The 67,446-nt window shown below is 44.4% G+C and overlaps 3 protein-coding genes across 53 annotated transcripts in view; 1 reads left to right on the forward strand and 2 right to left on the reverse strand.

The window, feature by feature from the left end:
- ubr4 (ubiquitin protein ligase E3 component n-recognin 4) overlaps positions 1-825 on the reverse strand; it is a 165,944-nt gene extending 165,119 nt beyond the window's left edge. For 44 of the 50 annotated variants that reach the window (XM_090185494.1, XM_090185515.1, XM_090185481.1 and 41 more), the window contains exon 1: positions 617-811. In XM_090185494.1, coding sequence (XP_090041620.1) covers positions 617-741 — 125 coding nt within the window. In that variant the 5' untranslated portion in view covers positions 742-811. Of the gene's footprint in view, positions 1-616 lie in introns of all 50 variants that reach the window. The other 6 variants (XM_090185503.1, XM_090185492.1, XM_090185521.1 and 3 more) reach the window with 1 other exon arrangement.
- Positions 826-1,242: 417 nt separating this feature from the next.
- Positions 1,243-22,687, reverse strand: LOC110531279 (ER membrane protein complex subunit 1). Of its 2 annotated transcripts, none has more exons than XM_036988975.2 (22): positions 22,497-22,687; positions 21,966-22,093; positions 21,763-21,828; positions 21,502-21,595; positions 21,226-21,354; positions 20,856-20,982; positions 17,575-17,730; positions 17,247-17,420; positions 16,927-16,998; positions 16,652-16,750; positions 14,711-14,807; positions 14,323-14,439; positions 13,330-13,529; positions 12,256-12,405; positions 11,828-11,989; positions 11,554-11,673; positions 11,150-11,287; positions 10,725-10,898; positions 6,426-6,636; positions 4,906-4,990; positions 4,544-4,673; positions 1,243-2,361 (listed from the first exon to the last, which is right to left on the reverse strand). In XM_036988975.2, the coding sequence occupies exons 1-22, from the start codon at positions 22,622-22,624 to the stop codon at positions 2,182-2,184; spliced, it is 2,937 nt and encodes a 978-aa protein (XP_036844870.2). In that variant the 5' UTR covers positions 22,625-22,687; the 3' UTR covers positions 1,243-2,181. The 2 variants fall into 2 exon arrangements, with proteins under 2 accessions (XP_036844870.2, XP_090041656.1); XM_090185530.1 differs by having other exon boundaries at positions 14,711-14,855; positions 22,497-22,668.
- A 7,629-nt stretch (positions 22,688-30,316) lies between these two features.
- LOC110532831 (protein-tyrosine kinase 6) lies at positions 30,317-57,552 on the forward strand. Its single transcript, XM_036988979.2, has 8 exons — positions 30,317-31,048; positions 32,146-32,267; positions 32,894-33,054; positions 44,770-44,935; positions 49,030-49,188; positions 50,465-50,646; positions 53,277-53,430; positions 56,555-57,552. The coding sequence occupies exons 1-8, from the start codon at positions 30,630-30,632 to the stop codon at positions 56,740-56,742; spliced, it is 1,551 nt and encodes a 516-aa protein (XP_036844874.2). The 5' UTR covers positions 30,317-30,629; the 3' UTR covers positions 56,743-57,552.
- The last annotated feature ends 9,894 nt before the right edge of the window (positions 57,553-67,446 follow it).

Here is a 67,446-nt window from a genome sequence, read left to right on the forward strand (position 1 = left end):
CTAGCTAGCCCAACATCAAATGACATTTGAAACGATCACGTCAACAGCTGTCCACTCGTGATGTTGACATAAATATAACTATTATCTGAAACATTCAAGAACAACAAAATGGCATCAGCAACATAAACAAATTTACCCTCAAGTTTTTAAAAAAGAACCACAGGCTAAGCTTTCGTTTTCGATTCTTCTGAGGCTAGAAATGCTGGCTAGCTCGTTAGCTGTGGCTAACTAAAGCCTCCATTTAACAAGCTAGCTAAGTGACAATGTTCGGGCTTTAAAACAGGTTGTATTATCATGCAAAATATGACAAAATGCGCTTCAGAATTTATGGTTTTACAATAATGTTTTACTTCAACGTAAGCTGCAGTATATAAATGACAGGGATGTTTCACCTAGCTAGCTAACATTGCTAGCACGTAACGCTACGCACCCTATTCGGCCTGATGATGAAGCAGATTCCTTCTGGGCATAGCTACTGTAGCTAGCAAGCTATGCTAACACCTATGCAATCCAGCTGAGTGAAGAAGCTAACCAAGTTAGCATGCTAGCTAGCTGTTATATACACCTCTTTCTTGTCAACGGAGCACTGCAATTCGCAAACAGGCACGATGTTTACCTGTTTATTATAGATCCTATAAGCTGAGGTAGCTCTTTTGTTTCAAAAGCTGTGTACGAAGCTGATAAAAGCGGCCGTACATCAGCAGCCCAGTCCGGTTCTCCATCTCCTCCACTCGACGCCATCTTGAGATTCCGTACTAGACAAGCGAGCGATTCTTTTTCCAACAACCTCCCTTGAAAGGAAACGAGGTCGTCACTAGTTATCACAGCCACAAAGTCATAACCCCCGCCTATTTCTTCTATTTCTCTTATCAAATGTTGATTTTTAAACCATACCCCTAACGACACTACAAACCTTATGCCTAACTCTTAACCTTAAATTTAAACCAAAAAAGACAAATAGTTGTTTTCATTCATTTTTACTATATTCAAATTTGACTTTGTGGCAACTAGTGGAAACCAAAGAAAGGGGGTACAAAATAACAGGAAGTGTTGAAATAAATATTATAAACCTAAGAAGCACTTTAAGGGCTATAATAAACTACTACATTAAACTAGTAAGGTAAATGATGTACATAGGTGTAGAAAGGATCGAGACAAGTATAGCAAACAGTTGCTATTACAGCACAACCAAAGATCAGTAGTAAGCTTACTCTGTAAACAGCTGAAAATGGAACACAAGACTTTCAGAAATAGTAATATTCATTTTATTGAGGGTATCGGCGTTTTGGTGAAAATGTGTTGCACAAGCAAGGAGTTGTTCTCCCCAATAGGAAAAATGAATACTCTGGAGTGTCATAATAATCAAATGTTTTTAAGAAATAAATAAACTGTACATAAACTATCATTTACACAAAAGCCATGGGGGGGGGGGGGGGGGGTATTAGTTAAGATAAATCATGTGAACACAAAAAACTTCCAGAGCATCAAAGAAAGAGCAACAGTGATAGCCTCGGAGGCAGTCGATCCCAAAGACAAACACCTCAGTACACCCACAACCCCACAGTTCCTTCAAACAAAAAAATAACAACAAAACCATCTTGACCAACATTAAAAAAAATCATCTATGGAAACCTTTTAAAATCCCTTGACGCATTTCTACCACATTTAGTCATCTTAAATTAGGCCTAATCTTTATAGACTATTTCCTAATCATTCACAGCTAAACAACATTTCAGAGCTTCAGTATGAAGAACACTTGCTCTGAGATGCATCAAGTAACCACGCACTGTTCTTCGTTGTGGTGAAAGAACAATATAATTTCATATTGTGTGATCATGAAAATCACTTTACATTAAGTTATCCTTTAATTAAGGGAGATTATAAAGGATTTATCAGTAGTTTAGTTAATGAGTTGTTATTAGCAATGACATAACTACTCTTAAAAGGCTGCCTCAATGTAAAATGTTACAAAATAAATTATACACAAAAAAAAAGACAGGAAAATCGAAATGAAACTCTTCCTTGAAAAATGTCCGACCCCCGCCCCCAATCAAATGACTCATTGGGATGATTTTAAGCCGATATTGTCAAACGGCTTCAGCTCGTCCACCTCCATCGTCCGGGTTCATCCACGCAGCAATGGGGGAGGGGTCAGAGTTGAAAGGTGAGAAGTTGACTCTTTCACCGCCAGGCCCGGTTGAGCAGTTTGACCTGTGCCAGACGTTTACTGATCATGGTGGCGAAGAACAGCGCGAACAGAACACTGCTGATCAGGACGTAGTCGTAGTCATCTTTCAGCACGTCGAACTGCTTGGAGGGGTACACCCTGGTTTGGTAGATGTCAAGACCGTACGCAACCACCTGTGGGACAAAACATATACATTTCCATGTTAAATATTCAGCATTTGATCTGCATTATAGTTGTATCTTCATTTAATCTGTATTGTCAGTGTACCGTGTCTTGGAAATGCAGCAGGAAGTCCAGACTTTTTATTTATTTATTTTATTTCACCTTTATTTAACCAGGTAGGCTAGTTGAGAACAAGTTCTCATTTACAACTGCGACCTGGCCAAGATAAAGCATAGCAGTGTGAACAGACAACACAGAGTTACACATGGAGTAAACAATAAACAAGTCAATAACACAGTAGAAAAAAAAAAGAAAGTCTATATACATTGTGTGCAAAAGGCATGAGGAGGTAGGCAAATAATTACAATTTAGCAGATTAACACTGGAGTGATAAATGATCAGATGGTCATGTGCAGGTAGAGATACTGGAGTGATAAATGATCAGATGGTCATGTGCAGGTAGAGATACTGATAGTGAATACAGGTACAGGTGAATACAGGTAGATACAGGTAGTGAACTGGTGTGATAAAGATACATTGACGATAGTGAATACAGGTACAGGTGAATACAGGTAGATACAGGTAGTGAACTGGTGTGATAAAGATACATTGACGATAGTGAATACAGGTACAGGTGAATACAGGTGAATACAGGTAGATACAGGTAGTGAACAGGAGTGATAAATGATCAGATGGTCATGTGCAGGTAGAGATACTGATAGTGAATACAGGTACAGGTGAATACAGGTAGATACAGGTAGATACAGGTGTGATAAAGATACATTGCCGATAGTGAATACAGGTTCAGGTGAATACAGGTGAATACAGGTAGATACAGGTGTGAAAGATACATTGACGATAGTGAATACAGGTACAGGTGAATACAGGTAGATACAGGTGTGATAAAGATACATTGCCGATAGTGAATACAGGTACAGGGGAATACAGGGGAATACAGGTAGATACAGGTAGATACAGGTGTGATAAAGATACATTGCCGATAGTGAATACAGGTACAGGGGAATACAGGGGAATACAGGTAGATACAGGTGTGATAAATATACATTGCCGATAGTGGATACAGGTAAAGGGGAATACAGGTGAATACAGGTAGATACAGGTAGATACAGGTGTGATAAAGATACATTGCCGATAGTGAATACAGGTACAGGGGAATACAGGTGAATACAGGTAGATACAGGTAGATACAGGTGTGATAAAGATACATTGCCGATAGTGAATACAGGTACAGGGGAATACAGGTAGATACAGGTGTGAAAGATACATTGACGATAGTGAATACAGGTACAGGTGAATACAGGTAGATACAGGTAGATACAGGTGTGATAAAGATACATTGCCGATAGTGAATACAGGTACAGGGGAATACAGGGGAATACAGGTGAATACAGGTAGATACAGGTGTGATAAAGATACATTGACGATAGTGAATACAGGTACAGGTGAATACAGGTAGATACAGGTATGATAAAGATACATTGACGATAGTGAATACAGGTACAGGTGAATACAGGTAGATACAGGTGTGAAAGATACATTGACGATAGTGAATACAGGTACAGGTGAATACAGGTAGATACAGGTGTGAAAGATACACTGCCGATAGTGAATACAGGTACAGGTGAATACAGGTAGATACAGGTATGATAAAGATACATTGACGATAGTGTAATAGACCAGTGGTTCCCAAAACTATTGTTTGTTGTTGTTGTTTTATTTAAACTCACTTCCATCATTGGGGAACATCCCGCGCAAAACCTTAAAACCTTAAAACAAAATCAAATGGCTTAAAAAAAAATAAAAAAACCTTGCTAGCTGACAGTAGTCGATCTGGACATTTCTGAGAAGTTATAAATAGCTCTCTAAGGTCTGCAATGACTGACATGATAAGTGTTCAATCGAGTACAGTCTTAATTGAATGAACAGAGATAGAATTCAATTTGTAATTTTGTTAAATAGTTTGGAGTATGGCCTCATCTTCGAGGATTGCTCCCCGGAGCTAGATGCTGATGACGAAGAGCCCTTTGCTGGACAGCTGGCATCGAAACCTCCTTCTACAATTAAAACTTTCAAAAGTAAGTTGAAAGCCCGACTGAGTTCCTTAAAAAAATAAATCGCTGCTCCCAGCACACCCAACAGTTTGGGAACCACTGTAACGGACCATAGACTCACCAGACATGTGGACTCCAGGCCAGAGGGGGCAGTGTAGATTCCTTTCACTCTCGCTACGGTCTGATTGTAGTTGATGAACCACTCTGTGCGGATGGGCATCTCTGGGGCGTAGGGTATAAGGTTCTCCTCACTGGAAATAAATGATAAACTAATTCTTACTTTCATATAGTGACAAGGAACCAATATTCCTCTCTAAAAAAGGTCAGATAACGTCAACAACAGGGTTCTGTTCATTAGTGCACACAAAACGTTTTGCAACAGAAAATGAAAAATGAGCGTTTGTTGTTGGACCAGGTATTCCCTCCCTGTTTCAGTTCATTTTCTTACATTTGGTGCCAAATGAACATGTTGTTGGTACTAACCGGCTGTGTTCAGTGACAACCTCTGGTCTCCGTGGATCCAGGAACATCTTGGGGAGAGACAAGATGGCTCCTGATGGTAACCCCACTTTGAGAAAGAAATATCCAGAGAAAAAATAGAGAGTTACGATGCAGATAGATATGGTGCTGAAAGATCCACTCCCCCCCTCCATCCATCCATTCTCCCACCCCTCCATTCATCCATTCTCCCACCCACCCCTCCATCCATCCTCTCATCCATTCTCCCACCCACCCCTCCATCCATCCTCTCATCCATTCTCCCACCCACCCCTCCATCCATCCTCCCATCCATTCTCCCACCCCTCCATCCATTCTCCCTCCCACCCACCCCTCCATCCATCCTCCCATCCATTCTCCCACCCCTCCATTCATCCATTCTCCCACCCACCCCTCCATCCATCCTCTCATCCATTCTCCCACCCACCCCTCCATCCATCCTCCCATCCATTCTCCCACCCCTCCATCCATTCTCCCTCCCACCCACCCCTCCATCCATCCTCCCATCCATTCTCCCACCCCTCCATTCATCCATTCTCCCACCCACCCCTCCATCCATCCTCTCATCCATTCTCCCACCCACCCCTCCATCCATCCTCTCATCCATTCTCCCACCCACCCCTCCATCCATCCTCCCATCCATTCTCCCACCCCTCCATCCATTCTCCCTCCCACCCACCCCTCCATTCTCCCTCCCACCCACCCCTCCATCCATCCTCTCATCCATTCTCCCACCCACCCCTCCATCCATCCTCTCATCCATTCTCCCACCCACCCCTCCATCCATCCTCTCATCCATTCTCCCACCCCTCCATCCATCCTCTCATCCATTCTCCCACCCACCCCTCCATCCATCCTCTCATCCATTCTCCCACCCACCCCTCCATCCATCCTCTCATCCATTCTCCCACCCACCCCTCCATCCATCCTCCCATCCATTCTCCCACCCACCCCTCTATCCATCCTCCCACCCCTCCATCCATCCTCTCATCCATTCTCCCACCCACCCCTCTATCCATCCTCCCATCCATTCTCCCACCCCTCCATCCATCCTCTCATCCATTCTCTCTCCCACCCACCCACCCCTCCATCCATCCTCCCATCCATTCTCCCACCCACCCCTCTATCCATTCTCCCACCCCTCTATCCATCCTCTCATCCATTCTCCCACCCACCCCTCCATCCATCCTCCCATCCATTCTCCCACCCACCCCTCTATCCATCCTCCCATCCATTCTCCCACCCACCCCTCTATCCATCCTCCCATCCATTCTCCCACCCCTCCATCCATCCTCTCATCCATTCTCTCTCCCACCCACCCCTCCATCCATCCTCCCATCCATTCTCCCACCCACCCCTCTATCCATTCTCCCACCCCTCTATCCATCCTCTCATCCATTCTCCCACCCACCCCTCTATCCATCCTCCCATCCATTCTCCCACCCACCCGGTCATACATTCTCCTACACAGTCTCCATCTATCCACCCACCCCTCCTATACTGACCCAGGAGATGTCTAGAGGTGATGCCCTTCTCAGTGAGCGTAGCCTCCATAGTGGTGATGGGAGAGGGGAAGATGTAGGTCTGCTGTAGGACCTGGGGCAGATGGGGTCTGTCCAGACTGCTGAACACTGTGCTGTTATACAGCTCTGTCCCTTCAAACAGCTCCAGCACACTGAACTCATTACGCCTGGACTTGGTGTTCCAGTACTCATACTGTAGAGAGGGAAGGAGATAAAATGGTAAGGCAGCAGTTCATTAACCTTTTTCTCAAAACAGAAGTCATCTTTGGAACATTTGTGACCATAACTACTACTTCTACGGTTGCTGTTGCTACTGCTGTTACAACAACTACTGCTACAACAACTACTGCTACAACAACTACTGCTACAACAACTACTGCTACAACAACTACTGCTACAACAACTACTGCTGTTACAACAACTACTGCTGTTACAACAACTACTGCTGTTACAACAACTACTGCTGTTACAACAACTACTGCTACAACAACTACTGCTACAACAACTACTGCTACTGCTGTTACAACTACTGCTACAACAACTACTGCTACAACAACTACTGCTACTGCTGTTACAACAACTACTGCTACAACAACTACTGCTACTGCTGTTACAACAACTACTGCTACAACAACTACTGTTACAACAACTACTGTTACAACAACTACTGCTACAACAACTACTGTTACAACAACTACTGTTACAACAACTACTGCTACAACAACTACTGCTACAACAACTACTGTTACAACAACTACTGCTACAACAACTACTGCTACTGCTGCTACAACAACTACTGCTACAACAACTACTGTTACAACAACTACTGCTACAACAACTACTGCTACTGCTGTTACAACAACTACTGCTACAACTACTACTGCTACAACAACTACTGTTACAACTACTGCTACAACAACTACTGCTACAACAACTACTGCTACAACAACTACTGTTACAACAACTACTGCTACAACTACTACTGCTACAACAACTACTGTTACAACTACTGCTACAACAACTACTGCTACAACAACTACTGCTGTTACAACTACTGCTACAACAACTACTGCTACAACAACTACTGCTACAACAACTACTGCTACAACAACTACTGCTACAACAACTACTGCTACAACAACTACTGTTACAACAACTACTGTTACAACAACTACTGCTACTGCTGTTACAACAACTACTGCTACAACAACTACTGCTGTTACAACTACTGCTACAACAACTACTGCTACAACAACTACTGCTGTTACAACAACTACTGCTACAACAACTACTGCTACAACAACTACTGCTACAACAACTACTGCTACAACAACTACTGCTACAACAACTACTGCTACTGCTGTTACAACAACTACTGCTACAACAACTACTGCTACAACAACTACTGCTACAACAACTACTGCTACTGCTGTTACAACAACTACTGCTACAACAACTACTGCTACAACAACTACTGCTACTGCTGTTACAACAACTACTGCTACAACAACTACTGCTACTGCTGTTACAACAACTACTGCTACAACAACTACTGCTACAACAACTACTGCTACAACAACTACTGCTACTACTGCTACAACAACTACTGCTACAACAACTACTGTTACAACAACTACTGCTACAACAACTACTGCTACTGCTGTTACAACAACTACTGCTACAACAACTACTACTGCTACAACAACTACTACTGCTACAACAACTACTGCTACAACAACTACTGCTACAACAACTACTGCTACAACAACTACTGCTGTTACAACTACTGCTACAACAACTACTGTTACAACAACTACTGCTACAACAACTACTGTTACAACAACTACTGCTACAACAACTACTGCTACTGCTGTTACAACAACTACTGCTACAACAACTACTGCTACTGCTGTTACAACAACTATTGCTGTTACAACAACTACTGCTACAACAACTACTGCTACAACAACTACTGCTACAACAACTACTGCTACTGCTGTTACAACAACTACTGCTACAACAACTACTGCTGTTACAACAACTACTGCTACAACAACTACTGCTACAACAACTACTGCTACAACAACTACTGCTACAACAACTACTGCTACTGCTGTTACAACAACTACTGCTACAACAACTACTGCTACTGCTGTTACAACAACTACTGCTACAACAACTACTGCTACAACAACTACTGCTACTGCTGTTACAACAACTACTGTTACAACAACTACTGCTACTGCTGTTACAACAACTACTGCTACAACAACTACTGCTACAACAACTACTGCTACTGCTGTTACAACAACTACTGCTACAACAACTACTGCTACAACAACTACTGCTACTGCTGTTACAACAACTACTGCTACAACAACTACTGCTACAACAACTACTGCTACAACAACTACTGTTACAACAACTACTGCTACAACAACTACTGCTACAACAACTACTGCTACAACAACTACTGCTACAACAACTACTGCTACAACAACTACTGCTACAACAACTACTGCTACAACAACTACTGCTACAACAACTACTGTTACAACAACTACTGCTACAACTACTGTTACAACAACTACTGCTACAACAACTACTGCTACAACAACTACTGCTACAACAACTACTGCTACAACAACTACTGTTACAACAACTACTGCTACAACTACTGTTACAACAACTACTGTTACAACAACTACTGCTACAACAACTACTGCTACAACAACTACTGCTACAACAACTACTGCTACAACAACTACTGCTACAACAACTACTGTTACAACAACTACTGCTACAACAACTACTGCTACAACAACTACTGCTACAACAACTACTGCTACAACAACTACTGCTACTACTGTTACAACAACTACTGTTACAACAACTACTGCTACAACAACTACTGTTACAACAACTACTGTTACAACAACTACTGTTACAACAACTACTGTTACAACAACTACTGTTACAACAACTACTGTTACAACTACTGTTACAACAACTACTGTTACAACAACTACTGCTACAACAACTACTGCTACAACAACTACTGCTACAACAACTACTGCTACAACAACTACTGCTACAACAACTACTGCTACAACAACTACTGCTACAACAACTACTGCTACAACTACTACTGCTACTGCTGTTACAACAACTACTGCTACAACTACTACTGCTACAACAACTACTGCTACTGCTGTTACAACAACTACTGCTACAACAACTACTGCTACAACAACTACTGCTACAACAACTACTGCTACAACAACTACTGCTACAACAACTACTGCTACAACAACTACTGCTACAACAACTACTGCTACAACAACTACTGCTACTGCTGTTACAACAACTACTGCTACAACAACTACTGCTACTGCTGTTACAACAACTACTGCTACAACAACTACTGCTACAACAACTACTGCTACAACAACTACTGCTACTGCTGTTACAACAACTACTGCTGTTACAACAACTACTGCTGTTACAACAACTACTGCTGTTACAACAACTACTGCTACAACAACTACTGTTACAACAACTACTGTTACAACAACTACTGTTACAACAACTACTGCTACTGCTGTTACAACAACTACTGCTACAACAACTACTGTTACAACAACTACTGTTACAACAACTACTGTTACAACAACTACTGTTACAACAACTACTGTTACAACAACTACTGTTACAACAACTACTACTACTGCTGTTACAACAACTACTGCTACAACAACTACTGTTACAACAACTACTACTACTGCTACTAGTGTTGCAACTACTGCTACTAGTGTTGCAACTACCAACACCGCCACTACTACTACTACTGCTGCTACTACTACCACCACTACTGCTACTGGTACTACAACTACCACCACTACTGGTACTACTGCTACCACCACCACTACTGGTACTACTGCTACAACTACCACCACTACTGGTACTACTGCTACCACCACTACCACCACCACTAGTACCACCACCACTACTGGTACTACTACCACCACCACTACTGGTACTACTACCACCACCACTACTGGTACTACTACTGCTACTACTACCACCACCACTACTGGTACTACTACTGCTACTACTACTACCACCACTACTGGTACTACTACTACCACCACCACTACTGGTACTACTACTGCTACTACTACCACCACCACTACTGGTACTACTACTACTACCACCACCACTAAAACTGGTACTACTACTACTGCTACTACCACCACCACTACTACTGGTACTACTACTCACCACCACCCAGTTCTCAGAGTGGACAAAGTGGACGGGCCCCCTGGCCTTCCTTTGGACGGCTTCATGGATGATGCGTCCAGTCACACCGTCGACCAGGAACACGCCCACGAAGGCCCTCTCAGGGTGGGCGTCTGTACTCTCTGTCACCACTGCCAGCAGGTTAGGGTTCAGGTACTGTGGTGAGAAAACGAAAGAGACTGTTATATTCGGGTCCGCACACAATATTACTACTTTATTCCAAAAACATTTGTATTTTGCACTTGTTCTTCGTGAAGTATTAAAAAAATTCAACTTTTGGTGCCAGTTTTTAAACTTTTAATTAAAAAAAAAAAACTAGTCTAGGACTGGATCTGGGAAACCATCCTTTAATCTGTAATTGTTGAGTGTGAACCCTGTAGTTTACTAGTACGTAGAGCAGTGTTTACCTTGTAGAGAACACTGCGGTCTCCCATCACTCTGCCCTGAGAGTGGACATGCTCGTTGGGTCTCTTCCCATTGACCGCTACTATCTTCTGAACCTCTGTAGGAAGGACCACCTCCCAGATCCGCTCTGTGGACAGGTCCTGGATGAACACACACACACATGTTTAATGTCACAAACACACACAATGAATGTCACAAACACACACAATGAATGTCACAAACACACACAATGAATGTCACAAACACACACAATGAATGTCACAAACACACACAATGAATGTCACAAACACACACAATGAATGTCACAAACACACACAATGAATGTCACATTCACGCAGACACACACAGACTAATGTTCCATGCTCACACACACACACACACACACACACACACAGTGTTAAGTCACCTTGCGCAGCCTGAATCCAGACAGGTTTCCCTGATCTGAGCGGATCAGGTAGAAGAAGATGGAGGAGGCCATCTCCTGGAGCTGCTGCAGGACGTTCTTAGTGGAGGGGAAGGCTGTCACCTGGAGGGAGAACAATCATTAAAAGACAGAATAATTAGTGCACAGTAATCAGCTGTGAGGTTCAGTCAATGAGAACAGGTACATTTAGAGAACATTGGAGCACATCTCTCCCACAATGCACCAGAAGTGTTATTTTATTTTCCACTGACGTTACCTTGTATTGGTCGTCGACCAGCAACAGGACCTTGGCGTAGTCCTGGTCTATAACAGGTAGTAGCAGTGACTGGAGGATGGGGCGGGGCAGGGCTGGCGGGGCGATGTGACTCTTCCTGTAAAATATGGGGTTGAACACATGCAGGGAGGCCAGGCCAGTGTCCTGGGGGGGTAGCAAAATATTTTGAAAACTAGAGACATTTCACCCAACATTACATCAAGATGGAAAAGGGGCAGCCCTCCATAGCTATGTAAACACTTAGGACCTAAATCCTACTGAGATGCTTTAACTATGCATTTTTCATGTTCAAGATCAAATAACTAAGTTAATTTGTCATATGTAATAAATAATTTATAATAAATGTATAAAATAAAACACCCACAGAATGGTGTAGTAAGTACTAGTTCGCAACAAGGTGTTGTTCCTACCTTATCCTTGATGAGCAGAGTGCATTGTGGGGGATGGGGGAAGTGAGCGGTGGTCCTCTGGACGATCAGTTTGAAAACTGCGTTGGGCTGGACATTCTCCAGGTAGTGCTTCCACAGAATAGAGCCCGACTTGCTGTCGATGCCAAACAGCTGGGACCAAACGAAGATAAAAACGATTGTTACATTACAGCCTTATTGTAAAAAAAAATACTAATAATACATACATACACGCATGTTTTCAAAAAGTCTAACCATTTATGAGCCTCATTAGGACTATAGTAAAGTGCTACCAATGTTGGTGCTGAGGTCAACAGACAGTAGATCCCATCCAGCCCAATGTTGGTGCTGAGGTCAACAGGCTGTAGATCCCATCTAGCCCAATGTTGGTGCTGAGGTCGACAGACTGTAGATCCCATCCAGCCCAATGTTGGTGCTGAGGTCAGACTGTAGATCCCATCTAGCCCAATGTTGGTGCTGAGGTCGACAGACTGTAGATCCCATCCAGCCCAATGTTGGTGCTGAGGTCAACAGGCAGTAGATCCCATCTAGCCCAATGTTGGTTCTGAGGTCAACAGACTGTAGATCCCATCTAGCCCAATGTTGGTGCTGAGGTCAACAGGCAGTAGATCCCATCTAGCCCAATGTTGGTTCTGAGGTCAACAGACTGTAGATCCCATGTAGCCCAATGTTGGTGCCGAGGTCAACAGACTGTAGATCCCATCCAGCCCAATGTTGGTGCTGAGGTCGACAGACTGTAGATCCCATCCAGCCCAATGTTGGTGCTGAGGACAACAGACTGTAGATCCCATCCAGCCCAATGTTGGTGCTGAGGTCAACAGACTGTAGATCCCATCAAGCCCAATGTTGGTGCTGAGGTCAACAGACAGCAGATCCCATCCAGCCTAACGCTGGTGATGAGGTCGACAGACAGCAGATCCCATCCAGCCCAACGTTGGTGCTACTTTCTCACCTCTCTCTCTCACCTTCCCCGAGGCCGTGACCCCCCCCCCCCCCCCCCCTTTCGTCTTACCTTCCCCGAGGCCGTGACACACCCCCCCCCCCCCCTCGTCTTACCTTCCCCGAGGCCGTGACCATAACCATCATCTTCTGCAGGTTGAACTCATCCCTGGACAATGTTTCTATGGTGACCTCGTTCTTAACCTGGCCATGGGGTTTACGGGCTTCGTAGAACAGCTTCCACAGGTGGGCCAGCCACGCCTGGAGCAGAATCACCTGGGATGACAGACGCTTCAGGACCATGGGGAACAACCCGTCTGTGGGGGGGGGTGCAGACACATAACATGTTATCCATCTACAGTTCCAGTCACATCTTCATTCTTTACATTCAAATCCATTGTCTGTTAGGAAGTGATGCGTTTCACGACAGCAGGCTGGATTCTATCTACAGGGACACTAAAATACACACACACACACACACCCCCCCCCCCCCCCCCCCCACCACCACCGACAAGCACAAACTAATCTACGACGAAACACAAAACGACAGATTACAAGAAACGACAAAGCAACTAAACTTTTATAGAAGGAGCTACTTTCGCTACTGATCTCACAAAATACAACAGCTTCAACATAAGCAAACAGAAAGGACGGCAGCAAGCTCACAGCGTTACCTTGAATGGCTGGATCCAAGCGCAGCAGTGAGAAAACCAGAGAGAGAGAGGGGGGGGGGGGGGGGGGGGGGGGGCATGAAGCCGACGGAGGATAACGACACATTCAGGAGTATTCATTTGGTCATGTAACCTTATACGCGATCAGTTGACAACAAACAGGCAACAAAAATATATATATATATATATATATATACACACTTCCACAAAGAGATCAAACACGTTAAAAGTGAAATACTTAGAATTCTTTTTAAATGTTAAAATAAAACTTGAATACATAGATTTGAAGGGAATGACTAGGCATTGATAGTATTGTTTCGAGACAACTCATTTTTTTTGTGTGTGTCATCCTCGTTATTTTATTTATGCACGGTTGTCTTTGCTTGTTTTTAAAATGATTAAATGAATCATGTTAGTCAGGATCTTTGATGTTCTTTACCAGCTTTCTTGCCAAACTCCCCCTCCAGCTCCGCCTGGGTGCCAGTGAGTGGCAGGTCCACCATCTCCATGGTAACAACATCAGCTAGGGCCTCCTCTCTGGTCCATACCACACGCCCTGGAATCACAGGTGTTGGTTGGAAGCCTCGTCTAGTGTGTGTGTGTGTGTACCAGTGTGTGTGTGTGTGTACCAGTGTGTGTGTGTGTACCAGTGTGTGTGTACCAGTGTGTGTGTGTGTGTGTACCAGTGTGTGTGTGTACCAGTGTGTGTGTGTGTGTGTGTGTACCAGTGTGTACCAGTGTGTGTGTGTACCAGTGTGTGTACCAGTGTGTGTACCAGTGTGTGTGTGTGTACCAGTGTGTGTGTGTGTGTGTGTGTGTACGTGTACCTGGCTGCTGTATGAAGGTGAGAGCATGGTCCTGTGTCTGCACGAGGACCCTGTAGCCCACAGAGTCGTCCTTCTTCAGGAAGGCATGGACGTACAGCTGGGGAGGGAACAGACTGTTACGGACCTCATTTAAACACCCGACTTCCTGAACAAAAACACACCCATCTGACTGATTGATTTCCCTCCATCACCTCTACACAGGTATATGCCAACAGGTGATGGGTTGGCTCGGTGGGGCTCATGCCAGACTACTCTGTACCAGGGACTTTGTCAACATTGATGAGGGTCGGAGCCACGAAAAAAAATCTGAACTCATCACGAGGAGCCGCAGTGGCTCGTGAGCCCCCCCCCCACATTCCCCCCCGTCTTGACAGCCAAGAGAGACATTTTGTATGCTTTAGAGGACATTTTTGTGCAATTCTACTCATTTTACCATGAGGCAGAGAGAAGTATTGACATCTTTTAAATATGATATCTGAGTGAGACTGACTAACAAAATCAATGGGGGCGCCCCCGGCTGGTGAGTCGACCATGATTACAAGTTTAGATAGCTGATTGGCAACCCCCCCCCCCCCCCCCCCAAAACATGCTGATAATATCAGGTTAATTGGGCTAATTGACTGACATAAGAGAACAACTGCTGATGCACAACCACATGTTGAAATTGCACCTTGTGTACTATCTACTATTCTACCTAGCAACAGTAAATTGAGAGTGAGTATACTATACTGAGTAAATTGATCAGAAGGCCTTTAAAAAAAAGTGGGCCGCATGGCAATCCATTTGTCCATCCCAGCTCTATAATCAATAGCAGCCCGCGGATAAATTCCCAAAGAGCCCCCCCCCCCCAAAAAAACATAACCAACTACAATTCACAACTAAAATCTCTGCTGTCAAGAGGGGTAGCCGCGAAAATGTTTAGCTTGCAAAGTTGGAAGTACGGATGTGGGTACGAGTTCTGATTTTTTTGTTGGCCTCCACTCCCATCAAAGTTTCCAATCCCTACTCTATACTCCAGTCCCAATCCCTACTCTATACTCCACTTCCAATCTATACTCTATACTCCACCCCATCAAAGTTTCCAATCCCTACTCTATACTCCAGTCCCAATCCCTACTCTATACTCCACTTCCAATCCCTACTCTATACTCCACTTCCAATCTATACTCTATACTCCACTCCCAATCTATACTCTATACTCCACTCCCAATCTATACTCTACTCCCAATCTATACTCTACTCCCAATCTATACTCTACTCCCAATCTATACTCTACTCCCAATCTATACTCTACTCCCAATCTATACTCCACTCCCAATCTATACTCCACTCCCAATCTATACTCCACTCCCAATCCCTACTCTATACTCCACTCCCAATCCCTACTCTATACTCCACTCCCACCAAAGTTTCCAATCCCTCCTCTATACTCCACTCCCAATCCCTACTCTATACTCCACTCCCAATCTATACTCCACTCCCAATCTATACTCTATACTCCACTCCCAATCTATACTCCACTCCCAATCTATACTCTATACTCCACTCCCAATCTATACTCCACTCCCAATCTATACTCCAATCCCTACTCTATACTCCACTCCCAATCCCTACTCTATACTCCACTCCCAGTCCCTACTCTATACTCCACTCCCAGTCCCTACTCTATACTCCACTCCCAGTCCCTACTCTATACTCCACTCCCAGTCCCTACTCTATACTCCACTCCCAGTCCCTACTCTATACTCCACTCCCTCCTCTATACTCCACTCCCACTCCCTCCTCTATACTCCACTCCCAGTCCCTCCTCTATACTCCACTCCCAGTCCCTCCTCTATACTCCACTCCCAGTCCCTCCTCTATACTCCACTCCCAGTCCCTCCTCTATACTCCACTCCCAGTCCCTCCTCTATACTCCACGATCGTTCTCCTCACACAGACCTTGAAGGGTTTCCCACCGTTAAGATCGAGGGGAAAGATGACGGTTGTATCCAACAACCTACGACCTGAATCAGCGCTGAACAGATTGATAGCACAAGCCTGGAGCGGGAACAGAAAGGAAGTTTAAATGGGTTACATACGTCAGTAGAACTAACTAACTACACACTATATGACCACATGCATGATGCAACACTTTTTTTTAGGTCATTCTGAGACATCTTTTTAAAAAAAACAACTGGTTGTTGAACTGTCTTTTTTTTTTTTTAAAGACTCACGGTTTCGTTTTTGGGAGTCATGACGGCAGCAACAGTCTTCTCCCCTGTGGTGGAAAATGAGACCAAGAACGCCTAGAAACATAAGACATTCTCCAGTTAAGTCACACAACTCATTCAGCTCCATTGACCTCCCAACTAACAACATTTGGAGGTAAAAAAAAAAATCTTGTTCAGGTTTAAAAATGGGAAATAATATATGCCACTTAGCAGAATCACTATCCAGAGAGATGTGTAGTACAGGAAACAAATAAGTAGCAATAATAAATTGCCCGTCTGGGATAAATTGAAGTTCATTAAATGAACGAACGGCGATTCTGTACCGGCTGGAAGTCTCTGAGTGGGGCGATGGTGTATCCATCAGCATTGAGCTGTAGCAGGACGTGGTGGTCTGGTCCGAGCTGGAGAAAGAACTCTGAGATGGGGGAGCGGGCCGGGTGGGGCTGGCTGGACACCAGGACGGGCTGGAAGCCTGGGGACACCTCCAGATCCAGAGACTGGGGGGGGGGGGGGGGGGGGTTGTTTTGTAGATGTTTAAAATCGAAAAGGTACAATATATAGCCTGTTACACACCAGTGTGTCCACCTAACTGAGACCATGAAGACTTTCTTTACACTTCGGAGCTTCAAGTCGTGGTTGAACAGGAGTTACCTGCAGTAGGATCTGGTTGAACTGTGGCGCCTCCTCAGCCTGTATCGGGAGGGCGTAGAGGGCGAGAGTGGCGGTGTCCACACACATCAGCACCCCGTGACCAACCACCACACAGCTGGACTCAACACTGGACAGCCACGGGGCTTCAACTGACCTCTGAGAACCGTAACAGACATCACAACCAACAGGGTTAGAGATATGACGTGTGTATTGTGGAATTAACTAGAACACTCCGTTATGTTGTGGAATTAACCAGAACACTCCGTTATGTTGTAGAATTATCCAGAACACTCCGTTATGTTGTGGAATTAACCAGAACACTCCGTTATGTTGTGGAATTAACCAGAACCCTCCGTTATATTGTAGAATTAACCAGAACACTCCGTTATGTTAAATTGCTTGTGTAGTGTCACAAGGTGAAAGACCTACTTTGTTACAAATGTTAATGATGTATTTAATAGTTAAATGCATAGAATTTGCCAAATGTCTTTGTTTTGGGTTTGGTTCACACTAGAGTTTAATGTTGGGGAACCAGGTTACAGAGATTTACCAACCAAACCCATACAATTGCGAAAAATTGCAGTAAACTATTTAATACATTTATTTATATGAAGAGTGTGATATGAAAAACATCCCCAGACCATTCTTCTTCCTCCATCAAACTTTATAGTTGGCACTATGCATTTGGGCAGCGGGTTTTATACCACCCCAGCCGAAGCTTGGCTTTGCACTTGGTGATCTTAGTCTTGTGTGCGGCTGCTCGGCCATGGAAACCCATTTCATGAAGCTCCCAACGAACAGTTCTTGTGCTGAGGTTTCTTCCAGAGGCAGTTTGGAACTCGGTAGGGAGTGTTAGTCACTTCAGCGGTCCCGTTCTGTGAGCTGGTGTGGCCTACCACTTCGTGGCTGAGCCGTTGTTGCTCCTGGACTTTTCCATTTCACAATAACAGCACTTACAGTTGACCAAGGAAGCTCTCGCATGTCAGAAATTTGACAAACTGACTTGTTGGAAAGGTGGCATTAAGTAAGGCCATTCTACTGCCAATGTTTGTCTATGGAGATTGCATGGCCGTGTGCTCGATTTTATATACCTGTCTGCAATGGATATGGCTGAAATAGCCTAATCCAATAATTTGAAGGGGTGCACACATACTTTTGTGTGTGTGTGTGTGTATGTATGTATGCATGTATATATACATACACAGTGGGGAGAACTAGTATTTGATAACCTGCAAAATCGGCAGTGTTTCCTACTTACAAAGCATGTAGAGGTCTGTAATTTTTTATCATAGCTTCACTTCAACTGTGAGAGACGGAATCTAAAACAAAAATCCAGAAAAATCACATTGTATGATTTTTAAGTAATTAATTTGCATTTTATTGCAACAAAAAAAGAATGGAGGGGCGGGGGGTGCCAGCGCATCATTCAATCAACTGTGAGGCATTAACTCAACTGGCTAGTTTGCTTGTCTGTAGAGAGAAGGGCGGGGTTGTACGTTGATCCTGATGCTCTGATTGGATAGAGAAAAGCTGTATTTCTCTGTCCACGTCGCTTCAAAAATTTCACAGACACACACACACACACACACACACACACACAGCCCTGATCCCAGACACACACAGCCCTGATCCCAGACACACACACACACACACACACAGCCCTGATCCCAGACACACACACACACACACACACACAGCCCTGATCCCAGACACACACACACACACACACACAGCCCTGATCCCAGACACACACACACACATCCCTGATCCCAGACACACACACACACACACACAGCCCTGATCCCAGACACACACAGCCCTGATCCCAGACACACACACACACACACACACAGCCCTGATCCCAGACACACACACACACACACACACACAGCCCTGATCCCAGACACACACACACACACACACACAGCCCTGATCCCAGACACACACACACACAGCCCTGATCCCAGACACACACACACACACACACACACAGCCCTGATCCCAGACACACACACACACACACACACACAGCCCTGATCCCAGACACACACACACACACACACACACAGCCCTGATCCCAGACACACACACACACACACACACACAGCCCTGATCCCAGACACACACACACACACACACACACAGCCCTGATCCCAGACACACACACACACACACACACACAGCCCTGATCCCAGACACACACACACACACACACACACACAGCCCTGATCCCAGACACACACACACACACACACACACACACAGCCCTGATCCCAGACACACACACACACACACACACACACACAGCCCTGATCCCAGACACACACACACACACACACACAGCCCTGATCCCAGACACACACACACACACACACCCCTGATCCCAGACACACACACACACACACAGCCCTGATCCCACACACACACACACACACACAGCCCTGATCCCAGACACACACACACACACACACACAGCCCTGATCCCAGACACACACACACACACACACAGCCCTGATCCCAGACACACACACACACACACAGCCCTGATCCCAGACACACACACACACACACAGCCCTGATCCCAGACACACACACACACACACACAGCCCTGATCCCAGACACACACACACACACACACAGCCCTGATCCCAGACACACACACACACACACACAGCCCTGATCCCAGACACACACACACACACACAGCCCTGATCCCAGACACACACACACAGCCCTGATCCCAGACACACACACACACACACACAGCCCTGATCCCAGACACACACACACACACACACAGCCCTGATCCCAGACACACACACACACACACACAGCCCTGATCCCAGACACACACACACACACAGCCCTGATCCCAGACACACACACACACACAGCCCTGATCCCAGACACACACACACACACACAGCCCTGATCCCAGACACACACACACACACACAGCCCTGATCCCAGACACACACACACACAGCCCTGATCCCAGACACACACACACACAGCCCTGATCCCAGACACACACACACACACACACACAGCCCTGATCCCAGACACACACACACACACACACACACACACAGCCCTGATCCCAGACACACATCCCTAATCCCAGACACACATCCCTAATCCCAGACACACATCCCTAATCCCAGACACACACAGCCCTGATCCCAGATAACCTCAAAACAGCTGTGACAGTTTTGGAGTTATACGTTTATATACCATGACATTTGATGAGGAGACGTCACAGAGTTCTAGACCAAGTTACCTGCTTGATGATCTCTCCGTCCTCTAGGCTGTAGGCTATGATAGTGAGGTGAGAGTTAGGAACCACCCCCAACACATAGACCTCCTCTTCTCCCCCAGAGTACACTGCCTGGTACTGGACCGTATCACTGTGGGCAACAACCAAAAAAATACTTAATAGTTTAACACCTAATTGCTCAAGACCTGGATTCAAAAGAGCATTTTAAATCTTTCAGATACTTTGTACGTTTGTTTGGGACTTTCTGGAGATGGGCTTTGCACTTTTTGGGACCATTTTTTTTATTGTTTCCACTATATCAGCTTAAGTATCTGAACGAAAACAGATACTGTTCGGACCCAGGTATGAGAACCAGTGTCGTACTGTACCCTACCTGTCAGGCAGGTTTTCCACCCATTTCTGGTGTCCATTGGTGAGGTAGTGGAGAGAGATGGCAGCTTTCTTAAGCACCGCTACATGCTTTACGGTGTCCTGCATGGCCACAAAACACGCAGCCTGGAAGCTGAAATAGAGAGAGACAATATGAGCAGTCAGTCATCTGGCAAAATATCTAAAATCCTTGTCCATTTCTATGGAGTGTCTCTCAGCTACAAAACCCGCAGTTAAAATGGAGTACGGGTCATCCGCACACAGGGACAACCACACGCACCTGCCAGTATCCAGCACGGCCTCCCAGTTCAGCCCGCCCATGTTTGTGTCCCAGGAACGGAGCAAACGACCACCTCCAACCACCATCAGAGCATCTAGAGAAGACGTAAGAGAACATTCAAATACCTGCAGAAGGCAGAATCTTACAATTAACATAGGCAAAGATAAAGCCAATGTAATTGACTCTGTACAACACAGTTATGTTGGCTAAGCCAGGTAACTAGACAGTCTACAGTGACCTTAAAAAAAGGACTATTGTCACCTTGTCCATGCAGCAAAAGTATATCTATGGTTCCCTCTGGTCCCGCCTTGTCAACATGTCTCCAAACTGTGAAGTAGGAATGAAAAATAATTAACTCAAGATACTCAACAACAATTTTTTTTTTTTTTTGTCACAGATTTCAGACTAAAAGAGAAAAGCTAGAAACATATTTTGTATTGTAATATGAATGACAAAATACTCACAGAGCTCTCCAGTCCTGGAGTTGAAAGACGCAAAGATATTCTTGTCGGTGGCGAGAAACAGCTTTTTAGACGACTGCGAATGCGAGTCAAAGTGGGCAAAGAGCGTCTTCCCCACATACTGCTGTCTCCTGGAAATAAGATAATATTTTATAAGAAAATATAGCTAGATATTTTTGTACTTTAGCTAATCAATCTGCGTTTTGAGACTCTGAATCATATCTGTGACAAGACACCTGTCACAAGGAGCAGATGGGACATGGGTCTTCTTCCCACATGGATCCTTAACCCACTGTAAAGAGGAAGCGATCCAATAAGATATTTACATTCATGAGATATTCCAACAAGTGACTGTCAATACAGGTGCAGACATGACAAGGATACCTATTGACTGAACCCGACACCCCAGAGGCTTACTTACTGTCTTTTCGCCATGATCTATGATATTGGACGCTGTCAATGGTTAGCACATAGCACTAGCTTAGCTAACTGCATAGCGGAATCAATGGGTATTCTCAATGAACAGCTACATACCAATCAAATTTGCCAACTTGATCTTCGAAGACCGCTTCACTCATGACAAATAAAGAAAAGAAGATTACAAATAGAGACGTTGGTTTAGACATTTTAGCAGGTGGCTTCATTGAAACAAAACGAACCATGTACTAATCACTTCCGGGTCGATGTTCTTCTTTCGTTTTGATTGGCGGTTTGTAAACTAACACAGGTAGGTGGTGGTGTCGGTGTATTACCGCCACCTACCGAGCTGGAGTGTGACACACACACACACACACACACACACACACACACACACACACACACACACACACACACGCACAGGTGCTAAAACACACAGAGACACAAACACACACACACACACACAGCCGAGAAAGAAGGAATTGTAAAATCTCCATTCGTGCTCTCACTTCCACAAGCCCTGACTGCCATCTGTGAGCCTGTAAAAACACAACCGTAGACTGTAGAAACACAACCGTAGACTGTAGAAACACAACCATAGACTGTAGAAACACAACCGTAGACTGTATAAACACAACCGTAGACTGTAGAAACACAACCGTAGACTGTAGGAACACAACCGTAGACTGTAGAAACACAACCATAGGATGTAGAAACACAACCATAGACTGTAGAAACACAACCGTAGAATGTAGAAACACAACCGTAGACTGTAGAAATACAACCGTAGACTGTAGAAATACAACCATAGACTGTAGAAACACAACCATAGACTGTAGAAACACAACCGTAGACTGTAGAAACACAACCATAGACTGTAGAAACACAACCGTAGACTGTATAAACACAACCGTAGACTGTAGAAACACAACCATAGACTGTAGAAACACAACCGTAGACTGTAGAAACACAACCGTAGACTGTAGAAGCACAACCGTAGACTGTAGAAACACAACCGTAGACTGTAGAAACACAACCGTAGACTGTAGAAACACACCCATAGACTGTGGGACTAAATTAATATTACTATTAATATGGGTTAATCCAGAACTAAAGTTTTGTGTATTCAGTCAGATGCTCGTTTAAGTTCTGGGTCCATAAGTGTTAAGAAGAGACCCGGAACGAAGAGCTCCACCCTCTCTGTGTGAAGAGCTCCTCCCTCTCTGTGTGAAGAGCTCCACCCTCTCTGTGTGAAGAGCTCCACCCTCTCTGTGTGAAGCGCTCCACCCTCTCTGTGTGAAGAGCTCCACCCTCTCTGTGTGAAGAGCTCCACCCTCTCTGGTTGAAGGGCTCCACCCTCTCTGTGTGAAGAGCTCCACCCTCTCTCTTTACAAGTTACAGGCAAGTCTGTGAAGAGCTCCACACCCTCTCTGTGTGAAGAGCTCCACCCTCTCTGTGTGAAGAGCTCCACCCTCTCTGTGTGAAGAGCTCCACCCTCTCTGTGTGAAGAGCTCCACCCTCTCTGTGTGAAGAGTTCCACCCTCTCTCTTTACAAGTTACAGACAAGTCTGTGAAGAGCTCCACCCTCTCTGTGTGAAGAGCTCCACCCTCTCTGTGTGAAGAGCTCCACCCTCTCTGTGTGTAGAGCTCCACCCTCTCTGTGTGAAGAGCTCCACCCTCTCTATGTGAAGAGCTCCACCCTCTCTGTGTGAAGAGCTCCACCCTCTCTGTGTGAAGAGCTCCACCCTCTCTGTGTGTAGAGCTCCACCCTCTCTGTGTGAAGAGCTCCACCCTCTCTGTGTGAAGAGCTCCACCCTCTCTGTGTGAAGAGCTCCACCCTCTTTGTGTGAAGAGCACCACCTTCTCTGTGTAGAGCTCCACCCTCTCTGTGTGAAGAGCTCCACCCTCTCTGTGTAGAGCTCCACCCTCTCTGTGCGAAGAGCTCCACCCTCTCTGTGTAGAGCTCCACCCTCTCTGTGTGAAGAGCTCCACCCTCTCTGTGTAGAGCTCCACCCTCTCTGTGTGAAGAGCTCCACCCTCTCTGTGTGAAGAGCTCCACCCTCTCTGTGTGAAGAGCTCAACCCTCTCTCTGTGAAGAGCTCCACCCTCTCTGTGTGAAGAGCTCCACCCTCTCTGGGTGAAGAGCTCCACCCTCTCTGGGTGAAGAGCTCCACCCTCTCTGTGTGAAGAGCTCCACCCTCTCTGTGTGAAGAGCTCCACCCTGTCTGGGTGAAGGGCTCCACCCTCTCTGTGTGAAGAGCTCCACCCTCTCTCTTTACAAGTTACAGGCAAGTCTGTGAAGAGCTCCACACCCTCTCTGTGTGAAGAGCTCCACCCTCTCTGTGTGAAGGGCTCCACCCTCTCTGTGTGAAGAGCTCCACCCTCTCTGTGTGAAGAGCTCCACCCTCTCTGTGTGAAGAGTTCCACCCTCTCTCTTTACAAGTTACAGACAAGTCTGTGAAGAGCTCCACCCTCTCTGTGTGAAGAGCTCCACCCTCTCTGTGTGAAGAGCTCCACCCTCTCTGTGTGAAGAGCTCCACCCTCTCTGTGTAGAGCTCCACCCTCTCTGTGTGAAGAGCTCCACCCTCTCTGTGTGAAGGGCTCCACCCTCTCTGTGTGAAGAGTTCCACCCTCTCTCTTTACAAGTTACAGACAAGTCTGTGAAGAGCTCCACCCTCTCTGTGTGAAGAGCTCCACCCTCTCTGTGTGAAGAGCTCCACCCTCTCTGTGTGAAGAGCTCCACCCTCTCTGGGTGAAGAGCTCCACCCTCTCTGTGTGAAGAGCTCCACCCTCTCTGTGTAGAGCTCCACCCTCTCTCTGTGAAGAGCTCCACCCTCTCTGTGTGTAGAGCTCCACCCTCTCTGTGTGTAGAGCTCCACCCTCTCTGTGTAGAGCTCCACCCTCTCTGTGTAGAGCTCCACCCTCTCTGTGTGTAGAGCTCCACCCTCTCTCTGTGTAGAGCTCCACCCTCTCTCTGTGTAGAGCTCCACCCTCTCTGTGTAGAGCTCCACCCTCTCTGTGTAGAGCTCCACCCTCTCTGTGTGTAGAGCTCCACCCTCTCTCTGTGTAGAGCTCCACCCTCTCTGTGTGTAGAGCTCCACCCTCTCTCTGTGTAGAGCTCCACCCTCTCTGTGTGTAGAGCTCCACCCTCTCTCTGTGTAGAGCTCCACCCTCTCTGTGTAGAGCTCCACCCTCTCTGTGTGTAGAGCTCCACCCTCTCTCTGTGTAGAGCTCCACCCTCTCTGTGTAGAGCTCCACCCTCTCTGTGTAGAGCTCCACCCTCTCTGTGTAGAGCTCCACCCTCTCTGTGTAGAGCTCCACCCCCTCTCTGTGTAGAGCTCCACCCTCTCTGTGTAGAGCTCCACCCTCTCTCTGTGTAGAGCTCCACCCTCTCTGTGTAGAGCTCCACCCTCTCTGTGTAGAGCTCCACCCTCTCTGTGTAGAGCTCCACCCTCTCTCTTTACAAGTCTATGGCCCAAATGTGCCATTCCTTTCCGAAAATTCAAAAGAAGCGAAATCGTGATTTAGTCAAAACAATCAGAGATGAAAAACCCAAACTGCTGATCGTAGTAAAACTGCAGCATGTTCTCTCTGCCTCAAACATGTTCTCTCAGCCTCAAACATGTTCTCTCAGCCTCAAACATGTTCTCTCAGCCTCAAACATGTTCTCTCAGCCTCACACATGTTCTCTCTGCCTCAAACATGTTCTCTCAGCCTCAAACATGTTCTCTCAGCCTCAAACATGTTCTCTCTGCCTCAAAGATGTTCTCTCTGCCTCAAACATGTTCTCTCAGCCTCAAACATGTTCTCTCAGCCTCAAACATGTTCTCTCAGCCTCAAACATGTTCTCTCTGCCTCAAACATGTTCTCTCAGTCTCAAACATGTTCTCTCAGCCTCAAACATGTTCTCTCTGCCTCAAAGATGTTCTCTCTGCCTCAAACATGTTCTCTCAGCCTCAAACATGTTCTCTCAGACTCAAACATGTTCTCTCAGCCTCAAACATGTTCTCTCAGCCTCAAACATGTTCTCTCAGACTCAAACATGTGTAGAATTACAGGGGGGAGTTGCAAAACAACGCTACGCTACCGTCTCTTGTTTTCCAGTAGGAGCTCATATAAACATCTCTTCAAGGACTTAAAGATCCTTCTTTACAAAACTACTTTAGGATTGGTGGGTCCCCTGCCGGACAGTTGAGCTAACGTAGGCTAATGCGATTAGCATGAGGTTGTAAGTAACAAGAACATTTCCCAGGACATAGACATATCTGATATTGGACAGAAAGCTTAAATTCTTGTTAATCTAATTGCACTGTCCAATTTACAGTAGCTGTTACAGTGAAATAATACCATGCTATTGTTTGTGGAGAGTGCACATTTTGGAACCAATTAATAAATAAACCAATTAGGCACATTTGGGCAGACTTGATACAACATTTTGAACAATAATACAATGGTTCATTGGATCAGTCTAAAACGTTGCACATATACTGCTGCCATCTAGTGGCCAAAATCTAAATTGCACCAGGGTTGGAATAATACATTATGGCCATTTTCTTGCATTTCAAATATGATGGTACAACAACAAAAAATACAAAAGAACGGTTGTTTTTTTCTTTGTATTATCTTTTACCAGATCTATTCTGTTATATTCTCCTATATTCCTTTCACATTTCCATAAACTTCAAAAGTGTTTCCTTTCAAATGGTACCAAGTATATGCATATGCTTGCTTCAGGGCCTGCGTTACAGGCAGTTAGATTTGGGTATGTCATTTTGGGCAATTTTTTGTATTTTTTTAAGTGTCTGATCCTAAAGAGGTTTTAAGGGTTGTCCAACAAGTGACGTGAGCAGTCGCACAAGTTAAACCTGCTCTGTGGTTTGCCCTATTGGACAGGTGATTACTTGATTATTATAGCAACCCAAATGCTAATAATTCTAGTAGTGTGGTGTTACTGGTTCCTTCCTTGTGTGTAGGTGAAAATAGCTACTTTACATTTTCAGGCAAGTGATTATAATCTTCTTCGTCAACTAGCAAATATTCCTGACTTGTCTGATGGGCAAGTGTTTTTTTTTTTTTTTTCAGAACCTTTTAATGTCAGCTGTCCAAACCTTACTGACCTGTAGGAGCTCTTGTCTTTATGTGACCTAGTGTCGTGTGGGACAATGAACCTACGAGTAGCAAATGTTGATAAAACTTCTGATGATGACAGGAAATGGATTTCTAGATGATAAAAATCCTCATATAGTTCTACAGTTTAAAAAAAACAAACACACAAAAAACAAAGTGGGTACCCCGCCCCTGTTTTGGTAAAAAAAAAAAGCTGATGGATGGGGCTGGAGAAATGTTACCACATTCAAATTCATTGACAGAGGTACGGAAAGCAAGGACTGACCATGCAACATGATAGTTTTAACAATGTTTTGGAGTGGTTTTTACAGTGTTTTTTATTTTATTTTATTTTTTACAATTACATAGTTTACAAACATTGGAGTAAATAAAACAAGCTTACATGCTGGGTTCTGATGGGGTACGACAGTTAAACTAAGCTCATGAGGCATTTTTTAAAATTATATTCATCAAGAATCAACAGGTAAATGAATGAATTTAAACGTCCCTTTACCGTAAGATAATGATAAGTGTTTTACGATGCTGGTATGATCCTCTTGACGGGAAAGCACACAGAGAGGCAGTGACGTAACGTAGTTTTGTGAGGACAAAGTTCCCAGCAAAAGGGTAAAAACAGCTAATTTCCCATCAGAGAGATTTTACAGCATCACTGTTCACGAGATTATGAGTAATTATAATCTAATCTAATCACTTCCTGATAACTGTAACCATGAACATATTTAGCAAGAAGTAGCTATGATCCTATAGCATCATACTTACTGAATAGACACAAGTATGATACAATAGTAAACAAACATTAAGAACACCTGCTGTCTCCATGATATAGACTGACCAGGTGAATCTATGACATAGACTGACCAGGTGAATCCATGATATAGACTGACCAGGTGAATCCATGATATAGACTGACCAGGTGAATCCATGACATAGACTGACCAGGTGAATCCATGACATAGACTGACCAGGTGAATCCATGATATAGACTGACCAGGTGAATCCATGACATAGACTGACCAGGTGAATCCATGACATAGACTGACCAGGTGAATCCATGACATAGACTGACCAGGTGAATCCATGACATAGACTGACCAGGTGAATCCATGATATAGACTGACCAGGTGAATCCATGATATAGACTGACCAGGTGAATCCATGACATAGACTGACCAGGTGAATCCATGATATAGACTGACCAGGTGAATCCATTATATAGACTGACCAGGTGAATCCATGATATAGACTGACCAGGTGAATCCATGACATAGACTGACCAGGTGAATCCATGACATAGACTGACCAGGTGAATCCATGACATAGACTGACCAGGTGAATCCATGACATAGACTGACCAGGTGAATCCATGACATAGACTGACCAGGTGAATCCATGACATAGACTGACCAGGTGAATCCATGACATAGACTGACCAGGTGAATCCATGATATAGACTGACCAGGTGAATCCATGACATAGACTGACCAGGTGAATCCATGATATAGACTGACCAGGTGAATCCATGATATAGACTGACCAGGTGAATCCATGACATAGACTGACCAGGTGAATCCATGACATAGACTGACCAGGTGAATCCATGACATAGACTGACCAGGTGAATCCATGACATAGACTGACCAGGTGAATCCATGACATAGACTGACCAGGTGAATCCATGACATAGACTGACCAGGTGAATCCATGATATAGACTGACCAGGTGAATCCATGACATAGACTGACCAGGTGAATCCATGATATAGACTGACCAGGTGAATCCATGATATAGACTGACCAGGTGAATCCATGACATAGACTGACCAGGTGAATCCATGACATAGACTGACCAGGTGAATCCATGACATAGACTGACCAGGTGAATCCATGACATAGACTGACCAGGTGAATCCAGGTGAAAGCTATGATCCCCCTTATTGTTCTCTCTTCCTGTTCAATCAGTGTAGATGAAGGGGAGAGGAAACGGGTTTTAAAAAAATATATTTTTAAGTCCTTGAAACAATTGAGACATGGATTGTGTGTGTGTGCTATTCAGAGGGTGAAAGGGCAAGACAAGGTGCACTGGTTTGTGTCAAGAACGGCAACACTGCTGGGTTTTTCCATGCTCACCAGTTTCCCATGTGTATAAAGAATTGGTCCACCACCCAATTTGACACAACTGTGGAAAGCAATGGACTCAACATGGACCAGCATCCCTGTGGAACGCTTTCGACACCTTGTAGAGTCCATGCCCCCGACGAACTGAGGCTGTTCTGAGGGCAATATTAGGAGGCTGTTCTTATCACACTAACTAGGTGTGTGAGTGAGTGAGTGAGAGAGAGAGAGAGAGAGAGAGAGAGAGAGAGAGAGAGAGAGAGAGAGAGAGAGAGAGAGAGAGAGAGAGAAAGCTATAGGCTATCCAATACCTATTTTAAAAGACCAAGACCAATTTGACACAACTGTGGAAAGCAATGGACTCAACATGGACCAGCATCCCTGTGGAACGCTTTCGACACCTTGTAGAGTCCATGCCCCCGACGAACTGAGGCTGTTCTGAGGGCAATATTAGGAGGCTGTTCTTATCACACTAACTAGGTGTGTGAGTGAGTGAGTGAGAGAGAGAGAGAGAGAGAGAGAGAGAGAGAGAGAGAGAGAGAGAGAGAGAGAGAGAGAGAGAGAGAGAAAGCTATAGGCTATCCAATACCTATTTTAAAAGACCAAGACCAATTTTAGGAGGCTGTTCTTATCACACTAAATAGGTGTGTGGGTGAGTGAGTGAGTGAGTGAGAGAGAGAGAGAGAGAGAGAGAGACAGAGAGAGAGAGAGACAGGGAGAGAGAGAGAGAGAGAGAGAGAGAGAGAGAGAGAGAGAGAGAGAGAAAGAGAGAGAGAGAGAGAGAAAGCTATAGGCTATCCAAGACCTATTGTGGCAGTGTAGGCGGGGTGCCCATTTTACAAGGAAGTTGTGTTGATGTGTATTTGAAGCACTTAGAACCAACGCTGACGTAAAGTAGGCTACTTACTGAACGTGTGTGGCAAGTTCCAAGGATTCCATGCGCACTGAGCCGCTACCCGTCTAACAGGTGCTGTGCGTCTAGCCGTGTCAAAAGCCCGGACACCGCTCTCATATGGGGGACTGTCTACGCAAAACCTGCCCCTGTCTGGAGACGCTATGGGTCAGACTGTTTGGCGACAAGAAGAACACCGAACGTAGTAACACAGTGGAGGGGATCTCGAACGATGTCGCCGATGACGAGTGTGTAGAGATCTCGGGTAATGGCAGGCAGTCATTCACGAGGAACCCGAGGAACTCGATGCGTCGGGATGCGCCCCAGCCCACGGAAAGCGCGATCTACATGGCTTTGTGGAGATTTGAGGCACGAGAAAAAGATGAGTTGTCGTTCCAAGAGGGAGATCTGTTCAACGTCATCAGTCGATCCGGAGACTGGTGGACTGCGCGTAAAATAGACAGGAATGGGCGCGTTTTGGCGAAGGGGATTGTGCCGAATAACTACCTGGCAAGGGGAGAATCTGTCAACGCACAGCCGTGAGTATCGACTCCAATCCTCCTTCTAGTATCCTGCTTCATTAGCTGTACAGTATGTGTGTGCGATGCTTATGTTTGTGCGCGTGCGTGTGTGTATGTGTTTCGTGTAAACAACCCCATCTCTGAGATATGAGATATAAGGTAAGATTGGACGTGGAGACTGGACACAGTCATGAAAATCTACACAACTTCCCTATTTTGGTTCTATTCTCTTTTATTATTGCTGCTTTTTTAAATGGGAACTACAGATGTTACTATTTCAATTGAACAGTGGAAGTGATTCTGACGAGCCTGAGCAAGTTGGGCGTTTCGACACGTTTAATATATTGCACTACACCCGTTCAAAGTCCAAGCCCGAACCAAAGAAGCAAAGTGTTTCTTTTAACTACGTGATAACATTTACTGTAAATCATAATAGTTAATCTTTATTGTCCGTTTTGTCTACAAAGTGTCAGCGGAGACCCGATTCACTGATATGACCTGAATAGAATAAAATAACAATAGAATATTCTGTCTTGATTTTGTCTTCAATTCCCGATAAGATGAGATCATATCACAATTCATCATGTTAGTGATGTGAACAGAGATACTGTTTCATAAAGTTTATTATTTATAGTCTATGTCATCTCTGTCTCTCTCTCTCTGTCTCTCTCTGTCTCGCTCTCTCTCTGTCTCTCTCTCGCTCCCTCTCTGTTATTCTGTTTCTCTCTGTCTCTCTCTGTCTCTCTCTCTCTGTCTCTCTCTCTCTGTCTCTCTCTCTCTTATTCTGTCTCTCTCTCTGTCTCCCTCTCTCTGTTCCTCTCTATCTCTGTGCTCTCTGTGTCCCTCTGTGTCTTTCTGTCTCAATTTAATTCAATTCAAGGGGCTTTATTGGCATGGGAAACATGTGTTAACATTGCCAAAGCAAGTGAGGTAGATAATATACAAAAGTGAAATAAACAATCTCTCTCTCTCTCTCTCTCTCTCTCTCTCTCTCTCTCTCTCTTATTCTGTCTCTCTCTCTGTCTCCCTCTCTCTGTTCCTCTCTATCTCTGTGTCTCTCTGTGTCTCTCTGTCTCTCTCTGTGTCTCTCTCTATCTCTCCTTATCTCTTACCAGATGGTACTTTGGGAAGATGAACCGGTTTGAAGCCCTGAGCCAAATTCTTTCTCCAGAGAATGGAGAGGGTGCCTTCCTTATCCGTGTCAGTGAGAAAGGCCAGGTGGGCTACGTCCTCTCAGGTGGGTGTTGGTGTATGTCAAAACGGAGAGAAGCAAGGAAGTGGAGGGTGTGAACGTGCCCAATGTCCATACATACAACCCGAGAGGTCCTGGAGAGTTATGTATGCAGTCTTTTGATCCAGCCCTATGGTTAAAAACCTAGCTCAACCAATCAGGGTTTTAATGATCTGTTGCTAGGGTAATTACCATATTCCTAGAGCTGTCTTTACCCGTGTAACTGCGGGCACGCAGTTCTCTGAACTTGTCTTGTTTCCCTGTTGAACCACTCCCATTTCCCCCTTAAACCACTCCCATTTCCCCCGTAAACCACTCCCATTTCCCCGTTGAACCACTCCCATTTCCCCCTTGAACCACTCCCATTTCCCCATTGAACCACTCCCATTTTCCCCTTGAACCACTCCCATTTCTCCCTTGAACCACTCCCATTTCCCCCTTGAACCACTCCCATTTCCCCCTTGAACCACTCCCATTTCCCCCTTGAACCACTCCCATTTCCTCCTTGAACCACTCCCATTTCCTCCTTGAACCACTCCCATTTCCCCCTTGAACCACATTCTAACTGTGATCCTGGACTGCTTTACCCAGTGAGTCTGTGTGTGTGTGTGTGTTTGTGTGTATGTTCACAGTCAAAGTCGGCAACCAAGCCAAGCACTTCAAGATCTGTGAGCAGGATGGTCAGTACTGGCTGGAACAGACCCGTCCCTTCAACACCCTGATAGACCTGGTGGAGTATTACACCACACACTCACTGGGATCTGTGTCCCGCCTGGGGGAGGCCTGTACCAGGGTAAATACACACACACACACACACTCTCTCTGTGGAGTTCTACACCACACACACACACACTCACACTCACACTCACACTCACACTCACACTCACACTCACACTCACACTCACACTCACACTCACACTCACACTCACACTCTCTCTCCCTCTCCCTGTCTCGCTCTCTCTCTCTCTCTCTCTCTCTCTCTCTCTCTCTCTCTCTCTCTCTCTCTCTCTCTCTCTCTCTCTCTCTCTCTCTCTCTCTCGCTCTCTCTCTCTCTCTCTCTCTCTCTCTCTCTCTCTCTCTCTCTCTCTCTCTCTCTCTCTCTCTCTCTCTCTCTCTCTCTCTCTCTCTCTCTCTCTCTCTCTCTCTCTCCCCCTACTCGCTGTCTCTCTCTCTCTCTCTCTCTCTCTCTCTCTCTCTCAATTCAAATAAAAATTGCTTTATTGGCATGATGTAACAATATACATATTGCCAAAGTTTACTTTGGATATGTACAATATTACAATTATAAGAATAAAAATTGTCAACAATGACCAAGGGTCAAAATAACATACATTGAACAATAACAATAAGCATACAGTAGAGGACATGTGCAGGTTGATTGGTCTGTCAGGCACTGTCCCTCATCTTATGGCAGGCAGCAATGTAGTTCACTGCCAACCCGCAGCTCTCTGCTTCCTTCCCAAACAGGACGGGTAGCCTATTCTCATCAGAGAGGTCTTTGAAACTTTGAATAAGGGTTTCAAATGGGGAAATGACACTCTCTGATTGTTTTATATTTTTCACATTTTGTCAGGAAATGCAGCTCCGTCTCAGGTTCTGCTGTTGTGCAGTGGTTGCACAGCCTTTCCTCTACAGGGAGCCAGGTTTTCCTGTGTCTACTCTTCTCAATGACATGGCTGTGCTCACTGAGCCTGTACTTTGTCAAGGTTTTTCTAAGGTGTTGATGGTACCAGCTGGATGAGGGGACTGAGGCTTCAGTGTGTTAGTAGAACAGGTTTGTGAACTCAGCCCCAGGACCAGCTGGATGAGGGGACTGAGGCTTCAGTGTGTTAGTAGAACAGGTTTGTGAACTCAGCCCCAGGACCAGCTGGATGAGGGGACTGAGGCTTCAGTGTGTTAGTAGAACAGGTTTGTGAACTCAGCCCCAGGACCAGCTGGATGAGGGGACTGAGGCTTCAGTGTGTTAGTAGAACAGGTTTGTGAACTCAGCCCCAGGACCAGCTGGATGAGGGGACTGAGGCTTCAGTGTGTTAGTAGAACAGGTTTGTGAACTCAGGACCAGCTGGATGAGGGGACTGAGGCTTCAGTGTGTTAGTAGAACAGGTTAGTGAACTCAGCCCCAGGACCAGCTGGATGAGGGGACTGAGGCTTCAGTGTGTTAGTAGAACAGGTTAGTGAACTCAGCCCCAGGACCAGCTGGATGAGGGGACTGAGGTTTCAGTGTATTAATAGAACAGGTTAGTGAACTCAGCACCAGGACCAGCTGGATGAGGGGACTGAGGTTTCAGTGTGTTAGTAGAACAGGTTAGTGAACTCAGCCCCAGGACCAGCTGGATGAGGGGACTGAGGTTTCAGTGTATTAATAGAACAGGTTAGTGAACTCAGCCCCAGGACCAGCTGGATGAGGGGACTGAGGTTTCAGTGTGTTAGTAGAACAGGTTTGTGAACTCAGCCCCAGGACCAGCTGGATGAGGGGACTGAGGCTTCAGTGTGTTAGTAGAACAGGTTAGTGAACTCAGCCCCAGGACCAGCTGGATGAGGGGACTGAGGCTTCAGTGTGTTAGTAGAACAGGTTAGTGAACTCAGCCCCAGGACCAGCTGGATGAGGGGACTGAGGTTTCAGTGTATTAATAGAACAGGTTAGTGAACTCAGCCCCAGGACCAGCTGGATGAGGGGACTGAGGTTTCAGTGTGTTAGTAGAACAGGTTAGTGAACTCAGCCCCAGGACCAGCTGGATGAGGGGACTGAGGTTTCAGTGTATTAATAGAACAGGTTAGTGAACTCAGCCCCAGGACCAGCTGGATGAGGGGACTGAGGTTTCAGTGTGTTAGTAGAACAGGTTTGTGAACTCAGCCCCAGGACCAGCTGGATGAGGGGACTCTATTCTTTGCTCAGCTCTTGGCATTGCAGGGCTTGGTATTGATATGGGGGTCACTGTATTTTATAAGTTTCCAAAACTGAATTGCTCTTTTTGGAGTTTTCATTATTAGTGGATATTGTCCTAATTCTTCCCTGCATGCATTGATTGTAGTTTTCCTCTGGACATGTAGGATAATCTTACAGAACTCTGCATGCAGGGTTTCAATGAGTGTTTGTCCCATTTGATGAAATCATGTTTTGCAAGTGGACCCCACACCTCGCTGCCATAAAGTGCAATTGGTTCAATGACATATTCAATTCGTTTTAGCCAAATTTAAATAGGTATTTCAATTTGAATTTGTTGTTATTGGCGTAGAATGCCCTGCGTGCTTTCTCTCTCAGTTCATTCACTGCCTCATTAAGGTGTCCAGTTGAGCTTATTTTTAAACCTCAGTAATTGTAGTGTGTACAGTACTCTATATATTTAAACCTCAGTAACTGTAGTGTGTACAGTACTTTATATATTTAAACCTCAGTAATTGTAGTGTGTACAGTACTCTATATATTTAAACCTCAGTAATTGTAGTGTGTACAGTACTCTATATATTTAAACCTCAGTAATTGTAGTGTGTACAGTACTCTATATATTTAAACCTCAGTAACTGTAGTGTGCAGTACTCTATATATTTAAACCTCAGTAATTGTAGTGTGTACAGTACTCTATATATTTAAACCTCAGTAACTGTAGTGTGTACAGTACTCTATATATTTAAACCTCAGTAATTGTAGTGTGCAGTACTCTATAATTTTATACCTCAGTAATTGTAGTGTGTACAGTACTCTATATATTTAAACCTCAGTAATTGTAGTGTGTACAGTACTCTATAATTTTATACCTCAGTTATTGTAGTGTGTACAGTACTCAATATATTTTGTACCAATTGAGAACTTAGGTCTAATTCCCTGAGATCTGGATCTTCTCTGGAAAATCATTATTTTACTACCAGGGCCCAGGTCTGGCAGTACTGCTCTAGCAGGTCCAGGCTCTGCTGTAGGCCATGTGCTGTGGGCCATCATCTGTGAAGAGCAGACATTTAAACTCTGAATTGTGGAGACTAACACCAGGGGCTGAGGATTGTTCTAGAATAGGGGTCAATTCGTTGATGTAAATATTGAAGAGTGCAGGGCTCAGATGGCAACCCTGGCGAAGGCCCCGCCACTGGTTAAAGAATTCTGTTATTTTCTTGCCAATGTTAATGCTGCACGTACTGCCAGTAAACATTGATTTAATTATGTCATATGTTTTACCCCCACTTTCAATAACTTTGTAGAACAGTCCTGTCTGCCAAATAGAATCAAATGCTTTTCGGATGTCGATAAAGCAAGTGTATATTTTGGTATTATTTTGGTGGACATGTTTATCTATCAGGGTGTGTACGGTGTAAATATGATCAGTCGTGCAATGTTTTGGTATAAATCCAATTAGCCTTTTACTCAAGACATTGTGCTTATTAAGGAAGTTTAGAACTCTTACATTTATAATAATACAGAAAACCTTCCCCAGGTTACTGTTCACACAAATGCCTCTGTAATTGTTAGGGTCACATTTGTCTCCGTTTTCAAAGCTTGGGGTTATAAGTGCTTGGTTCCAGATGTCAGGGAAATAACCTGAACTCAGGATACAATTAAACAGTTTTAATATAGCCAATTGAGATGCTGCACTAGTGAGTTTGAGCATCTCATTTAGGATGCCATCAGGTCCGCATGCTTTTTTAAATTTGAGAGCCTGAAGTTTCTTATAGAGCTCCTGGTCAGTAATAGTTTAGTTTCTTATAGAGCTCCTGGTCAGTAATAGTTTAGTTTCTGATAGAGCTCCTGGTCAGTAATAGTTTAGTGTCTTATAGAGCTCCTGGTCAGTAATAGTTTAGTTTCTTATAGAGCTCCTGGTCAGTAATAGTTTAGTTTCTTATAGAGCTCCTGGTCAGTAATAGTTTAGTTTCTTATAGAGCTCCTGGTCAGTAATTGTTTAGTTTCTTACAGAGCTTCTGGTCAGTAATAGTTTAGTGTCTTATAGAGCTCCTGGTCAGTAATAGTTTAGTTTCTTATAGAGCTCCTGGTCAGTAATAGTTTAGTTTCTTATAGAGCTCCTGGTCAGTAATAGTTTAGTTTCTTATAGAGCTCCTGGTCAGTAATAGTTTAGTGTCTTATAGAGCTCCTGGTCAGTAATAGTTTAGTTTCTTATAGAGCTCCTGGTCAGTAATAGTTTAGTGTCTTATAGAGCTCCTGGTCAGTAATAGTTTAGTGTCTTATAGAGCTCCTGGTCAGTAATAGTTTAGTTTCTTATAGAGCTCCTGGTCAGTAATAGTTTAGTGTCTTATAGAGCTCCTGGTCAGTAATAGTTTAGTTTCTTATAGAGCTCCTGGTCAGTAATAGTTTAGTTTCTTATAGAGCTCCTGGTCAGTAATAGTTTAGTGTCTTATAGAGCTCCTGGTCAGTAATAGTTTAGTTTCTTAGAGAGCTCCTGGTCAGTAATTGGGGAGTCCAGTGGATTTTGATTGTCCTTTATAGCTTTTTCTAATCCATTAAACTTCTCATGAATTTGGCCTTGTTCTGCGTTTGTGTCAATTTAAACAATGATATAGAGTGTTTTAAAATGGGTTGTCCATTTGTCTCCTCAATTAGTGTCAGCTGCTTGCTGTTGTACTGTGCTTTTTTGGTTCTGAGTGTTTTACGTTTATAGAGTTTTAAAGTCTCACAGTAATGAAGGTGTAATTCACCATTATTTGGGTCTCTGTGCTTTTGGTTGGAGGTGTTCTACGTTTTGTTCCTTATAATTTTACAATCTGCATCAAACCATTTGTCATCTGTGGTCTTTCAATTTCAGTTGTGCTTATTTTGCGGTTTGCCTGAATACATAGTTGATGTTTTTGTACTGCTAGATTGATGCCTTCTTCACTGTGAGTGAATGTTTGCCTGAATATATAGTTTATTTTTTTGTACTGCCAGATTGATGCCTTCTTCACTGTGAGTGAATGTTTGTCTGAATACATAGTTGATGTTTTTTACTGCTAGATTGATGCCTTCTTCACTGTGAGTGAATGTTTGTCTGAATACATAGTTGATGTTTTGTACTGCTAGATTGATGCCTTCTTCACTGTGAGTGAATGTTTGTCTGAATACATAGTTGATGTTTTTTTACTGCTAGATTGATGCCTTCTTCACTGTGAGTGAATGTTTGTCTGAATACATAGTTGATGTTTTTTTACTGCTAGATTGATGCCTTCTTCACTGTGAGTGAATGTTTGTCTGAATACATAGTTGATGTTTTTTACTGCTAGATTGATGCCTTCTTCACTGTGAGTGAATGTTTGTCTGAATACATAGTTGATGTTTTTTACTGCTAGATTGATGCCTTCTTCACTGTGAGTGAATGTTTGTCTGAATACATAGTTGGTGTTTTGTTCTGCTAGATTGATGCCTTCTTCACTGTGAGTGAATGTGGTGTCCAGAAAGTTATCTAAGAGTGTCTGGATATTTTGGTTACAGGTTGCTTTCTGGGATTCTTCTGTGCTGTTTTGGGCCCATCTATATGAATGTCTGATGTTGTACAGCTTACTGGGCTGTGAATGTCTGATGTTGTACAGCTGACTGGGCTGTGAATGTCTGATGTTGTACAGCTGACTGGGCTGTGAATGTCTGATGTTGTACAGCTGACTGGGCTGTGAATGTCTGATGTTGTACAGCTTACTGGGCTGTGAATGTCTGATGTTGTACAGCTGACTGGGCTGTGAATGTCTGATGTTGTACAGCTGACTGGGCTGTGAATGTCTGATGTTGTACAGCTTACTGGGCTGTGAATGTCTGGTTGTTTCCATGTCTGTTCTTTTGAGGAACAAGGTAATTTGGCTGTGATCAGACAGAGGTGTTAGTGGCTTGACAGTGAAGGAGCTGAGAGAGAAAGGGTCAATGTCTGTAATCATATAGTCTACTGTACTGTGGCCAAGAGGTGAGCAGTAGGTGAATCTCCCCAAAGAGTACCCCCGTAACCTACCATTGACACTAGTACAGACCCAGGTTTCTACAGAGCTGCAACAGATCCCTTCTGTTTTTGTTGATGGGGCTGTCACTGTTGTTTCTATGGGGGAGATGAAGACAGTTAGAAACAGTATGGCCTGTAATAAAGCTGTCCCCTCTTGTGCTCGTTAGATCAGGTAGTGTTCCTGTGCGCGCGTTTGTGTCCCCCACAGATGATCAAGGGTGGGGAAGATCTCCTCTGTGGGCCGACAGACAGGAACGTCTGGATGTGTAGAGACAGCACAACAGTGCTGCGGGCAAAGTTGTGCCTTAGGGGTGGTTTCCTGTGTTTCTTTCTAATTTAGTTTTTTTTCCTTTGTGCCCCTTGGGTTGTCCAGTCTCTTTCAATCAATAACCCACATACAGTAATATGTAAATAGTACTGTTGAAATTGATATATGCCATAGAAGTGCAGCCTTGTGCATTTTCAATACAGTAACTGTCATCCAAACCTGTAGCCTAAGTTTACATCAGGTAATACTGTCAAAGTACACAGTCACACCGGATATTTTCCCTTCCAATGCAACGTGGAAAGAATCTTTTGGATTGCCTTATCCATCCTCTGCAGGCGTCTACTGTGATGTCCTCACATGCTGCATCCATTGCAGCCAGCAGGGTCATCTGTGTGTGTGGCTGACGATCGTACACCTTCCACCTCCATGCTGAAAATAACTCCTCAATTGGGTTAAGGAATGGTGAATAAGGTGGGAGGAATTCTATGAGCATCCTCGGGTGGGTCACAAACCATTGCCTTATGATGTTTGATCGATGGAAACTCACATGATCACAAATGACCACGTACTTTGGCAAATCCTCTCTAAACAGACCCCTCTCATCATCAGGGACGAGAGCCCTGTAGAGAGTCTCTAAAAAGTTGAGTAGATGCTGGGTGTTGTATGGCCCTATAAGGGGGATATGGGTTAGGACACCATGCTCCGAAATAGCAGCACACATGGTGATATTTCCTCCCCGTTGGCCTGGCAAATCCACAGTAGCTCTGTGACCGATGATATTCCGACCCCGCCTTCTGCATTTGGTCAGGTTGAAGCCAGCCTCATCCACGTATACAAAGTTGTGAGAGGGTTCACTTGATTCCAACTCCATTATACGCTATATCCCAGAACACACCGTTGAATTTGTTTTGGTAAGGAAGAGTGACATTAAATGCACATATATTGCATGATCCTTCCACAGCAATGGAAATGTGTGCAGTTTATGCTTACTGTACTATGTATCACTATAAAATGTTGCTGTAAAGTAGTTACATAGATATATGTTTTACCTGTACATACTGGTACCGTAGCTCCTTAACTCTGTCCTCATTCCTTTGGAATGGTACACGGTACAGCTGTTTCATACTCATCTGGTTTCTATGCAGCACCCTGTCGATGGTTGAAGATGCTAACCGTATGGATGTTTTTCAAAGACATCGTTGTCTTCTATAATGGTCCTTTGTATTTCCCTGAGTCTCATGGCATTGTTTGCTCGAACCATGGTGCAAATAGTCTCCTCCTGTTGAGGTGTGAAAAGGCGTCCTCTGCCACCAGTTTGCGGTAATCTTGCAGTCCTATGTGGGGAAAAAATGCAGTGATGCATCGCACACTTTCACATAGACAAAAACTATGCGAACACACATTTTACTGTAAAACATACAGGTGGGTGCATGTAAGGTGCAGTATGTATCTGTATAGAGTATATCTCTGTATGCTGTGAAATACAAGTGGACTACTGTAATATGAAGCATTGTAGGAAGTATACAGTATACTGCTTATATACAGTAACAGTAACACTGTACATTGGTGGACAGACCTGTTCTCTCTTCAAAACGTTTGAACTATTGAGGACACGGTTGATCTCCCAATATTGGGCTGCACCCTTCGACCCGCCTCAGCCATTGTAAGGAGCATGATTGACAACATGGTCTACAAATAGTGGCCCTTATGTCATCAGATATGCGCCTATGTCCTCTTCTGCCTCTTCCTCTGCCTCTTCCTCTTCCACCACGCATCCTTACTCCTCTTCTTCCTCCTCTTGGCTGTTGCCCCTGTACGTTTCCTGGTCCGTCCATTATTGGAAAATTGCAACTCTGTGTTGTGGTCTGTCTATATATGCTTGCCAATTTATTCTTCGTGAGATGCACCTTTGAGCAATTTAGACAACTGGTTGATTGTTGGTTGAACTAGCACTTTACATTCCTTCATGAGTGAGGGTCAATTTCACCTGCACGATTCATCAATTCACGTTTTTGTACAAAAGGTCTAATAGAAATGTGTAAAACTATGCTTGACAGTTTATGACAAATAGTTCAACAATTTTGCATGTAATGGCTTGTGCAAGGAACTAATGCCTAGATGTTTTGAGGGGTAAGACTCTTCAACAGAGAACCATCTACTATATTTTGATCAACATGACATGAGCGATTAATAATGTGTAAAAAAACTGACACTTGTACATTATCAATTGCAATTTGTTCAAAGGAATAAGAAATTGCTTAAATGATGTGCACAAGTGACTAGATGATTTGGAATTTGTACAAGTAGTATCAAGAATTGCACTTTTGATCTAAGAAATGCACCAAAGCGAATGAGAAAAACTGTAACATTGTGAGGTAGATAATATACAAAAGTGAAATAAACAATAAACAGTAACAGTAAACATTACACATACAGAAGTTTCAAAACAATAAAGACATTACAAATGTCATATTATATATATATATATATATATATATATATATATATATATATATATATACAGTGTTGTAACAATGTACAAATGGTTAAAGTACATAAGGGAAAATAAATAAGCATAAATATGGGTTGTATTTACAATGGTGTTTACAATGGTGTTTGTTCTTCACTGGTTGCCCTTTTCTTGTGGCAACAGGTCACAAATCTTGCTGCTGTGATGGCACACTGTGGAATTTCACATATGGGAGTTTATCAAAATTGGACTTGTTTTCGAATTCTTTGTGGATCTGTGTAATCTGAGGGAAATATGTGTCTCTAATATGGTCATACATTTGGCAGGAGGTTAGGAAGTGCAGCTCAGTTTCCACCTCATTTTGTGGGCAGTGAGCAAATAGCCTGTCTTCTCTTGAGAGCCATGTCTGCCTACGGCGGCCTTTCTCAATAGCAAAGCTATGCTCACTAAGTCTGTACATAGTCAAAGTTAAGGTCAGTCACAGTGGTCAGGTATTCTGCCACTGTGTACTCTCTGTGTACTCTCTGTTTAGGGCCAAATAGCATTCTAGTTTGCTCTGTTTTTTTGTTCATTATTTCCAATGTGTCAAGTAATTCTCTTTTTGTTTTCTCATGATTTGGTTGGTTGGTCTAATTGTGCTGCTGTCCTGGGGCTCTGTGAGGTGTGTTTGTGTTTGTGAACAGAGCCCCAGGACCAGCTTGCTTAGGGGACTCTTCTCCAGGTTCATCTCTCTGTAGGTGATGGCTTTGATATGGAATCGCTTCCTTTTAGGTGGTTGTAGAATTTAACGTCTCTTTTCTGGATTTTGATAAATACCGGGTATCGGCCTAATTCTACTCTGCATGCATTATTTGGTGTTCTACGTTGTACACGGAGGATATTTTTGCAGAATTCTGCATGCAGAGTCTCAATTTGGTGTTTGTCCCATTTTGTGAAGTCTTGGTTGGTGAGCGGACCCCAAACCTCACAGCTATAAAGGGCAATGGGCTCTATGACCGATTCAAGTATTTTTAGTTTTTTTTTTGTATTTTTCTCTCTTTCTACCTCTCTCTGTTTACCTCTCTCTCTGTTTCTCTCTTTCTACCTCTCTGTTTACCTCTCTCTCTCTGTTTCTCTCTTTCTACCTCTCTCTCTGTTTACCTCTCTCTCTTTCTACCTCTCTCTCTGTTTACCTCTCTCTCTGTTTACCTCTCTCTGTTTCTCTCTTTCTACCTCTCTCTCTGTTTACCTCTCTCTCTCTGTTTCTCTCTTTCTACCGCTCTGTTTACCTCTCTCTCTCTCTGTTTCTCTCTTTCTACCGCTCTCTCTGTTTACCTCTCTCTCTGTTTACCTCTTTCTGTTTCTCTCTTTCTACCTCTCTCTCTGTTTACCTCTCTCTCTCTGTTTCTCTCTTTCTACCTCTCTGTTTACCTCTCTCTCTCTGTTTCTCTCTTTCTACCTCTCTCTGTTTACCTCTCTCTCTTTCTACCTCTCTCAATTTACCTCTCTCTCTGTTGACCTCTCTCTCTCTCTCTTTCTACCTCTCTCTCTGGTTACCTCTCTCTCTCTCTTTCTACCTCTCTCTATTTACCTCTCTCTCTGTTTACCTCTCTCTCTCTCTCTTTTTCTACCGCTCTGTTTACCTCTCTCTCTCTGTTTACCTCTCTCTGTTTACCTCTCTCTCTCTGTTTCTCTCTTTCTACCTCTCTCTCTGTTTCCCTCTCTCTCTGTTTCTCTCTTTCTACCTCTCTGTTTACCTCTCTCTCTGTTTACCTCTCTCTGTTTCTCTCTTTCTACCTCTCTCTCTGTTTACCTCTCTCTCTGTTTCTCTCTTTCTACCTCTCTGTTTACCTCTCTCTCTGTGTTTCTCTCTTTCTACCTCTCTCTCTGTTTACCTCTCTCTCTTTCTACCTCTCTGTTTACCTCTCTCTCTCTGTTTCTCTCTTTCTACCTCTCTCTGTTTACCTCTCTCTCTTTCTACCTCTCTCAATTTACCTCTCTCTCTGTTGACCTCTCTCTCTCTCTCTTTCTACCTCTCTCTCTGGTTACCTCTCTCTCTCTCTTTCTACCTCTCTCTATTTACCTCTCTCTCTGTTTACCTCTCTCTCTCTCTCTTTTTCTACCGCTCTGTTTACCTCTCTCTCTCTGTTTACCTCTCTCTGTTTACCTCTCTCTCTCTGTTTCTCTCTTTCTACCTCTCTCTCTGTTTCCCTCTCTCTCTGTTTCTCTCTTTCTACCTCTCTGTTTACCTCTCTCTCTGTTTACCTCTCTCTGTTTCTCTCTTTCTACCTCTCTCTCTGTTTACCTCTCTCTCTGTTTCTCTCTTTCTACCTCTCTGTTTACCTCTCTCTCTGTGTTTCTCTCTTTCTACCTCTCTCTCTGTTTACCTCTCTCTCTTTCTACCTCTCTCAATTTACCTCTCTCTCTGTTTACCTCTCTCTGTTTCTCTCTTTCTACCTCTCTCTCTGTTTACCTCTCTCTCTGTTTCTCTCTTTCTACCTCTCTGTTGATCTCTCTCTCTGTTGACCTCTCTCTCTCTCTCTTTCTACCTCTCTCTCTGTTTACCTCTCTCTCTCTCTTTCTACCTCTCTCTATTTACCTCTCTCTCTGTTTACCTCTCTCTCTCTCTCTCTTTCTACCTCTCTGTTTACCTCTCTGTTTCTCTCTTTCTACCTCTCTCTCTGTTTCCCTCTCTCAGTTTCTCTCTTTCTACCTCTCTCCCTCTCTTTCTACCAAGGAAAAAGGAGGAAGTGTACTCTGTGGCTGAACAGGCCACTCCGTGGTTAGGCAATGACACAGCTGTGTGTGTGTGTATCTTTGTGTGTGCGTGTGTGTGTGTGTGTATCGTGTGCGTGTTAGTGAGACACATTTAACACATTCTCTCCTCCCCAGAAAGAGCCAGTGCCCCAGGACCTGTCTCACTCCACAGTGGATGAGTGGGAGCTCCCGAAGGAAGAGTTCACCCTGGGAGAGCAGCTGGGCACCGGGTTCTTTGCTGATGTCCACCAGGGCAAGTGGAAGAACAGCATCAACGTAGCCATAAAGATTCTCAAGAACGGTACAGCACACTGACAGATTCACAAGGCGGCACCTGAAATGCCAAAACCTTAATTTTAATTATTGGAATGTATTTTATAAAGCCCTTTTTATATCAGCAGTTGTTACGAAGTGCTTAACAGATTACCCGGCCTAGACCCCAAAGAGCAGTTTAGAGGCCGAAGCACAGTGTATTACTCCCTGGACAGTGTATTACTCCCTGGACAGTGTATTACTCATTGGGACAGTGTATTACTCCCTGGACAGTGTATTACTCCCTGGACAGTGTATTACTCCCTGGACAGTGTATTACTCATTGGGACAGTGTATTACTCCCTGGACAGTGTATTACTCATTGGGACAGTGTATTACTCCCTGGACAGTGTATTACTCCCTGGACAGTGTAGTACTCATTGGGACAGTGTATTACTCATTGGGGCAGTGTATTACTCATTGGGACAGTGTATTACTCATTGGGACAGTGTATTACTCCCTGGACAGTGTATTACTCATTGGGACAGTGTATTACTCATTGGGACAGTGTATTACTCATTGGGACAGTGTATTACTCCCTGGACAGTGTATTACTCCCTGGACATTGTATTACTCATTGGGACAGTGTATTACTCATTGGGACAGTGTATTACTCATTGGGTCAGTGTATTACTCCCCCGACAGTGTATTACTCATTGGGACAGTGTATTACTCCCTGGACAGTGTATTACTCCCTGGACAGTGTATTATTCCCTGGACAGTGTATTACTCATTGGGACAGTGTATTACTCCCTGGACAGTGTATTACTCATTGGGACAGTGTATTACTCCCTGGACAGTGTATTACTCCCTGGACAGTGTATTACTCCCTGGACATTGTATTACTCATTGGGACAGTGTATTACTCATTGGGACAGTGTATTACTCCCTGGACAGTGTATTATTCCCTGGACAGTGTATTACTCATTGGGACAGTGTTTTACTCCCTGGACAGTGTATTACTCCCTGGACAGTGTATTACTCATTGGGACAGTGTATTACTCATTGGGACAGTGTATTACTCATTGGGACAGTGTATTACTCATTGGGACAGTGTATTACTCCCTGGACAGTGTATTACTCCCTGGACATTGTATTACTCATTGGGACAGTGTATTACTCATTGGGACAGTGTATTACTCATTGGGACAGTGTATTACTCATTGGGACAGTGTATTACTCCCTGGACAGTGTATTACTCATTGGGACAGTGTATTACTCCCTGGACAGTGTATTACTCCCTGGACAGTGTATTACTCATTGGGACAGTGTATTACTCCCTGGACAGTGTATTACTCCCTGGACATTGTATTACTCATTGGGACAGTGTATTACTCATTGGGACAGTGTATTACTCATTGGGACAGTGTATTACTCCCTGGACAGTGTATTACTCCCTGGACATTGTATTACTCATTGGGACAGTGTATTACTCATTGGGACAGTGTATTACTCATTGGGACAGTGTATTACTCCCTGGACAGTGTATTACTCCCTGGACATTGTATTACTCATTGGGACAGTGTATTACTCATTGGGACAGTGTATTACTCATTGGGACAGTGTATTACTCATTGGGACAGTGTATTACTCCCTGGACAGTGTATTACTCCCTGGACAGTGTATTACTCCCTGGACATTGTATTACTCATTGGGACAGTGTATTACTCATTGGGACAGTGTATTACTCCCTGGACAGTGTATTACTCCCTGGACATTGTATTACTCATTGGGACAGTGTATTACTCATTGGGACAGTGTATTACTCCCTGGACAGTGTATTACTCATTGGGACAGTGTATTACTCCCTGGACAGTGTATTACTCCCTGGACAGTGTATTACTCCCTGGACAGTGTATTACTCATTGGGACAGTGTATTACTCCCTGGACAGTGTATTACTCCCTGGACAGTGTATTACTCCCTGGACATTGTATTACTCATTGGGACAGTGTATTACTCATTGGGACAGTGTATTACTCCCTGGACAGTGTATTATTCCCTGGACAGTGTATTACTCATTGGGACAGTGTTTTACTCCCTGGACAGTGTATTACTCCCTGGACAGTGTATTACTCATTGGGACAGTGTATTACTCCCTGGACAGTGTATTACTCCCTGGACAGTGTATTACTCATTGGGACAGTGTATTACTCCCTGGACAGTGTATTACTCATTGGGACAGTGTATTACTCCCTGGACAGTGTATTACTCATTGGGACAGTGTATTACTCCCTGGACAGTGTATTACTCCCTGGACAGTGTATTACTCATTGGGACATTGTATTACTCCCTGGACAGTGTATTACTCATTGGGACAGTGTATTACTCCCTGGACAGTGTATTACTCCCTGGACAGTGTATTACTCATTGGGACAGTGTATTACTCCCTGGACAGTGTATTACTCCCTGGACAGTGTATTACCGCATGGCAAGCGGTGCCGGAGCGCCAAGTCTATGTCCAAAACGCTCCTTAACAGCTTCTACCCCCCCAAGCTAATCAAATTGCTACCTGGACAATTTCATTGACCCACCCTTTTCTTCACGCTGCTGTATAGTCACGTTACCCCTACCTACATGTACATATTACCTCAACTACCTTGACTAACCTGTTCCCCCACATATTGACTCCGGTAAACCTTATATATAGCCTCGTTATTGTTATTTTACTTTTAGTAAATATTTTCACTTTTTTTTTTTTCTCCTTAAAACTGCATTGTTGGTTTTAAGGGCCTGTAAGTAAGCATTTCACGGTAAGATCTACACATGTCGAATTTGGCGCATATGATAAATACAAATGGATTTGTTTTAGCATTTCCTTCATGCCAGAAGTAAATTACTAATCAGCTGAAACTCATTTGATAGGTTTCTCTCTCTCTCTGTGTGTGTGTGTGTGTGTGTGTGTGTGTGTGTGTGTGTGTGTGTGTGTGTGTGTGTGTGTGTGTGTGTGTGTATGTGTGTGTGTGTGTGTGCGTGTGTGTGTGTGTGCGTGTGTGTCTCAAGAATTTCCTCATTCTTTTCTTCTGCGAACCCCATCGCCAGAGAAACATTTTTTTACATTTCCCGTCTTATGTGAATCCTGGCGGTGGTGTGTGTGTGTGACATCACACATACCTCGGTCTCTCGTTCCAGCCTCAGGGTTGTGGGTGGCGTGATGACATCTCATACACACATCTGAACCATAACAGACTATAGTTATCAGTCTGACTGTAAGAGACTGCTCAGTGGACAGGACTGTGGGTAGAATGTTATCAGCCTGTCAACTCTCTGTGTGTATTCTTTCATTGTATTGACAACCATGTAACTATGGCTTGTGAACTAGTCTATGATACAGGTGTTGGCTACAGCACATACAATACAGTACAATACAGGACAGGACAGGACAGGACAGGACCAGTCTAAAAAGGTCCCTGAAATACTTTTAACACGATACATAGCCTCAGCTCCCAGACTTCCTCATCCAACAGTGGATTGGCAAACAAGACTTGGAAGAATGGTAACAAAGATATGTGTCCACCCCTGTACCGTGTCCACCCCTGTACCGTGTCCACCCCTGTACCGTGTCCACCCCTGTACCGTGTCCACCCCTGTACCGTGTCCACCCCTGTACCGTGTCCACCCCTGTACCGTGTCCACCCCTGTACCGTACCGTGTCCACCCCTGTACCGTACCGTGTCCACCCCTGTACCGTGTCCACCCCTGTACCGTGTCCATCCCTGTACTGTGTCCACCCCTGTACCGTGTTCATCTGTGTTTGTGATTGGTTAAGTTACTGACCCATTACTGATGCACCTGCTGTATCCCCCAAGACGCACTTACACACATAAACACCCACCCTCACCCTTACCTTCACCCTCACCTTTACCTTCACCCTCACCCTCACCCTCACCCTTACCCTTACCCTAACCCTAACCCTCAACCTCAACCTCAACCTCAACCTCAACCTCAACCTCACCCCACACTCACCCTCACCCTCACCCTTATTCCCACCCTCATCCTTACCCTCAGCCTTACCCCCACCCTCATCCTTACCCTTACCCTCAGCCTTACCCTTACCCTCAGCCTTACCCTCATATCTTTTCAGACTCGTTGAACGACCATGAGTTCCAGCGTGAGGTGCAGATCCTAAAGAAGCTGAGACACAGACACCTGATCTCCCTGTTCGCCGTCTGCACCTCCTCATCCCCCTACTACATCATCACTGAACTCATGGAGAAGGGAAACCTGTTGAACTTCCTCAGAGGTTAGTCAGCCAGTCCTCTAGCCAGTCCTCTAGCCAGTCCTCTAGCCAGTCCTCTAGCCAGTCCTCTAGCCAGTCCTCTAGCCAGTATTTCAATCAGTCCTCTAGCCAGTCCTCCAGTCAGTCCTCCAATCAGTCCTCCAGCCAGTCCTCTAGCCAGTCCTCTAGCCAGTCCTCCAGTCAGTCCTCCAGCCAGTCCTCCAGCCAGTCCTCCAGCCAGTCCTCTAGCCAGTCCTCCAATCAGTCCTTTAGCCAGTCCTCCTGCCTGTCCTCCAGCCTTTCCTCCAGCCAGTCCTCCAGCCAGTCCTCTAGCCAGTTATCCAGTCAGTCCTCCAGCCAGTCCTCCAATCAGTCCTCCAACCAGTCCTCCAGCCAGTCCTCCAGCCAGTCCTCCAGCCAGTCCTCCAGCCAGTCCTCTAGCCAGTCGTCTAGCCAGTCCTCTAGCCAGTATTTCAATCATTCCTCTAGCCAGTCCTCTAGCCAGTCCTCTAGCCAGTATTTCAATCAGTCCTCTAGCCAGTCCTCTAGCCAGTCCTCTAGCCAGTCCTCTAGCCAGTCCTCCAGCCAGTCCTCCAGCCAGTCCTCTAGCCAGTCCTCCAATCAGCCCGCCAGCCAGTCCTCTAGCCAGTCCTCCAATCAGTCCTCTAGCCAGTCCTCCAGTCAGTCCTCCAATCAGTCCTCCTGCCAGTCCTCTAGCCAGTCCTCCAGTCAGTCCTCCAATCAGTCCTCTAGCCAGTCCTCTAACCAGTCCTCTAGCCAGTCCTAGAACCAGTCCTCTAGCCAGTCCTAGAGCCAGTTCTCCAGCCAGTATTTCAATCAGTCCTCTAGCCAGTATTTCAATCAGTCCTCTAGCCAGTCCTCTACCAGTACTCTAACCAGTCCTCTAGCCAGTCCTAGAGCCAGTCCTCCAGCCAGTATTTCAATCAGTCCTCTAGCCAGTATTTAAATCAGTCCTCTAGCCAGTCTTCTACCAGTCCTCTAGCCAGTCCTCTAGCCAGTATTTCAATCAGTCCTCTAGCCAGTCCTCTAGCCAGTCCTCCACCACACTCCAATATGTCTCTATGACTCTGAAACAGGCCCTTACTGTACATACAATGATCTTTCTGATAGACACTTTTGAAAGTGGCCTCAAACATATTTTGTTTTCTCAACAGTCAAAATGAAAGTGTTCTAACTGAGTACCTGCTTAAACATGTAATACAAGTGTAATGTACAGCAACATGGTAAGATAATCTGTCCTAGAGGTCCATAGTTCTGACCAATCAGTCTCTCTCTCCAGGTTCAGAGGGTTCTCAGCTGGACCTGGTGTCTCTGGCGGACATGGCAGCCCAGGTGGCTGATGGGATGGCGTATCTGGAGCAGCAGAACAGTATCCATAGAGACCTGGCGGCCCGAAACGTCCTGGTGGGAGAGAACTACATCTGCAAGGTGGCCGACTTCGGACTGGCCAGGATCATCAAGGTTGGTATAATCGTTAGTGAACAGACTCATGTAACATAGGATGGTATCGTAGCGTCTCTCGCCAGCCTGAGGGATGCGACGACTAACAAGGTAGGTTCTAATAACTGAAGAACTACACCTGCAAGGTGGCTGACTTCAGACTGGCCAGAATCATGAAGGTTACTAGGGTCCCAGCAAACAACAGACATTCCCTCACCTTTAGAGAACGTTCATTTAGGTCATTACTCGGACTGGCCAGAAACATGAATGTTACGAGGGTCCCAGCAAACAGCAGACATTCCCTCACCTTTAGAGAACGTTCATTTAGGTCATTACTCGGACTGGCCAGAAACATGAAGGTTACGAGGGTCCTAGCAAACAACAGACATTCCCTCACCTTTAGAGAACGTTCATTTAGGTCCTTATTCGGACTGGCCAGAATCATGAAGGTTACGAGGGTCCCAGCAAACAACAAACATTCCCTCACCTTTAGAGAACGTTCATTAGTGTCAGCGATTGGGTGCAGAGATGTCAGGCGCAGGACACAGGTTTGAGCAACACAACTGAGTTTACTCAAACAAAAATACAAGCAATATTCCAAATAGGAAAATACATACAAACTAACACCTTCAACAACCACTAAGACACCAACAATCATGGACAGAACAGAAATGTATGCCAGAGGGTTAAATAAGGAACATGATATGGGGATTGAAACCAGGTGTAATACAGACAAAACAACACGATAAATGAAATGGTGGAAAATGAAATCGGTGGTGACTAGAAAGCCGGCGGCGTCGACCGCCGAACACCACCCGAAGAAGGAGCCGAACACCACCCGAACACGGAGCCGAACACCACCCGAACAAGGAGCCGAACACCACCCGAACAAGGAGCCAAACACCACCCGAACAAGGAGACGAACACCACCCGAACAAGGAGATGAACACCACCCGAACAAGGAGCCGAACGCCACCCGAACAAGGAGCCGAGCGCCACCCGAACAAGGAGCCGAACGCCACCCAAACAAGGAGCCGAACGCCACCCGAACAAGGAGCCGAAGGCCACCCGAACAAGGAGCCGAAGGCCACCCGAACAAGGAGCCGAAGGCCACCCGAACAAGAAGCCGAACGCCACCCGAACAAGGAGCCGAACGCCACCCGAACACGGAGCCGAACACCACCCGAACAAGGAGCCGAACACCACCCGAACAAGGAGCCGAACACCACCCGAACAAGGAGACGAACACCACCCGAACAAGGAGACGAACGCCACCCGAACAAGGAGCCGAACGCCACCCGAACAAGGAGCCGAGCGCCACCCGAACAAGGAGCCGAACGCCACCCAAACAAGGAGCCGAACGCCACCCGAACAAGGAGCCGAACGCCACCCAAACAAGGAGCCGAACGCCACCCGAACAAGGAGCCGAAGGCCACCCGAACAAGGAGACGAACGCCACCCGAACAAGGAGCCGAACGCCACCCGAACAAGGAGCCGAGCGCCACCCGAACAAGGAGCCGAACGCCACCCAAACAAGGAGCCGAACGCCACCCGAACAAGGAGCCGAAGGCCACCCGAACAAGGAGCCGAACGCCACCCAAACAAGGAGCCGAACGCCACCCGAACAAGGAGCCGAACGCCACCCGAACAAGGAGCCGAACGCCACCCGAACAAGGAGCCGAACGCCACCCGAACAAGGAGACGAACGCCACCCGAACAAGGAGCCGAACGCCACCCGAACAAGGAGCCGAACGCCACCCGAACAAGGAGCCGAACGCCACCCGAACAAGGAGCCGAACGCCACCCGAACAAGGAGCCGAACGCCACCCGAACAAGGAGCCGAACGCCACCCGAACAAGGAGCCGAACGCCACCCGAACAAGGAGCCGAACGCCACCCGAACAAGGAGCCGAACGCCACCCGAACAAGGAGCCGAACGCCACCCGAACAAGGAGCCGAACACCACCCGAACAAGGAGAAGGGGCCAGCTTCGGCAGAAGTCAATGACAATTAGGTCATTACTCGGACTGGCCAGGGTCATCAAGGTCATCAAGGTCAGCAGGGTCATCAAGGTCATCAAGGTCATCAAGGTCATCAGGGTCATCAAGGTCAGCGGGGTCAGCGGGGTCATCGTCAGCGTGTATTTGCGTTTGTGCAGTGATTGAGTGGACGTTGGGCTTTCTCAATCCCAACTGGTTAACAACTAGGAGAGAGAGCTTTCTGCTAAGAGTACAGCTCTACCTGGACATGGATGGCAAGGATATAATCTAGGGATCTGTTTCCTTTGTGTCTGTGTGTCTCATTTGTGTCATGATGATTGGGGTCCTTGGGTTTTCCCAATTCCATTTGAGTACCGTTAAGAACTAGGATAGACAACATTCTCCAAAGCATTTTACAAGAAAATGAAGCTCAGTGCATTTTAGTTTGAAGTCATTGTATTCAATTTCTTTTGATTGAACATGGTTTATATCGTTAAAATATACCCAGAATTTGTACAAAATATTTTTAAACCACATTACTTTGCCAGTGGTCAGCAGTTTGCCGTTTACGAAGAACATGTTTTCCTCTCTTCCTCTTTTCCCCCCACAAATATATTTGTATTAATAATTCGCAGTATTGTTCCATCCTCATTCGGTTTGTCTCCGTCCTCAGGAGCCCTTCTACGTGTCTGAGGACAAAAAAATCCCCTACAAATGGAGTTCCCCGGAGGCCATCAGCCACGGACGTTTCTCCAACAAGTCAGATGTCTGGTCCTTTGGGGTTCTGCTCTACGAGATACTAACCTACGGTGGGATTCCATACCCAGGTATGTCATGTTTCACCTAACCCAGTGGTTTTCGCAATTTTGTTGTAACCCTGAACCAGCTCACCTGATCGACCTGATCCAGAGCTCGATGATTAGTTGATAAGTTGTATCACGCGCTAAATCTGTAAAATATTAAATGCATAGAACAGCCTGAGGGTTTCTGAGGAGAGGATTGAAAGCACCTGATCTAACCAGTATACAGGCCAAGCCTCTGCCTGGCTGTGTGGTATAAATCCTTACTTGTATTATGCACAGTAGGCCTAAAGACCAAGAGATAATTGCCTCAGGCTAAGATCTATTCTGATCTTTTATCCACAAACTTATTTTTTGACGAATGACATCAGTTTTTTTTCCAGAGCTAATCTGATTGGTCAAAATACCAATTAGTGAAAAAAAGATCAGAATTCGACTGCCTGTCTAAACACAGCCTACAATTTCTTCCTTCTAGGGAGTGTTTCCTGGTCATTGTGCTCTCGCTTCTGCTTTGCTTTGCTCTTTGGGTTTATAGTGAAGCTTGTAGTTCTACAGTGTACATAGTGCAGAGCGCAATCGTAAAGTATTCAGACCCCTTGGCTTTTTCCACATTTTGTTACGTTACAGCCTTATTCTATTTTTGTTTGTTGCAAATGTATAAGAAAGATATATATATATATATATATATATATATATATATATATATATATATATATATATATATATATATATACATACATACACATATATATATATATATATATATATATATATATATTCCATTTACATAAGTATTCTGACCCTTTACTCAGTACTTTGTTGAAGCACCTTTGGCAGCGATTACAGCCTTGATTCTTCTTGGGTATGACGCTACAAGCTTGGCACACCTGTATTTGGGGAGTTTCTCCCATTCTTCTCTGCAGATCCTCTCAAGCTCTGTCAGGTTGGATGGGGAGCGTCACTGCACAGCTATTTTCAGGTTACTCCAGAGATGTTCGATCGGGTTCAAGTCCAGGCTCTGGCTGGGCCACTCAAGGACATTCAGAGACTTGTCCTGAAGCCACTCCTGCGTTGTCTTGGCAGTGTGCTTAGGGTCGTTGTGCTGTTGGAAGGTGAACCTTCGCCCCAGTCTGAGGTCCTGAGCGCTCTGGAGCAGGTTTTCATCAAGGATCTCTCTGTACTTTAATCCGTTCATCTTTCCCTCAATCCCAACTAGTCTCCCAGTCCCTGCCGCTGAAAAACATCCTCACAGCATGATGCTGCCACCACCATGCTTCCCTGTAGGGATGGTGCCAGGTTTCCTCCAGACATGACGCTTGGCATTCATTTGACCATAGAATCTTGTTTCTCATGGTCTGAGAGTCTTTAGGTGCCTTTTGGCAAACTCCAAGCGGGCTGTCGTGTGCCTTTTACTGAGGAGTGGCTTCTGTCTGGCCACTAACATAAAGGCCTGATTGGTGGTGTGCTACATATGAGAACCTTCCAGAAGGACAACCATCGATCTCCACAGAGGAACTCTGGAGCTCTGTCAGAGTGACCATCGGGTTCTTGGTCACCTCCCTGACCAAGGCCCTTCTAAGCTGATAGCTCAGTTTGGCTGGGCGGCCAGCTCTAGGAAGAGTCTTGATGGTTCCAAACTTCTTCCATTTAATAATGATGGAGGCCACTGTGTTCTTGGAGACCTTCATTGCTGCAGAATGTTTTAGGTAACCTTCCCCAGATCTGTGCCTCGGCGCAGTCATGTCTTGGCGCTCTACAGACAATTCCTTCGACCTCATGGCTTGTTTTTTGCTCTGACATGCACTGTCAACTGTGATACCTTATATAGACAGGTGTGTGCCTTTCCAAATCATGTCAAATCAGTTGAATTCATCACAGGTGGACTCCAATCACGTTGTAGAAACATCTCAAGGATGATCAATGGAAACAGGATGAGCTCAATTTCGTGTCTCATAGCAAAGGTTCTGAATACTTACTTAAATAAGGTATTTCAGTTTTTATTTTTTAAACATCCGCAAAAATGTCTAAATTACCTGTTTTTGCTTTGGCATGATGGGGTATTTTGTTTAGATTGATGAGGATGTTTTATTTGTTCAATCCATTTCAGAATCAAGGTGTAATGGGAAAAATAAATGGAAAAAAGGGAAGGGGTCTGAACACACTTCTGAATGCGCTGTACCTCATGTGGATTTGTGTTCTCTCAGCTTCTACGTGTGTTGTCTGTATATCCTGTTTATCGTCTCTCTGTATATCCTGTTTATCGTCTCTCTGTATATCCTGTTTATGGTCTCTCTGCATATCCTGTTTATCGTCTCTATGTATATCCTGTTTATCGTCTCTCTGTATATCCTGTTTATGGTCTCTCTGCATATCCTGTTTATCGTCTCTCTGCATATCCTGTTTATCGTCTCTCTGCATATCCTGTTTATCGTCTCTCTGCATATCCTGTTTATCGTCTCTCTGCATATCCTGTTTATCGTCTCTCTGCATATCCTGTTTATCATCTCTCTGTATATCCTGTTTATCGTCTCTCTGCATATCCTGTTTATCGTCTCTCTGCATATCCTGTTTATCGTCTCTCTGCATATCCTGTTTATCGTCTCTCTGCATATCCTGTTTATCGTTTCTCTGCATATCCTGTTTATCATCTCTCTGTATATCCTGTTTATCGTCTCTCTGTATATCCTGTTTATCATCTCTCTGAATATCCTGTTTATCGTCTCTCTGAATATCCTGTTTATCGTCTCTCTGTATATCCTGTTTATGGTCTCTCTGTATATCCTGTTTATGGTCTCTCTGTATATCCTGTTTATGGTCTCTCTGTATATCCTGTTTATGGTCTCTCTGTATATCCTGTTTATGGTCTCTCTGTATATCCTGTTTATCATCTCTCTGCATATCCTGTTTAGCATCTCTCTGTATATCCTGCTTATTGTCTCTCTGCATATCCTGCTTATTGTGGCAGCACCATTTCACAGAGGCAAATTCCTGCACATGTATTTGGTGAATTAAGGTGATTCCGATTAGGCCTGGGTTACTGTTATACCACTTTTTTGACAACTAGTGATATAAAAAGGGCTTAAGAAATAAATGTGATTGATTGATTGATTGATTGATTGATTGATCGTATGACCCTTGCTCTGTAATCCAGGTTACCACAACTACGAGGTATACCGTCAGATCATCGCTGGCTACAGGATGCCAGCTCCAGAGAAATGTCCAAACTTACTCTACAAACTCATGTTGGCCTGTTGGAGTGACAACCCTGCAGACAGACCGGACTTCAAGGAGCTCAGGAGCAAACTGGAGAACATCAACCGCTATGAGCTGGAGCAATGATCCTGAACCATAGAAATGGACAGTCATCAGTGTTTAGAAATAACCCCGTTTTTTTTTGTTGCATGGACATTGCCATTGACTTCCACCATTTTTAAGTAGTCAACTGGGTGGGACATCCTATGGGTTAAGGACAGTGGAGGCTTCTGATGAGAGGGGAGGACGGCTCATAATAATGTCTGGAACGGAGCAAATGGAATGGCATCAAACCATGTGTTTGATACCATTCCACCTATTCCACTCCAGCCATTACCACAAACCAGTCCTCCCCAATTAAGGTGCCACCAACCTCCTGTGGTTAAGGATCACATGATTCCACTCAGGTCATCAGGAAGGATCAGCCAATGAATTAAACTTGAGAGAAAACTTTCTATAAACTGCAGGTGGCAGTAAATCACCAACTTTGGCTTTTCTGTCATTGGTTAAGTCAGGAACAGCTTCTCCCTGGCATGGAACACTTTGTTTCGATTGTAATAAATGTACACTAAAGGACAATATCTCTGACTTTCAAATCATTATTTTATTTGTCAACTTTTTTTTTTCTTCATTTGTAACATACCTGCAACGTACCTGTATCGAACCTGTATCGTACCTGTAACGTACCTGTATCGTACCTGTAACGTACCTGTAACGTACCTGTATCGTACCTGTAACGTACCTGTATCGTACCTGTATCCTTATCTTGTTTCAGCTTGTACATTAAGTCTACATGTACTGCTGTTTATCTACTATTCATAATAATGTTCGCTAATACTACAAATACAGGTGTCTTCTCAGGGTTATAAATTCACCACTGGACACATGTAAAACAAATGAACCTCTTCTACAACAGGGTCGTTTTTACCCCCTGTATAGTCAGTTCACTGGAGGGTAGGGAGGGAGGGAGGGAGGGTGGGAGGGAGGGTATGTGGACTGATCAAATTGATCAGGTTAGGGCTCTCTTTGGCTAGGCTTTGGGATAAGGGGATTGTAAATATAAATGACAGTTGTTTAAGATCTATTTGACCTTATGATCGCTGGAGACAAATGTGAAACCAGTCATATGGCAGCAAGCTGAAGCATATCATGTTTAAAAAACAAATGTGTATTGTGTTAAATATTAGCCACTACCATCATTTATACACACATATATTTATAACTGTCACTTTAGTGTTAGTTTCCTCACATTTATAACTGTCACTTTAGTGTTAGTTTCCTCACATTTATAACTGTCATTTTAGTGTTAGTTTCCTCACATATATAACTGTCATTTTAGTGTTTCCTCACATTTATAACTGTCACTTTAGTGTTAGTTTCCTCACATTTATAACTGTCACTTTAGTGTTAGTTTCCTCACATTTATAACTGTCACTTTAGTGTTAGTTTCCTCACATTTATAACTGTCACTTTAGTGTTAGTTTCCTCACATTTATAACTGTCACTTTAGTGTTAGTTTCCTCACATTTATAACTGTCACTTTAGTGTTAGTTTCCTCACATTTATAACTGTCACTTTAGTGTTAGTTTCCTCACATTTATAACTGTCACTTTAGTGTTAGTTTCCTCACATTTATAACTGTCACTTTAGTGTTTCCTCACATTTATAACTGTCACTTTAGTGTTTCCTCACATTTATAACTGTCACTTTAGTGTTAGTTTCCTCACATTTATAACTGTCACTTTAGTGTTAGTTTCCTTACATTTATAACTGTCACTTTAGTGTTTCCTCACATTTATAACTGTCACTTTAGTGTTTCCTTACATTTATAACTGTCACTTTAGTGTTTCCGCACATTTATAACTGTCACTTTAGTGTTTCCTCACATTTATAACTGTCACTTTAGTGTTAGTTTCCTTACATTTATAACTGTCACTTTAGTGTTAGTTTCCTCACATTTATAACTGTCACTTTAGTGTTGGTTTCCTCACATTTATAACTGTCACTTTAGTGTTAGTTTCCTCACATTTATAACTGTCACTTTAGTGTTAGTTTCCTTACATTTATAACTGTCACTTTAGTGTTTCCTCACATTTATAACTGTCACTTTAGTGTTTCCTCACATTTATAACTGTCACTTTAGTGTTGGTTTCCTCACATTTATAACTGTCACTTTAGTGTTAGTTTCCTCACATTTATAACTGTCACTTTAGTGTTAGTTTCCTTACATTTATAACTGTCACTTTAGTGTTTCCTCACATTTATAACTGTCACTTTAGTGTTTCCTCACATTTATAACTGTCACTTTAGTGTTAGTTTCCTTACATTTATAACTGTCACTTTAGTGTTAGTTTCCTCACATTTATAACTGTCACTTTAGTGTTAGTTTCCTCACATTTATAACTGTCACTTTAGTGTTGGTTTCCTCACATTTATAACTGTCACTTTAGTGTTAGTTTCCTCACATTTATAACTGTCACTTTAGTGTTAGTTTCCTTACATTTATAACTGTCACTTTAGTGTTTCCTCACATTTATAACTGTCACTTTAGTGTTTCCTCACATTTATAACTGTCACTTTAGTGTTGGTTTCCTCACATTTATAACTGTCACTTTAGTGTTAGTTTCCTCACATTTATAACTGTCACTTTAGTGTTAGTTTCCTTACATTTATAACTGTCACTTTAGTGTTTCCTCACATTTATAACTGTCACTTTAGTGTTAGTTTCCTCACATTTATAACTGTCACTTTAGTGTTTCCTCACATTTATAACTGTCACTTTAGTGTTAGTTTCCTCACATTTATAACTGTCACTTTAGTGTTTCCTCACATTTATAACTGTCACTTTAGTGTTGGTTTCCTCACATTTATAACTGTCACTTTAGTGTTTCCTCACATTTATAACTGTCACTTTAGTGTTTCCTCACATTTATAACTGTCACTTTAGTGTTGGTTTCCTCACATTTATAACTGTCCCTTTAGTGTTTCCTCACATTTATAACTGTCACTTTAGTGTTTCCTCACATTTATAACTGTCACTTTAGTGTTTCCTCACATTTATAACTGTCACTTTAGTGTTTCCTCACATTTATAACTGTCACTTTAGTGTTAGTTTCCTCACATTTATAACTGTCACTTTAGTGTTAGTTTCCTCACATTTATAACTGTCACTTTAGTGTTAGTTTCCTCACATTTATAACTGTCACTTTAGTGTTAGTTTCCTCACATTTATAACTGTCACTTTAGGTTTAGTTTCCTTACATTTATAACTGTCACTTTAGTGTTAGTTTCCTCACATTTATAACTGTCACTTTAGTGTTAGTTTCCTCACATTTATAACTGTCACTTTAGTGTTTCCTCACATTTATAACTGTCACTTTAGTGTTGGTTTCCTCACATTTATAACTGTCACTTTAGTGTTAGTTTCCTCACATTTATAACTGTCACTTTAGTGTTGGTTTCCTCACATTTATAACTGTCACTTTAGTGTTTCCTCACATTTATAACTGTCACTTTAGTGTTTCCTCACATTTATAACTGTCACTTTAGTGTTGGTTTCCTCACATTTATAACTGTCCCTTTAGTGTTTCCTCACATTTATAACTGTCACTTTAGTGTTTCCTCACATTTATAACTGTCACTTTAGTGTTTCCTCACATTTATAACTGTCACTTTAGTGTTAGTTTCCTCACATTTATAACTGTCATTTTAGTGTTAGTTTCCTCACATTTATAACTGTCACTTTAGTGTTAGTTTCCTCACATTTATAACTGTCACTTTACTGTTAGTTTCCTCACATTTATAACTGTCACTTTAGTGTTAGTTTCCTCACATTTATAACTGTCACTTTAGTGTTAGTTTCCTCACATTTATAACTGTCACTTTAGTGTTAGTTTCCTCACATTTATAACTGTCACTTTACTGTTAGTTTCCTCACATTTATAACTGTCACTTTAGTGTTAGTTTCCTCACATTTATAACTGTCACTTTAGTGTTAGTTTCCTCACATTTATAACTGTCACTTTAGTGTTTCCTCACATTTATAACTGTCACTTTAGTGTTTCCTCACATTTATAACTGTCACTTTAGTGTTAGTTTCCTCACATTTATAACTGTCATTTTAGTGTTAGTTTCCTCACATTTATAACTGTCACTTTAGTGTTAGTTTCCTCACATTTATAACTGTCACTTTACTGTTAGTTTCCTCACATTTATAACTGTCACTTTAGTGTTAGTTTCCTCACATTTATAACTGTCACTTTAGTGTTAGTTTCCTCACATTTATAACTGTCACTTTAGTGTTAGTTTCCTCACATTTATAACTGTCATTTTAGTGTTAGTTTCCTTATATTTTGTATTGTTCCATTACATCGTTAGTTTACCTTTATTCCCTCTGTCCTGTTGGTGTGGTTGTTCCTGAGGATCGCTAGCTATAGTGGGTCATATTAGGCTAACGTATTACAAGTTGTCTAATTATTTATGACATGTAACCTATTGGAATCATTATGGAACACAGATCATATGTAGCAGTTTAAACCTGGAGCCTGGCGCGCGGTGCACAACGACTGGACCGTTGTCATTACAGTCCCATGATTCATGAGGATTGGTAGATTTATAGGACTACTGTTCAACCCCTATTGTACACTTTTCTCACCTTCCAATATTTCATAGATTGAACAACTGAATATGGCAACTCAGGATGAATCAAATCACTGTATTTTTTGATTCACCAATATATTTAGTGTGTAAAGGCTCTCCAAACCATTAAAAAAAAGTTTTATTCAGAAATACTTTCCTAACCCTCCATAATAAATTAGATCAGCGTATTTTTTAAATCTACCAGTTGGTGCTGAACAGGAGATGAATATGTGTGTATTAATGACATTCTGTCATTGATCCCTGATATTCTGAACTGTTCTCTACATACTCTAGTGTCTGTTGACAAAATTCTAATTAAAGGCACACCTAATTTAAAGGGATGGCTTTAGATAAATGTACTGAAAACCCCTATTGAATGAAAACTCTATGAGAAATCATGTTGGCCAGCTAGCGGGAGGCTTTTCTGCGGCTCAATTAAATGTATTCAGCTTGCGCAAGGGAACCATGCCTGCAAGGCCTATTATGCTTCTGCCTCAGGTACATCTGAATACCGACTACTGAGAAGAGCTTTGGAAAGGCATGCATAGGAAAAGCGTACATTTCCTCTGTCAGGAGATCTGATGGGAGAGAGATGGAAGGGGGGGTATCTGTCAGGAGATCTGATGGGAGAGAGATGGAAGGGGGGGTGTCTGTCAGGAGATCTGATGGGAGAGAGATGGAAGGGGGGGTGTCTGTCAGGAGACCTGATGGGAGAGTGATGGAAGGGGGGGGGGGGGTGTCTGTCAGGAGATCTGATGGGAGAGAGATGGAAGGGGGGGGGGGGTGTCTGTCAGGAGACCTGATGGGAGAGAGATGGAAGGGGGGGGGTGTCTGTCAGGAGACCTGATGGGAGAGAGATGGAAGGGGGGGGGGTATCTGTCAATGTGTAGGAGGTGTCCATAGGTATTTGTGTTAGCCAGTAGCCAGTTGTGCCCACGTGTATGTGCATGGTGTATGTGCATGGTGTATGTGCATGGTGTATGGTGTATGTGCACGATGTATGTGCACGGTGTATGTGCATGGTGTACGTGCATGGTGTGTGTGCATGGTGTATGGTGTATGTGCATGGTGTATGTGCATGGTGTATGGTGTATGTGCATGGTGTATGTGCATGGTGTATGTGCACGGTGTATGTGTATGGTGTATGTGCACGGTGTATGTGCATGGTGTATGGTGTATGTGCATGGTGTGTGTGCATGGTGTATGTGCACGGTGTATGTGCATGGTGTATGGTGTATGTGCATGGTGTGTGTGCATGGTGTATGTGCACGGTGTATGTGCACGGTGTATGTGCATGGTGTATGTGCATGGTGTATGTGCACGGTGTATGTGCATGGTGTATGTGCACAGTGTATGGTGCACGGTGTATGTGCATGGTGTATGGTGTATGGTGTATGTGCACGGTGTATGGTGTATGTGCATGGTGTATGTGCATGGTGTATGTGCATGGTGTATGGTGTATGTGCATGGTGTATGTGCATGGTGTATGGTGTATGTGCACGGTGTATGTGCACGGTGTATGTGCACGGTGTATGGTGCATGGTGTATGTGCACGGTGTATGTGCACGGTGTATGGTGCACGGTGTATGTGTATGTGCATGGTGAATGTGCATGGTGCATGGTGTATGGTGCATGTGCATTGTGTATGGTGTATGTGCATGGTGAATGTGCATGGTGCATGGTGTATGGTGTATGTGCATGGTGTATGTGAATGGTGTATGTGCGTGGTGTATGTGCATGGTGTATGTGCATGGTGTATGTGCATGGTGCATGTGTGTCTTGGGGGGAGCGAGTGCTGGCTTGCATACATTGCACATGTGTTTGAGCAAGTTGTGTCACTCATGGCTTTCGCTGTAGGGGTTGATGAATTGAAGATATAGTTAGCCATGCTTTTTTAATCAAGGGGACACTGGAGAGGAACGGGGCATTTCTGGCATGGGAAGACGAGAAGCCCATCTCAGTCCCTCTGCTGTGGTGTTGGTGGCCCAGGCCCAGAATCTGTTGGGCAGAAGGGTTCTAAATGGAACCCGAAAGAAAAGGCAAAAGGCCTCTCCTGTGGGGACGGGGGCTTGGATTAAAAATATATTTTGTAATAAAAAATGCATATAGGACAAAACACACATCACGACTAGAGAGACTCCACAACACTACACGAAGAGAGACTCCACAACACTACACAAAGAGAGACAACACTACATAAAGAGAGACAACACTACACTCCATAAAGAGAGACAACACTACACTCCATAAAGAGAGACAACACTACATAAAGAGAGACAACACTACACTACATAAAGAGAGACTCCACAACACTACATAAAGAGAGACAACACTACATAAAGAGAGACAACACTACATAAAGAGAGACAACACTACATAAAGAGAGACAACACTACACTACATAAAGAGAGACTCCACAACACTACATAAAGAGAGACAACACTACATAAAGAGAGACAACACTACATAAAGAGAGACAACACTACATAAAGAGAGACAACACTACACTACATAAAAAGAGACCTCACAACACTACATAGAGAGAGACAACACAACACTACATAAAGACAACACAACACTACATAAAGAGAGACAACACAACACTACACAAAGAGAGACTCCACAACACTACACAAAGAGAGACTCCACAACACTACATAAAGAGAGACTCCACAACACTACACAAAGAGAGACTCCACAACACTGCATAAAGAGAGACAACACAACACTACACAAAGAGAGACTCCACAACACTACATAGAGAGAGACAACAACACTACATAAAGAGAGACACCACAACACTACATAAAGAGAGACATCACAACACTACATAAAGAGAGACATCACAACACTACATAAAGAGAGACAACACAACACTACATAAAGAGAGACTCCACAACACTACATAAAGAGAGACAACACAACACTACATAAAGAGAGACACCACAACACTACATAAAGAGAGACAACACAACACTACATAAAGAGAGACACCACAACACTACACAAAGAGAGACACCACAACACTACATAAAGAGACACCACAACACTACATAAAGAGAGACCTAAGACAACACTACATAAAGAGAGACAACACAACACTACATAAAGAGAGACTCCACAACACTACATAAAGAGAGACTCCACAACACTACATAAAGAGACACCACAACACTACATAAAGAGAGACTCCACAACACTACACAAAGAGAGACCTAAGACACCAACACAGCATGGCAGCAACACATAACACAGCATGGTAGCAACACAACATGACAACATGGTAGCAACACAACATGACAACAACATGGTAGCAACACAACATGGTAGCATCACATAACAGGGTACAAACATTATTGGGCACAGACAACAGCACAAAGGACAAGAAGGTAGAGACAACAATACATCACGCAAAGCAGCCACAACTGTCAGTAAGAGTGTCCATGATTGAGTCTTTGAATGAAGAGATTGAGATCAAACTGTCCCTTTTTGAGTGTTTTTGCAGCTCGTTCCAGTCGCTAGCTGCAGCGAACTGAAAAGAGGAGCAACCCAGGGATGTGTGTTTTGGGGACCTTTAACCACATGTGACTGGCAGAACGGGTGTTGTATGTGGAGGATGAGGGCTGCAGTATATAGCTCAGATAAGGGGGGTGGCCTAAGCTAAGAGGGTAGCTGTGGTAACCAAGGCCCAGTGTCTGGAAGACAGTTCCTCTCCCTCTGTTGCTGTGGTAACCAAGGCCAAAAAATGTATTTTTTTTCCCCCTCATCAATCGACACACAATAGCTCATAATGACAAAACAAAAACAGGTTTTTAGACATTATTGCAGCTCTCTGAGTTTTCTTGGGTGTGACGCTGGGTACCTCTGTTTATTCCATGTGTAACTCTGTTGTTGTTTGTGTCGAACTGCTTTGCTTTATCTTGGCCAGGTCGCAGTTGTAAATGAGAACTTGTTCTCAACTGGCTTACCGGGTTAAATAAAGGTGAAATAAAAACTAAAAACAAGCTTGCACACCTGTATTTGGGCTGGATTAGGAGCGTCGCTGCACAGCTATTTTCAGGTCTCTCCAGTGATGTTCGATCGTCCGGGCTCTGGCTGGGCCATTCAAGGTCATTCAGACACTAAGCCTTCTGGAGCAGGTTTTCATCAAGGATCTCTCGTTCAATCTTTCCCTCGATCCTGATTAGTCTCCCAGTCCCTGCCGCTGAAAAACATCCCCATAGCATGATGCTGCCACCACCATGCTTCACCGTAGGGATGGTGCTAGGTTGTCCTTCTGGAAGGTTCTTCCATCTCCACAGAGGAACTCTGGATCTCTGTCAGAGTGACCATCGGGTTCTTGGTCAGCTCCCTGACCAAGGCCCTTCTTCCCAGATTGCTCAGTTTGGCCGGGCGGCCAGCTCTAGGAAGAGTCTTGGTGGTTCCAAACTTCTTCCATTTAAGAATGATGGAGGCCACTGTGTTCTTGGGGACCTTCAATGCTGCAGACATTTCTTGGTAACCTTCACCAGATCTGTGGCTCAACACAATCCTGCCTCGAAGCTCTACGGACAATTCCTTCAACCTCATGACTTGGTTTTTACTCTGACATGCACTGTCAACTGTGAGACCTTATTTAGATAGGTGTGTCCCTTTTCTAAATCATGTCCAATCAATTGAATTTACCACAGGTGGACTCCAATCAAGTTGTAGAAACATCTCAAGGACGATCAATGGAAACTGGATGCACCCTGAGCTCTCATAGCAAAGGGTCTGAATACTTAATGTAAATAAGATATTTATGTTTTTGTCATTTTTAACACATTTGCTGAGGTAGAGCGAGAGCGAGAGGTAGAGCGAGAGGTAGAGCGAGAGGTAGAGCGAGAGGGAGAGCGAGAGGTAGAGCGAGAGGTAGAGCGAGAGGTAGAGCGAGAGGTAGAGCGAGAGGGAGAGCGAGAGGTAGAGCGAGAGAGAGAGCGAGAGCGAGAGAGGTAGAGTGAGAGGGAGAGCGAGAGGGAGAGCGAGAGGGAGAGGGAGAACGAGAGGGAGAGCGAGAGCGACAGATGGACAGACGGAGAGACGGACAGACGGACAGATGGAGAGACGGAGAGACGGAGAGACAGAGGGAGAGCGAGAGGGAGAGCGAGAGGGAGAGCGAGAGGGAGAGCGAGAGGGAGAGGGAGAGAGCGAGAGCGAGAGGGAGAGGGAGAGGTAGAGCGAGAGGTAGAGCGAGAGGTAGAGCGAGAGGGAGAGAGAGAGGGAGAGGTAGAGCGAGAGCGAGAGGTAGAGCGAGAGCGAGAGGTAGAGCGAGAGGTAGAGCGAGAGGGAGAGCGAGAGGGAGAGCGAGAGGGAGAGCGAGAGGGAGAGAGAGAGAGAGAGAGAGCGAGAGCGAGAGAGGTAGAGTGAGAGGGAGAGCGAGAGAGGTAGAGCGAGAGGGAGAGAGAGAGGGAGAGCGAGAGGGAGAGCGAGAGAGGTAGAGTGAGAGGGAGAGTGAGAGGTAGAGTGAGAGGGAGAGCGAGAGGGAGAGGGAGAACGAGAGGGAGAGCGAGAGCGACAGATGGACAGACGGAGAGACGGACAGACGGACAGATGGAGAGACGGAGAGACGGAGAGACGGAGAGACGGAGAGACGGAGGGAGAGCGAGAGGGAGAGCGAGAGGGAGAGGGAGAGGGAGAGGGAGAGGGAGAGAGCGAGAGCGAGAGGGAGAGGGAGAGGTAGAGCGAGAGGTAGAGCGAGAGGTAGAGCGAGAGGGAGAGGTAGAGCGAGAGCGAGAGGTAGAGCGAGAGCGAGAGGTAGAGCGAGAGCGAGAGGTAGAGCGAGAGCGAGAGGTAGAGCGAGAGGGAGAGCGAGAGGGAGAGAGAGAGAGAGAGAGAGCGAGAGGGAGAGAGAGAGGGAGAGCGAGAGGGAGAGCGAGAGAGGTAGAGTGAGAGGGAGAGCGAGAGAGGTAGAGAGAGAGGGAGAGCGAGAGGGAGAGCGAGAGAGGTAGAGTGAGAGGGAGAGCGAGAGAGGTAGAGAGAGAGCGAGAGGGAGGGAGAGCGAGCGAGAGGGAGAACGAGAGGGAGAGCGAGAGCGAGAGCGAGAGACAGACGGAGAGACAGAGGGAGAGGGAGAGGGAGAGAGAGAGGGAGAGAGAGGGAGAGCGAGAGGGAGAGCGAGAGGGAGAGGGAGAGGGA

The sequence above is a fragment of the Oncorhynchus mykiss genome, chromosome 9 (genome assembly GCF_057628025.1).
Source record: "Oncorhynchus mykiss isolate SJ-2025 chromosome 9, ASM5762802v1, whole genome shotgun sequence".
Taxonomy (NCBI): domain Eukaryota; kingdom Metazoa; phylum Chordata; class Actinopteri; order Salmoniformes; family Salmonidae; genus Oncorhynchus; species Oncorhynchus mykiss.

What these genes read in the sequence shown, in the direction of transcription:
- LOC110531279 (XM_090185530.1), bottom strand. Translation starts at nt 22,624, where the DNA reads ATGGTTCGTTTTGTTTCAATGAAGCCACCTGCTAAAATGTCTAAACCA. An exon ending in GTGGAAAACCTGCCTGACAG is followed by an intron (nt 20,983 to 21,225) that starts GTAGGGTACAGT and finishes TGTTGCCCACAG; the next exon opens with TGATACGGTCCAGTACCAGG. An exon ending in CTCTGCTCATCAAGGATAAG is followed by an intron (nt 11,990 to 12,255) that starts GTAGGAACAACA and finishes CTACCCCCCCAG; the next exon opens with GACACTGGCCTGGCCTCCCT.
- LOC110532831 (XM_036988979.2), top strand. Translation starts at nt 30,630, where the DNA reads ATGGGGGACTGTCTACGCAAAACCTGCCCCTGTCTGGAGACGCTATGG. An exon ending in GAATCTGTCAACGCACAGCC is followed by an intron (nt 31,049 to 32,145) that starts GTGAGTATCGAC and finishes ATCTCTTACCAG; the next exon opens with ATGGTACTTTGGGAAGATGA. An exon ending in CGGTGGGATTCCATACCCAG is followed by an intron (nt 53,431 to 56,554) that starts GTATGTCATGTT and finishes TCTGTAATCCAG; the next exon opens with GTTACCACAACTACGAGGTA.